The following is a 70,197-nucleotide window of genomic DNA, read 5'->3' as shown; positions in this document are numbered from 1 at the left end:
AAAGCATCAGAGTGTGGTTTGGGTTGGAAGGGAGCTTAAAGCTCATCCAGTTCCAACCCCTGCCACGGGCAGGGACACCTTCCACTAGAGCAAGCCCCTGTGTCCAACCTGGCCTTGAACACTGCCAGGGATGGAGCAGCCACAGCTCCTCTGGGCACCCTGTGCCAGCACCTCAGCACCCTCACAGGGAAAAACTTCTGCCTAATATCCAGCCTGAACTTCCCCTGTTTCAGTTTGAACCCATCACCCCTTGTCCTATCACTCCACTCCCTGATGAAGGTCCCTCTCCAGCATCCCTGTAGCCCCCTTCAGACACTGGAAGCTGCTCTGACGTTTCCACGCAGCTTCTCTTCTCCAGGCTGAACAGCCCCAATGTTCTCAGCCTGTACCCATATGGGAGCCGCTGCAGCCCCTGATCATCCTCGTGGCCTCCTCTGGACTTGCTCCCACAGCTCCATGTCCTTCTTATGATGAGGACACCAGAACTGCACACAGAGGGGCAGGATCACCTCCTTCAGGATGGTGCTTTTATTAAATTACCCAATTCTGTGAAGCACCCACTAAGTCAGGACTAAGAGCTGCTTTGGCTTAAAATGTCATCACTGGCTTAGCTGAAGACAGGACAGAGATGCTCGAGGTGTCTGTGGTTCACAGCAGCCTGCTAGACTTGGGTGTTATATGGCTTTGTGCACACTGATGTCTGGTGGTATCTGGCATATCTCCTCTCTGGAGTGCAGCTCTGTAGGACACTGGTGCTGTCACCACCATGGTGTTTGAGGCTGTCCTACGTGGGATGGCCATGGGGCATGGAGGATGGAGAGGTCAGCATGAACGCTGACAGCCTCAGCAGAGCTGAGGTCCTTGTTCCTGCTCCAGGCCACAGTGGGTGAGATGCTCCTCTGGGGAAATTTATCTCATTTGGAAGCAGACAACTGGAATAGCTGGGGAAATTGCGCCATAAAATGCTGCACATGAAGCTGTGGGGACTGGCTCGGGTGTAACTAGTAGATGGCAGCAGAGGCGGCTGCTAAATGCTGTAGAACAAATGACCAAATGAGTAAGTTTTGAGGTTGGAAGGCACCTCTTGAGATCATCTGCATCATCTACAGCAGGTTGCCTGAGGCTGTGTCCAGTCAGGGTTTGAGTATCTCCTATGATGGGGACTCCACAACCTTTCTGAGCAACCTGTGCCAGTGTTTGGGTGGGGGACAAATCGCTTCCCTGTGTTATGGCTGCACCAGGCAGCGGCAACCCCATTCATCCCCCCTTCCCGGGCACATCTGGCCAGCTGTGGGACAGGCAGCAGACCTGTCAGAGGCCAACCAGACCTTTCTGGATGAGACCTTGGTGTGTCTTGAGGTCCTACAAGCTCCCACTCTTCCCAGCTGAAACCACCTGTTGGGATGGCAGAAGACCCAAGCCCATGTTTGTTCATCTCAGTTCATTACTTGTAATCACTTCTTGGAGCACCTCTTGGTGCAAGAAGACCATGGGCATATGTCCCTTTATTCCCATGCAGGAGGCAGGATCTGGCCCTGCTCCATGGACACAAGAACAAATAACATCAACCCTAAGCCATGATCATCAGCACAAACAGGACATAATGACTCTGCTCATTTCCATGCATCTTCTTGACGTGGACCTTCTGGAACAATTTTCCACTTGAACTTCTGATTGCATCAGGTGCACGTGGTGCCCCTTATGGCAGAGCTCCTGGGTCCTGGTGTTAAAAATACTCCCCATGAACACCAGGGAGACGTTGTGCTTCCAAACATGTTTGTTTTGAAACACTGATTCTTACAGTTGGGTGGCAATGCAGGTGGAACCAGCGCAAATTGGTCTCTCGGTGACTTGTGCATCTCTGGGGATGGACAAATGTTTTTCAGCATAATTAATACCCAGGGATGGTGTAATCAAGGTTTGCACGTCCAGTGCTGGCGTGTGCTGGAACCTCGGGGAGCACAAGCCTCAGATTGCATGGAATCATAGAATACAATCCCAGACTGGTTTGGGTTGAAGGGACCTTAAAGCTCCTCCAGTTCCAACCCCTGTCCCGGGCAGGGACACCTTCCACTAGAGCAGGTTGCTCCAAGCCCCTGTGTCCAACTTGGCCTTGAACACTGCCAGGGATGGGGCAGCCACAGCTTCTCTGGGAAAAGTCTGTGCCAGCGCCTCAGCACCCTCCCAGGGAAGAGCTTCTGCCTCAGAGCTCATCTCAATCTCCCCTCTGGCAGCTTAAAGCCATTCCCCTTGGCCTGTCCCTCCATCCCTTGTCCAAAGCCCCTCTCCAGGTTTCCTGGAGCCCCTTTAGGCACTGGAGCTGCTCTAAGGTGTCCCCTTCAGGAGCCTTCTCTTCTCCAGGCTGCCCCAGCCCAGCTCTCTCAGCCTGGCTCCAGAGCAGAGCTGCTCCAGCCCTCGCAGCAGCTCCGGGGCCTCCTCTGGCCTCGCTCCAGCAGCTCCACGTCCCTCTTGTGCTGCTGCCCCAGAGCTGGATCAGGACTGCAGGGGGGGTCTCCCCAGAGCGCAGCAGAGGGGCAGGATCCCCTCCCTGACCTGCTGCTCACACTCTGGGGGTGCAGCCCAGTTTTGCTGAGGATCCCTTGGTCCTGCTGTTGGGGTGGTTCATATGTGATATCTGCATTCACTTTATCTCCATCCCTTCACACCCTGCTCAGGCTGTGAGTGATCCTAGATAGGATCAAACCAATGCTTTTGGAATAATGAACCCCGCTTCTCCTAGTTTAAAAGATGATTTCCCACCCCATTGATCCTGAATTGCAGAAGGTCTGGGTAGGAAAATGCTCATTTCTCTTTGTGGGCACAAAACGCTGGATGTGACTCTTCAGATTCCCCATTTCCCCAAGCCTGCATGATTGATTCTTAGCTGAATAAGGAAAGATTCATAAATGGATCTGCTCTGAAGAATGTGACACATCTAGATTTAATTGCTATTTAGATGCCGTAAAAATGCATTTTGCAGCAGCATGTGAATTCCAGATAAATCATCCCCATTCCTCAAGTTGCAAAAACAAGAACAGAGTGGGGGTATCGAGGCAGGATGAGGATGGAACCTTCCTTCCCTTGTTCTTCTGTTCTTTCTATGCCTGAAGCATGTGCCATCCACTTAGAAAGGGGAGAGGCACTCAGGGATTCCCCAAAGCACCGTCAGCCTCATGCAGCTCAGGATTCTCTTAAAGTTAGAAGCCCCAGATTTATAGGCAGGGCTGAGGCTTTTCTGTGCAGTGGGTTGAGGAGCAGAGACCTAATTCATTTGGGAATTCATCTGACCAGCCCTAGCTCTGCAGCTGGGGAAACTGAGGCTGATGGGAAGCCGGGATGTGCCTAGGAGCTGCTCAAGGTGCAGGTGGGTGCGATCCCAGCTCACACAGAACCGGGGAGCAGCAGGAACCCAGAACTGCTGATTGGTTTTTCCTTTTGCCTCAGTGGTCAAATGAAAAGTTCAATTCGTTATTTTAATTCCTCTCTTTGCCCAGAGGTGTGAACAGGAATAAAAGTCTCTCAGAAATAAAAGGACTCTCTGAAGAGCTGCTGGGCTCGGGGTATCCGGACTTCAGGACTTTGCAGGTTCCCTGCTTGCATCCTTCTCTGCTCTGACACTGCCACCCCCAGGCGCACCAGCACACAGCTTTAGGGAGCCAATGTCCCCAGGATGGGGACATTGATGGACACCTTCTCTTCTCGATCAGTGTCAGAAGAGGTCATCCATCCATCCATCCATCCATCCATCCATCCATCCATCCATCCATCCATCCCCACCATCATCCATCTCCCTGCAGAGATGGTAACTATAAGCTGATGTGATGGCTCTGCATGTTCCCACCAGCTTTTCAGCAGGTAAATAGCCCCCATGTAGTTATTTTGGGGGGATACAGGGCCCACAGTGCTATGAGACAAGGAAGGGTTTGGGGTTGTATCAGCACACTGGTACCTAGCAAAGGGGCTTGAACAAATGTGCTGGTGGAGCAAGGCCCAGCAGGGTTTGCAATGTGTGTGCTGGATTCATGGACCAGACCTTGGTCTGATTGAGTAGGAAAACCTTCATGGCCACCAGTCAGGTCTCCCCCTCCAAATGGGGCTGTCACCTGCATGGGACAGGGCATCACATCCTCAGAGCATCCTTTTTTTTTCCCTGTTGAGCCCAAAGGAGCTACCTGGAGGTGGGAATGTCACTTGGTCAGTTCAAACTCTGCCGTGAAGACATGGGCTGGTGAGGGTCCTGCAAACGTCATGTTGGGATCATAGAATCTCAGACTGGTTTAGGTTGAAGGGAGCTTAAAGCTCCTTCAGTCCCAACCCCCTGCCACAGGCAGGGACACCTTCCACTGGAGCAGGTTGCTCCAAGCCCCTGTGTCCAACCTGGCCTTGAACACTGCCAGGGATGGGGCAGCCACAGCTTCTCTGGGTAACCTAAATTTGCACTGTGACTCCAGGGACATCCGATGAAGCCACCAGTGGGTGGTGCATCAAAGCAATCAAAAGGAGGTGGGTCTTCATGTGGGGTCACATCTATCCTGTTGTAAATCTCCTTCCCATGGGATACTGCAAGATAAAGCAGACACAAGTCCAAGGAAGGACCTGGAACATCAGTGGAAGGGAAATTGAGGTTTGCTAAATAGTTAATGACTGTTCTGACTCAGGGAAATGTTGAGCTGTTAATGGTTATACTCTTGGGGCCCCTGTTGGACCATCTCCTGGATGAAGTGGGCTTTGGGCCACCTGGGCATGGGTGTCCTCTTCTTAATTGCTCCTGCAGTCTCTGAGGGTTCTCCACAAGCAGGAAGTGTCTCCGACGTGGACATTCTTCTCTCCTATCTAATAGACACAATTAGTCTGGTTTAATGAGAAGGTGCCATTGTGCCTTGAGGGTATTCTTCTGATGGTGCTACAGCTGAGCTCAGCCCTTCAGAGAGGTGTCCAAATGTCCCACTCGTGGGAGGTTGTCTTGGCGTAAAACAGAGATCAGTGATGGAGAACGTCAGCTTTGCTGTGAGACTGCTGATCAAGAAAATAAACTCCATTAAATTTTAATACTTTGAGGTTATTCTGTGTCATCCTAAGAGAAGGTGCTGGGGAGACCTTAGAGCAGCTCCAGTGCCTAAAGGGGCTCCAGGAAAACTGGAGAGGGGCTTTGGACAAGGGCCTGGAGGGACAGGCCAAGGGGAATGGCTTTAACCTGCCAGAGGGGAGATTGAGATGAGCTCTGAGGCAGAAGCTCTTCCCTGGGAGGGTGCTGAGGCGCTGGCACAGACTTTTCCCAGAGAAGCTGTGGCTGCCCCATCCCTGGCAGTGTTCAAGGCCAGGTTGGACACAGGGGCTTGGAGCAACCTGCTCTAGTGGAAGGTGTCCCTGCCCGTGGCAGGGGTTGGGAACTGGAGGAGCTTTAAGGGCCCGTCATCCCAACCCATTCCATGTTTGTTTGTTTGATTGTCGAAGCATTCCCATAACTCCTCTTCCATAGTTTTTGGCTGTGTCCATTCCTCTCCTCGGTAGGTGTCTACTTTGCTCAAAGCTGTAATTCACCTCTAGGTGGACACTGATGTGGAAATAATGTGGATCATAGAATCCTAGAATCCCAGGTTGGAAGGCCCTCAAGGATCATCTGGTCCAACCTTTCTAGGCAAAGCATTAAGATACATCCTTGCATTAAGATATATCTGGGATGTTGGGTGGACTGACCCATCATCATCTTCATCCCTCTTTTGTACCCTTGTTAGGACTAACACTACTTCTGCATGGGTCTATGTCCTCATCTGGGTCCTGCTCCTTCCCTGCTCTCCCTGCTTGTTGCTTCTGCTCCTCATTCTGGGTTTATGGGTGAAAGCCAGGGAGTCTTGGTGCAGAGAGCTGCTCATTATGCAACCCTATTGCACCTCCATTGGCCTTCTTCTTCCCAACAAGGTCTGTGCTAGGGCAGAGCAATTCCAGGATGATTTTTGTTATTACTGGGTTGTCCTGGTGAGGACATGGTAAAAAACCATAATCATTAACCTGCAGTGTTTGCTTTTATGGGGGAACCCAGTTTGAAGTGTGCTGGAGACCATCTGCCCTTCCCTGTCCCCTCATGCTTGCACCATCTCTAGTTTCAGTGATACTCAGCTGGTGGCATCACAGAGAGCAAAAACCCCAAGTCCTTCTCTTCCCATGAAGGTTTTCACTTCTCATTCCTTCCATGGGCTTCCTTTATTGGAAGGACAGTTATCTCCCAGTCACACAGATTGTGGACTTGTTGATCTTAAAGGTCTTTTCCAACCAGCTGATCCTCTGATTCCATCATTTTGTACTGAAATTCGCCCAGATGGACTTTTATATTGTCAAAATGACTTTTTAAATGACTTTAGCCCAACCAGGACGTGTCTCCTTGCTGGGCCATAGAGCCTGGCTTTCCTTCCCAAGAGTCTTTCCATTCTAGAAACCAACTACAATTCTTCCTCATCCCTTTAGATTTGACTGGGATGGGGTTTGGTGGGATTATATTTCACTTGATAGGTGATAGCAAACACCTTCCAAGCCAGAGAGGAAGGATAGTGGTGAAAAAGGGAGGAATTCAGTGCTTTATCAGGCCTGTAACAACATTTATGTACTGAGAAATTTATTTGGCCTCCTGTAGTAAACACAAAGTGCATTGTAATTATAATTGAGCTGATAACAGCACAGTTCTTCTCAGGATTCCTGTCTATAAATTAATCTAAAGCTTCACTCCAATAACAACTGCAAATCACAGATGCTTCCAAGAAGCAGGAACTCACTGGATTATTCAGCACCCGGCGGTGCCCGCAGTGAACCTGCTGCGGAGTCTGGCTTGATGACTAATTGCTTCTCATCCGAAGATCCTTCTGAGGAGAGGCTCTGCCCCTCCTCATGGCATTGCTATCAGCAATTAGGGCATTAGAAGCAATTAAGACTAATTGGGAGCCTGCACAGACAGAAAAGTTTTAGGAAATGGCAGGAGATGGCAGGACCTTGCATCTCCTCATTAGGTGTGGGTCAAGATGCTCACACTGGACGTGTTCAGGGGGTTGTTTCCCATACATTAAGCTTCAATTAGGTTGGACGGGGCTTGGAGCAACCTGCTGTAGTGGAAAGTGTCCCTGCCTGTGGCAGGGGGTTGGAACCAGATGAGCTTTAAGGTCTCTTCATCCCAAACCATTCCATGATTCTATAATTCCGTGATTCTATGATTAAATAGATCTGCTGCCATCACAAATGCCATTAATTTGACTGAAAGACTGTGTGGACAATAAAGATGCTGCAAATGATCTGCATTTTAAAGCTGTGTTGAAAGGGTGGCAGGTTTAATTTGACATCCTTGACCAAGGAAAGACCTTGTTTTCCACGACGCTCTCACTTGTCTGATATACTTCATAAAGAAAAAAGGGAAAGGAAATAGAAAAACAGATGTTTCAGGGCACTCTTGTGATTTACATACTCATCTTTTAGCCATATGCCCTTATATCAAGCCAGTAGGTCTTGTAATTAACACCTAACACTTAGGTGCAGCGAGGGATGGAAATCTGGACCGGCCTGCGGAGGATCATGACTTGCAAGCTGGTTTATCTTTTAAAACTGAATTACAAGCAGCGTGATGGGCTCTGCCCATAACTCACAGTGTCTCTGACACCACATCCCCAAGGAGTGAAGTGCATTAATAGACTCGAAACTCGCCCAGAAGTGCATCTTGTGCAATTATGCAGCACCATCAGCGCGCTGAGCTCAGGCAGCTGCTGAGCGCAGCGTTAATCCCCCACTGGAAGGTTTTCAAGTCAAAGCACATCCTTCAGGAAACATTATTCCTTCTGTGTTATTCGTAAAACAACTACCCCCGTTCTCACATTTGGAAAGGTTTTTTCCGAGGCTGGAGGCATCTCACACATCAGGTGATGCTCTCCCAGAATATTCATGCCCATGGGAGCGGGCTGGCAACAACGCAATGGGAAAGTTGGACTTTTCCCCTTTCTCTTGCTTTCCTCTGCCTTACCCAGGGCAAGATCTCTCTCTGGCCTCTCCCAGCTCTTGCTGCAGATGTTGAAACCCAGCTCTGTCGCAATTTGCTCTCTATAGCACTGCCCATTCATAAGGATTGATGTTTCAGTTGAATATACCACTTGAAATGTCCCTTTTAGCTGCTCTAGAAGAGTTTCAGGGTGAAGTTCAGCAGTGGAACAGTGAGGACACTTCCCACTGCATGTGGACAGCCCATGAGATTCCCCTTTCTTCAGGACAGGAAGGAAAGTCCCGTTCAGGGACAGGAAAGGGAACCATGAGTTCAGCCTCTGTTTTTGTCCTTGGCTTTCTTCTTCTGAACCCACCCTGCATCAATGTCTGCGTTGCTGACAGATCTCAGTGCAACTCCTACATGCAGTAAAAGGCAAGGCAGGGATTCCAAAGCAGCCCCCAAACATATAGGAAGTGGCTATTTATTGTTGGTGGCCTCTGACCACTCAGTTTAGATCCCAGCGCTGCAAACAATTCCTGCAGAATTCCAAGCATTTGCCCTTGGATTTGGGCCAGCTTTCTGTACGACGTCAGCAGAGCTCAGATGGGACATCCCAGCCCTAATCCAGATGTTTTTTTCCTAACCCCACATGCAGAAAAGCATCAACCTCAGCCCCACATGTGGAAATGGGCCCCATTTCCCATGCAGGTCATAGAGCTGATTCTTTGCTTAACTTTCGGTCCAAGATCAGAGCTGGAGTAACCAGCAGAGCCTGGGCAGATATAACCTCACTAATGTGGCCTCCTCCAGTCTGGAAGCCCCTGTTTATTGACCTGTGGACACCTCTAATCTCAGACACATGAGTTTTTATAATCTCTTAGCAAAAACAGGGGGTTAGACGAGATGTCCTTTGAAGGTCCCATCCAACCCAAACTAAACTATGATTCTGTGGAAGTAAGTGCTAACTGCAAACTGGTTTTAATTCTTCCAAGAAATAGTCTTTCCACCATGTCCTCAAGAGGATTTAACATCACTGAACCGACTGTAATGAGATTGGTATTAAAGCACTTCATGTAGCTCATTCAGGTTTTATTCGCTGAGACGTTCCTAATGCTCAGTTTTCCATAGGCATTATCCTTTTCAATTACAGGGGATGCACTCGGGGTCTCATCTCCAAATATCTGAAGGTCAAATACTTGCAATGACCTAAAGGCTGAAAGAGCTGCAGGAAAGCTCTTGGTCAGAGAGTGGCAGCAGCAGGCAGGAGACAGCTCCGAGCCGGGACCCGCGGGGCTGCTGCACCAGGAGAAGCGCGTTCCTTCCAGGAGCTTTCTTAGGATCATGGAATGGGTTGGGATGAAGGGAGCTTAAAGCTCCTCCAGTTCCGACCCCCTGCAACGGGCAGGGACACCTTCCACTAGAGCAGGTTGCTCCAAGCCCCTGTGTCCAACCTGGCCTTGAACACTGCCAGGGATGGGGCAGCCACAGCTTCTCTGGGCACCCCATGCCAGTGTTTCACCTGCATCCCTTTCCCACACGATGCAACATCAATCCATATATATATATACATAAAGTTGTTGGTATCCTACAAGGGACAAGATGGGCGAGCAGCCTTTGGGGCTGCAGGAGGAGCCTGTCTGACCATGGAGTTGCAACCCAGTGCTGAGCCGTTGAGCCTGGACCAGCTACAAGCAGACGATGCTCCTCTGCCCTCGAGGGTACATCACCGAGGAGCTGGGACGGAGCAGCAGCCTGTGCACTGGCAGAACTCATGCTGGCTCCCAGGAGTGAGGTGCTAAGGAAGAGGAGTCGATAGATGGTGCTCTTTCATGCAATATCGCAGTGTGATGTTAACGCTGAAAGCGGTGTCCACCTTCCCCTGCTGCTTTATAGGCATGGGGGGTGATGAACCCCTCATCTGGGCCACTTTTGGTGCCTGACTCTTGCTCCTCTCTAGATGAAGAGTCTTCTCTGTTATCCACTGCTTGTTTAGGAGCTCCCACCCCCAAATTAAGCACAGTTTGTGCATCCTGGGGGACTCTGTTCACGCTCTGAAAAGAAAGGAGTTATGTAGCTGTGAAATATTAATAATACATTCTTTAGATCTAATAAAGCCTTCCGGAGATACTGCAGAGCCGATGGGAGCTGATGAAGCTTCTGCTCCCTGCAGTGCGCTATCTGCCTGATGCAGCCCTGCTTGGGAGGAGAGCTCAGGGTCACTTGGGCAAAGAGTATCTTTGAACATGCTGGTTTGGCCGTCTCCTACTTAGCAAAATGTGTTTCTGCTGCTCGAGCTAATGAAGTGCTTTTTTAATTACTATTTAATGAGGTTGAGCAGGGTAAGGAGATAATCTTCGCTTTGGAAACATCAAGTCCCTCTGCCCAGCGTGCTGTTTCCCATGGCTGGTCATCCCACCCTTCAGACCCTAACAAGAAATGCCAGGAAGAAGATGTGTCTGTGCCTTTCTCTGCTGCTAATGCACCGTGAGTTGGAAAATATCCCATTTGGAGATTCCAGCTGGGAGCTTGTTGTGGCTTTGAGGATGAAAAGAGAATGGGGAACCCACCAAAGGTTTCTCCATCTCCCCTGGTCCCTTATGTTCCCCTTGGATGTGACTTTTCATTTGCCCTGGTCCCCACGCTACAACATCATAGAAACACAGAAGAGTTTGGGTTGGAAGGGAGCTTAAAGCTCATCCAGTCCCAACCCCCTGCCACGGGCAGGGACACCTTCCACTAGAGCAGGTTGCTCCAAGCCCCTGTGTCCAACCTGGCCTTGAACACTGCCAGGGATGGGGCAGCCACAGCTTCTCTGGGCAACTAAAGAAGAATCCCTATGGGAGAAATCCCAGTTTCCTTTTGACAGCTTTAACTGCGGCTGCCTATTTGTTAACTCCTCTGGCTCTTATCTGGAAATGCCTCAGTGATTAGTGCAAAAAGGAATAGGGAGGTATTGAGAAATAAATAATCCAAGTTTATAGAGAGAACCTGATCACATATCCCAGGCTAACATCACAGCTTTGAAAGTTAGAGAAATAAATGCAGATAAAGCAAATGGAATAGGAAAATGAATAGGGAAATCACTGCGGAGGGACGGGACCCTCGCACGGAAGGGATGGGAGATGGAGTGAAAGCAAAGACCACTTTGGACTGGGGCTGCATAAGCAGTTTGCAAAGCCCTGTCTCAGTAAAGCACAAGGGCAGCTTTGTCCTTTTGGGATTGTGACTTCAGGAGAACCCAAAACGATCCTATTGAAAGAGGTTGCAACAGTTTGGGTTCAAATGTACTCTGGCTTTTGGAGCTGCAGCCTAAGCCCCACCTCCCCACAGCCATCCCCACCTCCAGGCTGGAAGTAAAAGTAGTGAATGGCCCCAGCAGCCGCTGGCAGAGGAAAACTGTTCCCAGCGCAGTGGGATTGGGATCGGGAGAGTCTTGGAACTGTGAGTATGGCAGCAGCAGGGCGAGGAGGGAGCTGCTGAGGATGACGCTGGTACCGAGCTGCAGGATGGGATTAGGGATCAGTCAATGGGAAGTTTCTCACGCTGCTTTTCCCTGTGGTGTTTTGCAAGACTCCTTGAACCCATCTGACTCCAGAGCTGGAGTTTTCCAGCAGCTTAAAAGCAAAAGGGGAGGAAAACCAGGAGTGATCACAGTGTTCTGTGCGCCTGTTCCATTCGGCTTTCTGCGCTTGTGTTTTGCTGCTTCCTCTGCTTGTTCTTATTTATCTGAGTCTTTTATTCCACTGAGGCAGCTTCACTTGTTCCTCCCTTTGCAGGGACTTTTTCCAACCCTGGAGACTGCCTCAGTTCATTTCTCTTACAGTTTTGCTTCTTCTCTTATGGCAACACCTCTTCTCACCCAAGGTCTTGGTGGGCTCTCGGGGTGGATGCCAGGCAGGCATGGACCTGACCTGGCACAGTGTTGGGACCTTGGCCAAACTCATGCTTCTCCAGCAGGACATTGCTTGGGAGAGGAGCTGATTGACACCCATCCAGAGCACAACCATGGCATTGCTCTTGCTTAATGATGGGACTTGATGATATTAAAGGTCTTTTCCAACCTCGCTGATTCGATGGTTATGGAAAGCTGATGGGAGCTCCTGGCTTTGGGAAAACTGGTGGCGAGGAGCAGGAAAGGGTTAACGTTGAGGGAAAAGCCTTTGTGCAGTTCTGCAGGCTGTGGGTGAAGATGCAACAGCCCAGTGACCTAGGTGATGGGTTGCATCCCTCTTGTTTGTTATGTGGTTGTAACCCTCTTTGTTATGTGTGTTTGCTGCTGGGGAGAGAGCCTGGGGCCAAACCCTGTGTTCAGAGCTGAGCTGCTGCCTCTGCCTGCTCCTGCAGCATCCTGCTGAGCTTTTCTCCAGATAGACTGGGGGGTGAAGCAATTCTTGGTTTCTCCTGGGTCTTGCAAATGGTGGAGCTGGTGTGTCCCTGAAAACCTGATTTTTAACAGTTAGACACAGATTGATTCAGGATCAGAGATACTGGATTTGGATTAGATCTTAGGCAGAAGCTCTTCCCTGTGAGGGTGCTGAGGCGCTGGCACAGGGTGCCCAGAGAAGCTGTGGCTGCCCCATCCCTGGCAGTGTTCAAGGCCAGGTTGGACACAGGGGCTTGGAGCAACCTGCTCTAGTGGAAGGTGTCCCTGCCCGTGGCAGGGGTTGGAGCTGGAGGAGCTTTAAGGTCATAGAATCTGTGATTCTATAAGATTATAAGCTGGAAGAAGGCTCTGTGCTTCACACAGGCCAGCTGATCATGCATTGGCCACTCATGGTGCTTCTGTTGGGTTTCAGCTGTCCATGGTGGACATGGGGACAATGGGACTGCTGTGCTGGGATGCTGCGTGAAGACATCCCACCCTGGCTGGGGGCTGTTGCACCCTCTACTTCCAGCCCCTGCAGATCATCATAGAATCATGGAGTGGTTTGGGTTGAAAGGACCTTAAAGCTCCTCCAGTTCCAACCCCCTGCCCTGGGCAGGGACACCTTCCACTAGAGCAGGTTGCTCCAAGCCCCTGTGTCCAACCTGGCCTTGAACACTGCCAGGGATGGGGCAGCCACAGCTTCTCTGGGCACCCTGTGCCAGTGGGATCTGCTGAGCCAGGGCAAGGCTGCCCCATCCTCAGCAGTGCGTCCAGGCTGCAGAGAGAGGGAGCAGAGGTTTATCTGGGAGACCTCAGGGCGCAGGCTCAGGGTTGCTCAAGGGTGCTTTATGTCCATCTACAGAGGCTGTAAAACCTGTTACTGCTCCAGTTCCTGAGCAGGTTTTTCTCTTTGCTTAAGAGGAACGTTATGCCCAAGGCATTTGCAAGGTGTGTGTAGAGATTCACTCTGGATCTCCCATATCTCTGGTGCTTTTGGGCAATAACTGCGTCAGAAGGGCACATCCCTCCCTCTTTCCTGTCTCACCTGGATATGTGCCTGAGGCACCTTTCCACAGGGTTTGCAGCTCTGCCATGGGCTTCTCCAGCTGGAACCCCTGCAGTGCACTGTAAGATAGGTGGGATCTCTGGACCATGATGCTAACGGGTCCTCCTGCTTCGTTTCCAGCCTCTAAGCTTAGATGATCTTAAGGTCCTTTTAGATGATCTTAAAGTCCTTTCCAACCCTAACCATTCTATGATTCTATGAGCTCTTCACTGCTGCACTTAGTGCTCCAGGTCCAAAAAGGAAAATGCCGCTCAAGGATGTTGGAGTAAATCAAAGAATAAGGACAAATGAGGCAAAAAAGAGACATTTTGGGCAGATTATGAGCAGCACCAAGGATACCCAGCTACAGACAGGCCAGAGCTGAGCTGCTTCAGGAGCTTATCAAAATGCATGTCTACATTTCACCCTTCCAGCAGTCTATGATAACCTTACACAGCTCCCATTCGAGGCAGTGCAGTGCAGCTCACCTATGGTTGCTGGTACAGCTCCAGTGGGCAATGGAGCATCCTTTATCCAGGCTCCCATCAGGATCTGATTTCTCACCAGCGGTCCAAGCCATATCGATCTGCACCAAAGAGCCTTTTATCAGCTGAGTGCAGATATTTCATGACTGCATATTTGCTTTTCCACTCCCTCCCTGCCCTGCACCAGTCTTTGGTGCCTTGTGCTCAGAGAGAAGATGCCAGAAAGGTGAAAAGCATTGGAAAGGAGCATCACCTCCCTGCTGTGGACCCCATCATGGCATCTGTTTGCTGTGAGAGCCCTCCTTCTAGTTGTTTGTTATAGATTCATAGAATCACAGAATCATTTAGGTTGGAAAAGACCTTTAAGAGCGTTGAGTCCAGCCATTACCCCAGCACTGCCATCTCCACCACTAAACCATGTCCCCAAGTGCCACAAAAATCATATTATTTGGTTATTTTGCAACATACCCTCATTTATCTTTGTTTTCCCTCCTACTCTTCCAGTTTTCTTGCTTTTCCCACCCATGCTGCTGGTTTAGGCAGCATTTCCAGGCTCTGAAAGGCTTCATTCTGGCTCACCCGAGCACTCCTCGCCCAGCCCTTCAGCCTTGCTGGGCTGCTGGGTTTGCTGCCTCCCCTTTGCAGCAGCTTTCGGTCTCTGGGGACCTTGGTCTGATCAAAAATAGATCCCAACCCCCCTCCCTCTGTGGTTCCTGGCTCCAGTTTGGTCCCAGTGCTTCCCTGGGGATGCCGTAGCTGTAGCTCAGCTTAACCAGACCCTGATGCATGTGCCCCAGCTTGAGCCATCCCATGGATTAAACTCTTGGTGTCTCAAGGCATTACTTTGCTAAATGTGGACTTTGGAGCTCCATGACCTATGTCAGGACCTGTCATTAGCCCCCAAGCCTTGAAAATATTCATTTTCAAGAGAAATGGAGACACTGCAGAGACACAAGATTTGGTGGGATCCTAGGCAGAAGCTCTTCCCTGTGAGGGTGCTGAGGCGCTGGCACAGACTTTTCCCAGAGAAGCTGTGGCTGCCCCATCCCTGGCAGTGTTCAAGGCCAGGTTGGACACAGGGGCTTGGAGCAACCTGCTCCAGTGGAAGGTGTCCCTGCCCGTGGCAGGGGGTTGGAGCTGGATGAGCTTTGAGGTCCCTTCATCCCAAACCATGCCATCATTCTTTGATTCTATGATGGGGAATTTCTGACTGGAAACATGATTCGAACACTGCAAAGCTCTGAAATATCCTCTGGGAAAGATCAATAGTGGGTGGATGGCTGGAGAAACCCTGGGACAAGATCGTTCCCAGGGATGCAGGAGAGGACTCACTGCTGGCCAGGCAGTGGGCTGCAGACAGACAGCTTGGTTGAGGCCAGATGTGGCTCCAGCTGCAGGTTTGGGGACTTCCAGAATATAACCTCCTTTCTCAATGGGCTTCCTTAGTGTTTTCTGAGTGTTCCAGCCTGGAACTGCTCCTGGGGAAAGCAGGAGAACCTTCTTCCAAAGGGCGTGAAAAATCTGGCACAGAAAAGCAGCAACATCCCTCGGTAATAAAATGGACTTTCTGCAGTCCATTAATATTAAATAATGGGAAAAGGACACTTAGCTGTGACATGAACTAATCCTCTGTGCTGCCCAAGCTATCCGTGTTTCTTCCCTTTCCCGTGCTAGCTCCAACCTCCAATGGTTGGATTGGGCTGGGGTTGCTCCTTGACCCACCGTTGCCCCATAGCGTGACCCACAGCGTTTCCTCCTGGATGTTTATAACCCTCTGCCTCTCTTTTGCTGGCTAAGGGAGTTTGGAACTTCTCCTCAGCTCTGCTCTCAGTTCCCTGTTCATTGTAACAGCATTTAGATTAGATGAGCCCTTAGACAGAAGCTCTTCCCTGTGAGGGTGCTGAGGCGCTGGCACAGACTTTTCCCAGAGAAGCTGTGGCTGCCCCATCCCTGGCAGTGTTCAAGGCCAGGTTGGACACAGGGGCTTGGAGCAACCTGCTCTAGTGGAAGGTGTCCCTGCCCAAGCTTTAATATGAGCTTTAAGGTCCCTTTGAACCCAAACCATTCCATGATTCTATGACTTCTCTGCGCCTACCCTTCGATCAATCCCTCTTCCATGCAAGTGGCCAGCATCGTTCTCAGCTCCCAAGTGAAGTAGATCTTACTGGTCTCCCCCCAGATTTTGGGATGCTCTGCTGATCTATGGATTAGTCTGTAGGGAGAAAAGAGCTGCCTTTGAATGTCCCATGGAAATAAATGGGTAGGAAGCAAGTGAATTGGTGTGTAGGTGCTCTTCATGCAATACTTGGGGTGAGCAGGTCCATGGTCCTAGGCAGACCATATGTGCAGATGGAAAATCCTGGGTTTGGTTGTTTTTTTTATTTAGAAACTATAGATAATATATAACAAACATCATCTGGATTGCTCCAGGAAGACTCTTCTCCAGGGAGCTCTTGGGGCTTTCACTTGGGCTGTGCCTACAAGTCACAAAGAGGCTTTTCCAGCATCTCCAGCTCCTCATTTTGCAATAGCTTCCCCTTGGAAAGGTTGGGTTTTCTCATTGGAGCAGATTGGTCACTGGAGCCCCTTTGGCTGCTGCCTCTTTCTTGCTTTCCCATGTTTCCTCCAGCTGCTCCTTGCAAAGAGCACCACAAAGTCCTACAGCTCTTTAGGAGTACTCAGCAAAAAGCCTGTTCCTCAGTCATCACTCCTGTTCAAGCATAGGAAAGAGAGAGGAAAAGAACTATTAGGAAGGTATTTGTGGTGTATAAAACCCCAAAGTAGAAAAGTAGTGTTTTGGGATCACCTTCCCTCAGGTTTCTATTGGCAGATGTTTCTCCATAGATTCAAACACCTGTCTGCAGGCAGGTCCCCACTGGGGAACAGGCTTTTCATGCGTCATACTTCGTACTTCATTCATCATCTGAACTCCTGTCCTGGGGTTTGGAGCTGTTTGAAGCAGAGAACATTTCCCAAACACACAAGAGGTGGTGCTAAAATAGGAAATCCCCACCGAGGACACAAGGCATCAGTTTCTGTAGTACACATCACATCTGTTCATCCCCCATAGAAGAACATGCTCAACATCTGGCATGGTCCGTAGGGAGAGGGAAAACTTGTTGTTCAATATCCTGCATAAAATCCTACAGAGAAGGAGAAAAACTGGAAAAGATGTGAGATCCTGTCTGCAAATTCCTTGAGCTGGACTGCATTGACCCACAACTCTGCTCTGGAGCCAGGCTGAGAGAGCTGGGCTGGGGCAGCCTGGAGAAGAGAAGGATCCTGAAGGGGAGACCTTAGAGCAGCCCCAGTGCCTAAAGGGGCTCCAGGAAAGCTGGAGAGGGGCTTTGGACAAGGGCCTGGAGGGACAGAACAAGGGGAATGGCTTTAACCTGCCAGAGGGGAGACTGAGATGAGCTCTGAGGCAGAAGCTCTTCCCTGTGAGGGTGCTGAGGCGCTGGCACAGACTTTTCCCAGAGAAGCTGTGGCTGCCCCATCCCTGGCAGTGTTCAAGGCCAGGTTGGACACAGGGGCTTGGAGCAACCTGCTCTAGTGGAAGGTGTCCCTGCCCGTGGCAGGGGTTGGACTGGATGAGCTTTGAGGTCCCTTCAACACAAACCAGGCTGGGATTCTATGATTCTGTGACAACTGCCAGCATAGTCAGACCCATAGTTCACTTGGGGAGAAACAAGGAGCTGTGGTGAGGTTTAACAAGACTTTGCTCTTGCACAGAGCAGGAAGCATCCCACAAGAACTTGGGAAGCAGCAGGAGCAAGATAGCAAGCAGGGGCTCTTGGGGGTACCAGTCCTGGGCAGCCTCTGGAAACAAAACTGTGTGAATGATTCATGTCATTGTGCAATCCCAGCCTTGTTGCTCATGTAACTGAAGGAGTTTGTGGATCTCAGCCCCATCACTCCCTCACCCATGACCTCTGTGAGCCCTTCCCTGTGTGCTCTGGGCCACTTCTTTCCCCACCTACAGCAAGTCCACCTCAGCCTGTGCAATGGGCGCTTTCCTCTTCTCAAGGATGCATGATGATGGCAAGTGCCACCACGAAGATCATCCAGCACATGGGGACAGTCCCAAGCTGTGCTTATGGCTCTGCTGGCCTTAATCTGCAGAGCTGGAGGAAAGCTGTGTGCTCCTTCAGAAGTGACCACCCAAAAGCAACACAGTTTTCTTCAGTGCTGGACTTTCCACCATATCCTCAGGCTGGATTTGTGCTGCCTTTGCCGTTCGCAAATACACCTTGAATCATAGAATGATGAAATCCCAGTGGAAGGGACCTCAAGGATCACCTGCTCCAACCTTTCCAGGCACAGCATGACCTAGACTGGATGCCCAGCACCCTGTGCAGCCCAATCTTAACAGCATCCAACTCTGGGGAGTCACCACTTCCCTGGGGACATTATTCCAATGGCTGATTGTTCTCATTGGGAAACATTTCCCTCTTGTGTCCAGTGGGAATTTCCCCAGGAGTAACTTGTGCCTATCACCCCTCGGCTTTTCCGTGGGAATCCTTGTCCAAAGGGAGTCTCCATCTTCTCTGTAGCCACACTTTAAACACTGGAACATGGGGATAAAGTCTCCCTGGAGCCTTCTTTTCTCTATGGTGCGGACTGATGTCCCCAATACACATGTAGGGTCAGGTGAACTCCACAGCTGCATGACAGCATCCACAGCTCCAGCTCCTCCACATCACCCTTTTGCAGTGCCTCATTTCTACTGGGGATGTTGCGAGAGTCCCATCTCTTGTGTTGGTACCACCAGGTGAGCTCCAGCCCCTTCACTACATCTTGCGGTGCTGGAGCTGGTGAGGACCCCTCCAAGAAGGGCTCCAGCATCTGGCAGGGCATCCTGAGGTGGGCAGGGAGCTCTGAGACCTCATCACAGAAGTAGAAAGAAGGGCTCCATCCTTCCCAAGCCAGAGGGGCTCAGGGCTGGCAGGGCCCTCTGGAGAGCAGCAGGTCCTGCCCTATGCCAGTGCAGGGCTGGTGCCTCTCCCTCTTCACCCGTGGTTGCATTTCATGGGTTTCAACACCAATTTCCCCCTTTCTTCTCATCTCTGAACTTCTCACTAACAGATTTCCTTCTGTTCTGTTCCTGTGAGGTTTCTGGGATGCGTCATCCCTGACACATTCCTCATTACACGGAGGCACCGAGCTGGGCTCATTTCATTTGCACTTTGGTTTTGCCAATTGGTGCAAGATAGAAACAGCTTTTGGGTGCATCTCCACATCCCTTTTCTTTTCCAGTCCTTTTCCAGGTAGGGAATGATGGGTATACACTGTCTTTGCCTTCTGTTGTCTTCTAAATCATCTTTGCACCCACATCCTCCAAACCAGCTTCACATTTAACACGTTCATAAAAGCACACACTGACACAATTCCTGTTTTATTGCCAGTGAATGGAAATTATTCAGCAGCAGGAAGACAGATTCTGGGATATTTGCTGGCATTTTGTATCCCTGCTGGGATTTAATTTTCCTGTGTTGTGTTTGCTGTTATTTACTCAAGCTCTGCTGAGCCCAGCACGTGCTTTTCCTTGTTCAGCTCACAGGAGCCGTGCTGTTATTGTTAATAAAGGGGCTGTGATAGGTCTATGTCCTTGGGAATGGGACAGGACACTGGTGCCACTGAGACCGGTCCCCTCCTGTCACAGCCAGCACGTTGTGCATGTCCCAGTGAAACTGGGAGTTTTGGGGATACTTCCCCCTTGTCGTGTAGGGAGAGGACAAAGGGAATGGCTTTAAACTGACAGAGGGGCTGTGGCCATGGGCAAACCCCTGCCTGCAGGAGTAAGGACAGAGGTTGCTCCGAGCTGCCTTCAGACCCAAGGGAAGTATCCCCTCTCCTTCCCTCCAGCCAACCCCATATACAGGGTTTCTTCATGTTGGTCTATTGGTGCTGGCAATGGGATATTTGTGCCAAGCTGGAGTAGGTGCCATCGCTTGACTTCAGTCCTGTGCTCCTGGTGAGATACTCATCAGGACCACACAGCCACTGGAAGCCTGCATGAGGAGCTGGTGGCCTCTTGGTGACCAAAGGGGATGAGCTTGCCCCATACATGGATGGGAAAGGATGTCTGAGAAGCACGATGCTGGGCAAGGAGTGATGGCAAAGGCAGGTTTCTCCCTATACACCTCCCCAAGGAGGTGCCTTGGGAGCAGGGCATACCCATCCCTCCTCCTCCTCCTGGGATGGGTAGCAGAGACAACACAGCCAGTGTCTGCTCCCGTCACAGCTTCACATCCTCTATCTCATAGAACAGTTCTGCTCTGAGAAACCCTCTGAGCATCTTCATCCAGACACTTCACCATCCATCCTCCTTTCCCCTCCTCACCAGGAAGCCCCATGGCGAAGCAGCCCTGGCGTTCCTGCCCTGCTTTCGCATGTTCAGCTTTACCCATCACCTCCAACACAGCTACATTCATTCACACACATCAGAGGGGAGAGGTGTTATCTCAGCCCAGCGAGGGATTCATGACACCAAACTGCTCTGTTGAAGCTCTCCATGGTGCATTTCACCTTTTCTCCCCCAAATCTGGAGCGTGAAATCCATTTGCCAGGGAGACACAGCCACAGAGGCTGGGTCTGGTTGGGGTACAGGCAGCAGTGGCAGGATCCATGACTGTGAGCGGTGTCACCAACCCTGACAGAATGCCCTTTAAAGCCATTGCTGCACCCTAATGAAGCGGAAAATTGCTCCTTTACTTGCCTGCAGGTAAACTCTCAAGTGAAATTGCTTCTCCCATAAAACTCAAGGGTTTTCTGTGCTCAGCAGAAGTGTTTGGGAGTCCAGTGGGGCGCACGGATGGCTGGGTTTCACCCATCCAGGAGATGATGTTTTCAGTGCAGGGGCTTGGTAAAGCAGCTCATGCAGCAGGACCCCAACCAGCACCGATGGGTTTTACTTACGTACTTCAAGGAATCATAGAATCATTGAATAGTTTAAGTTGAAGGGGCCTTAAAGATCATTGAGTCCAACCCCAAGGGACACCTTCCACTAGAGCAGGTTGCTCCAGGCCCCTGTGTCCAACCTGGCCTTGAACACTGCCAGGGATGGGGCAGCCACAGCTCCTCTGGGCACCCTGTGCCAGCGCCTCAGCACCCTCACAGGGAAGAGCTTCTGCCTCAGAGCTCATCTCAATCTCCCCTCTGGCAGGTTAAAGCCCTTCCCCTTGGCCTGTCCCTCCAGGCCCTTGTCCAAAGTCCCTCTGCAGATAATCCTGGTATGTGCAAACAGAGCCTAAGTCCTCTGAAGTCACTAGTTAAGATAAGGGGGTTGGTGACTTCTGGCCTGTGTTTGTAAAGGTGCTGGCCTCTGGCACCCACAGACCCAGGGTTAGTTCCTCTTCGTGATGCTGCAGATGTGGCATCATCACTTCCATCAATCCTTGCAAAATGCTTTTCTGGGAAGGAGCTTACTCACCTCCTGCAGTGGGCAAAGGCACCAAAGCTGCCCCATCTCAACACCCTCAAAACAAACACAGTGTTCTGCTGCTCAGCTTAAAACTCCTTCTCTGTGTGGGGTGACCTTGGTCTGACACGCTGGTTTTGAGCTGGAGGAGGAGGTTTGGCGTGGAGCAGATGCTCAGCTGCAGGGATGCTGTGGAAGTCATTAGAAACTCTTGTGGCAGCATCTCAGCTTTATGGTGCTTTATTGCTCAGGACAAAGTTCCTTTGTGGGAACAGCCGAGTGCACGGTGCAGGAGTTGCAGGGAGGGAGGGAACAAGGCTTTTTGCAGCACCCTTTCCTCCCCATTATGGCCAGTGCTGTGCTAAGCCAGCACCCACTGTCCCATTCACAGCCTTTGCCTGTCCCAGTTTATCCGCTGCTGCCCAAACCCATTATAGGGGCAGGTGGTGTCTATTCCCTGGCCTGTTCCTGGGGAAACTGAGGCACAAAGATGGGAAGCAATTTGCGCTGGTATTGAGGTTGGGATCTGTTGGTCCTGGATCTGCAGGGCTGGGCTGGGAGTGGGTTTGGGTCAGGCTCTCCAAAGCAAGGGGTAGCGCTCCAAAACTGATTATTCCTCAGCTTGCATAGTTTGCTTGATTAATGAAAACAGCTTTACCAGTGCTTTATACCTTTTTCTCATACCAAGAAGACTATGAAAGATGATTAGGGAAGAGGCTGGAATAATTGGATGCTAGGCTTGGAGCAACCTGCTCTAGTGGAAGGTGTCCCTGCCCGTGGCAGGGGGTTGGAGCTGGATGAGTTTTAAGTTCCCTTCGACCCAAACCAGTCTGAGATCTATGATCAAAGCCCTGCTTTCCTGCCTCTCATTTCCACCTATGGCGTTTCCACATCTCCCATGGAAGGTTCCTCCCACTTCTGATTTCTGGCTCCCAACCACCACCTAAATTTAACCATGCAAAGAAATGTAAACCCATGGGAATCCACCATCCCCCTCCCTGCACTGCTGACCTGAGCTCCCTTCTCCCTTCTCACCAGCTACATCTGTGGAGTGAATGATGTTTGGGAGGATGATGTCTTTGTTGGGTTTTAGTACCAGGCTTCCTGCTCAGGAAGCTCTATTGTTTGGAGGCACGTTAAACCCATTAGGTTTGTTGTTGAGCGCACTGTAATAGATGTTTCCATCTCAGTGGCATCTGCAGGCTCTCCAGCAAATGGGGTGAAAGGATTTGCATTATTGAGTCATTCCATTTCCCCCATGATGAAAGGCAAAGGAGCAAGTACCATAGTCTCAAACAAATTAACAAGTGGATGGGTTGATGTACATTCTAGCAAGAGGAGACTTAACAGTGGCGTTTATACAAGCATTAAGCGCAGTGCACAGGGGAGGTAAATCCAAGAGAGGAACCTGCGCTGCTGAGTTAGAATCTCTACATCATCGTCTGCAAGCAGCAATTGCTGCCCTGAGCCCCATTGCCAGAGATAAGATATTGCTGCAACAAAATACAGGATGGGATCGATACAGTAAATTTGATTGTAAGTTAAAGCATCATGAAAAGCTGCCCTGAACCTCTGGAGGGCTGAGCAAAGCAGAGGCAAAAGCACCAGCCTGTCTCTGAACCATATTGCCTGTCTCTAGGAACAAAGCTGGGATGAATCATTTACAGCCACTGAGTTTGCTGCTGAAGCCTCTGGAAAGCTCAGGGGAGATGCAGGGGAAAGGAAAAGGGTGCCAGGGTAGCAATGGAGGGAAACAAAAGGAGTCTGAGCCTGGGTTTCCAGGGATGGGAATGGCCATGGAGCTGGTAACCACTGTAGGCTCAGTGCCCTTCTTTCCCTGGTTATTTATATTAATGCCTTTGCCTCCTCACCGAAGATGCACTCAATGAGACCTACAAACAACAAACCCTGTGGTCTTAGTTTGGTCCCCTTGCCCATCCTTTTGAGGCCCTGCTTTAAATGTGCACATCCATTAACCCTGAGCTGTCCAGGAAGCTGCTATACGTGGAATTAGAGAATCAGATCATAGAATCACAGACTGGTTTGGGTTGGAAGAGAGCTTAAAGCTCCTCCAGCTTCAACCCCTGCCACGGGCAGGGACACCTTCCACTAGAGCAGGTTGCTCCAAGCCCCTGTGTCCAACCTGGCCTTGAACACTGCCAGGGATGGGGCAGCCACAGCTTCTCTGGGAAAAGTCTGTGCCAGCGCCTCAGCACCCTCACAGGGAAGAGCTTCTGCCTCAGAGCTCATCTCAGTCTCCCCTCTGGCAGGTTAAAGCCATTCCCCTTGGCCTGTCCCTCCATCCCTTGTCCAAAGCCCCTCTCCAGGTTTCAATGTTTAAAGAGTATTGTCCTTGCTTATGTCAAACAACATTTAACCTCTGGGGAGTCCCGGTTAGTGTTTTGCCCTAGCTGCTGCTTTCTTGCTTTGCATAAGCCAAGTGCAAAGAGAAAATGAAAGCCAGGAATAAATACTAATTGCTTCCAAGGACCATGTGCTGCTGTTGTGTGGGTGCTCACAAAGCACAACAGGATTCTGCTGTGCTGAGCAAGGCGGATTCAGGCAGAGCAACTTATTCTTGTGCTGAATGGTTTCTTTTGGCAGGCGGATAAAGCCGAGCTGACAGGATGACAAGTACCGGCACCAAGAGCAGCTACATGGAGCGGTCCCAGAGAACACTCTGCAGGAACCCATTTCTCAGTATCAAGGTAAATACCTCCTGCTTTCTATAACCCCTTCCTTGGATGACTCGCCTGGTAAAGAAGAGTTTGGCTTTCTGCAGAGAGGAGGCCACAAGGATGATCAGGGCCTGGAGCATCTCCTGTATGAAGACAGGCTGAGAACTTTGTGGCTGTTCAGCTGGAGAAGAGAAGCTGCGTGGAGACCTCAGAGCAGCTTCCAGTGTCTGAAGGGGGCTACAAGGATGCTGGGGAGGGACCTTCATCAGAGACTGGAGTGATAGGACAAGGGGTGACGGGTTCAAACTGAAACAGGGGAAGTTCAGGTTGGATCTAAGGCAGAAGCTCTTCCCTGTGAGGGTGCTGAGGCGCTGGCACAGACTTTTCCCAGAGAAGCTGTGGCTGCCCCATCCCTGGCAGTGTTCAAGGCCAGGTTGGACACAGGGGCTTGGAGCAACCTGCTCTAGTGGAAGGTGTCCCTGCCTATGGCAGGGGGTTGGGACTGGATGAGCTTTAGGGTCCTTTCCAACCCAAACCATTCCATGATTCTATGGTAAGCCAGAGCCAGTCTATAGACCTTGCTTCAGCAACAGCATTTGCACAGAAGAGGGGAGAGCTTGTTGCCATACAGCCCTGAGGGTTCTCCCCCATCCTCTTTTCAGTCCCTTAGCAGTTTTCTTTTCTCTCACCAGCAAAATGATCTTTAAAAATAAAATTCTATTGATTTTTTCCTTGTGGAGATGTTCTAAAGGGGTTTGAAGCTTCAGACATCAAAGCTGCTGAGATGCAAAGTCAGCTTGGTCTGTGAGCAGGATCAACATCTCTTTTGCTGAGCAAAGGTGTCTGTGAAGGTAGATATAGATGTAGAGGAAACTCCTGGGGGGGAGTATTTCAGGCCAGACCTGGGCAGGGCAATGGGCAGCTCTGAAGCTGCCCATGTCTCCTAAAGCTTATTGCTATTCTGGAGCCCACCTTGAGATGGGCAGAGGTTTTGGTGGACACCAGCTCTGCTCCTGATGGACACCCTACTGCTGGGCTGCTGCTTGGGAAGCTCAGCAGGGAGATCCTGATGGATCTCTCCAGGTGAGAGCAACATTGCAGGAGGCTGCAGTGATCATTGCAATCATACCAGGTTGGGAACAGCTTCAGTGAAGCCATTGCCAGACGTTATCCTGCTATGGTCAGTTGTTATCCTGAGAGTGCCAGGCATTATCCTGACATTGCCAGATGTTATCCTGCCATGGCCAGGCGTTATCCTGACATTGCCAAGTGTTATCCTGACATTGCCAAGTGTTATCCTGCCATTGCCAGGCATTATCCTGGCTGCAGCCCGTGGACAAGGAGAGCAAAGTTATCCTTCAAATTAAGCTGCTGCAGGACCTGTTTCCAGCCCGAAGGCAGAGCTGGCCGGACCACCCATGTCACTAAGCACACAATTGTACTCAGCACAGGATGTTTTCCCCAATCTCCTTTCTTTCTGTGTGGTTTTTGGGGTGGTTTTTTTTTTTTTTGCTTTCAAGAAGTTAGGCCACTGTGTCCGGTTTCTAAATGACTTCCTTGGAAAACATCACTTCAAGCCCAGGGTTTGAATTGTTCTTGCAGAAGCACAAAACCATTGCCCAATGTGGTTTATGTGCTTGAAGTGGCTGGAGGACCAAAAAGCACAGCGCTGCAGTTTTTATATATAGATATATGTCCAGAGAGAGGGAATGTCTCATGAAAACTAGTTGCCACGTGTCAAAATGCAACTCAGAGGCATAACTCAAAACCATCCTTCTGGGAATGATCCGGGGGCTGATGGTCCCTGAGCCTTTAGAGATACCTGGCATGAATTCCTACAGTCCATCAGAGCAGGTTAAATCATGCCTGCTGCTGCTTCCATTGGTCTTGGCTTCAAGGAGCATTAAGTACCCAATGCCTGAAACGTGAGTTTGGGAAGAGCTGTTCTGCTGAAGAGCTGTTTATGCAGAGACATGGAGAAGTAGTTTGGGATCCTCTGATGGAGACTGCTGCAGGAGAAACCTCTTTGGAAGGACTATGTGGGTATTATGGCAACAGCTCACCTGCAGATGAAGAGGAAGGAGGCTGGGAGCAATTCACTACTTGGCAGCAAAGCATGGTCCATAGTGTGCTCCACTGCAGTCAATAGAAAGAGGTTTGATCCAACGAAACTGGGACATCTGGAAGACCTGAAAGGCCACTTGGACACTGCAGACTGTGGTTGCTGGTGTGGTCGCTGCTGGGTTGCCTGAGGGGCACGTTTTCAGGCATTGTGCCATTGATGAGGTTGGTGAAACTCTTCCTGGTAGGGACATGCATGGGAAGGTGCGTGGCCCTAGGGGGATGCCATGGTCCCATGGACACATGTTTCCCATCCCTGCCAAACCCTGCCTGTTGCCATCCAGGACCTTGAGGATGTGCCCAAAGACCTCTCCCCTTCTACTCTGCTCTGGTGTCATATCCCCTCTCAGCTCTGGGGCCCCCAGCACAAGAGGGACGTGGAGCTGCTGGAGCGAGGCCAGAGGAGGCCCCGGAGCTGCTGCGAGGGCTGGAGCAGCTCTGCTCTGGAGCCAGGCTGAGAGAGCTGGGCTGGGGCAGCCTGGAGAAGAGAAGGCTCCTGAAGGGGAGACCTTAGAGCAGCTCCAGTGCCTAAAGGGGCTCCAGGAAACCTGGAGAGGGGCTTTGGACAAGGGCCTGTAGGGACAGGCCAAGGGGAATGGCTTTAACCTGCCAGAGGGGAGATTGAGATGAGCTCTGAGGCAGAAGCTCTTCCCTGTGAGGGTGCTGAGGCGCTGGCACAGACTTTTCCCAGAGAAGCTGTGGCTGCCCCATCCCTGGCAGTGTTCAAGGCCAGGTTGGACACAGGGGCTTGGAGCAACCTGCTCTAGTGGAAGGTGTCCCTGCCTGGGGCAGGGGTTGGAGCTGGAGGAGCTTTAAGGTCCCTTGCAACCCAAACCGGTCTGGGATTCTATATTCTATGACCTTAACCATAGGCATTCACCCTCTGTGGGAGCTTCAGCCCTTGATGTTCTCTGCTCTATGCTTTAGTTCAAGAGCAAACCAGAGCTGTCCCTGCCCTGAGCTGTTATTACCAGTGGATCTGCACAGTGGCAAAGGGCTTGTGCCCAATTACATGCAACTGGTTTTGATTAAACTGGAACAAGCTGATTCGTCTCAGACCCCTTTTCTCCTCTCTGCAAGCACAGCCCAATGCACAGGATATTATCACATGCTGAGGCACAAAACCCTTCCTTAAAATAGCAGCAAAAGTCTCCCAAACACATGGAAGCAGCGTGATAGGGACTTCCCTGTGGCAATGGGGGCAGGACAGTGCAGCTTTCAGAGCCCTTACACGGAGGATTTGTTGCCAAACTGCACCACCAACACTAGAAAGCACAATGGAAGCTTTGTAAGAAGATGTTTGCAGAGCACCAAGAGAGGAGATATTGCGGTCTAATCCCCAGGTCTGCAATTTATTGGTTGTTTAGGGTTGAGTACGTTGTTCTCTTACATGTATGGAATGGGAACAGCAATAAGGCTGCAATAAGACACGATGTGAGGCTTAGTAGGGCAAAGCCTGCAAAACTATAGAGAAAAACAGAGAGAAAAACATAAAAGCAATGATTTCCTCCAAAACCGAATGATTACAGAGAAACTCCTTCTTCAACGTGTGGTAGAGTGGACATGCACCCATCCCAGGACTGGTTATGGATGATGTAGACATTGGGCTGGGACATCGTTGCCCATGGGTGAAAGCTCGTCACCACAGACCTGGCAGGTATGCTGCTCTTCCCTTTGAGAAGATGCCCTCTCCATGGTGGGAAGTGGTGATGGCACATCCCCAGAGGAGGAACGTTGCTCTTCTAGCACTGCAAGGGTGTTGTTTTTGGCAGAGGTACCTCGATACCAAGCGCCCTCTGCCCCTGGTCTAGTTGCTGTGGTGGGTGTTATCTCAATAGAGAGCCTGAGCAGGCTCTTATAAAAACACCTCCCAGATGTTTATTGAAGTAAGCCATTAATAAACCTCTCCCTTCCTTCCTCCTCAGCCTATGCCAGCACTTGTTTGGAGTATCTGAGTTGTTTCAATTCTACTCATGTAGACAGGAGGTGTTATGAGCATGGCTTAGCCCTTCGTGGGAAAGAGCTGGGCTTGGGGCTGCTCCTGGCTTTCTGTGGGTACAATCTGTGGTCAGGACCCAGGTCTTGGGAAAGGGTTGGTGTCTGCAGACCCAGGTCACCTTCAGACCCTCTCCTGGGACAGCCCATCAGATCTAGGCCGGCTGATCCCACCAGCCCCAAGTCCAGGCGTGGAGGGACCCCAGCCTCAAGTCCTTGAGAAGTCATTAGATGGCACAGAAAGGTGATACAGAGGATCTGCCCACCATGTGGCATGGGCTGTCCCCCAGATCCAGCTGGGAAAGACACAGGGTGGCATCTGAGACTATGTGTGGTCAGCCCTAGACCAAATACCATGGGAGGTCCCATAGGAGCCCTGTGATAGATACACTGCTGGGGCTCGACCACCCACCACCATCATCCCAGCTGCAATGGGACAAACTGGGAATCACACACTAGCAATTACCAGCTCTCTGCTTCTCATCATGAAAGTATTTCCCACCCTGTGGTGAGGGTGGTTGTCCACAATGACTCACTGAGGAGCAAAAAGGAGAGTTGCAGAGCTTTAACTGCCAGACCTTCCATTTTGCTGCCTTACGAAAGTAAATCACCACCATGGAGAAACTGGAAACACACAAACTCTGGCAGATCCTGCAAAAAAACAGAGTTTTCCTATGTTGTTTTCCTTGAACTAGTTGACTTGAAATTGCTGCAAAAGTGGAGAAAAGGCAGGCCATGGTCTTCACATTGCTCTGTGTTTCTTCCTTCTCAACCATTTCATCTTAAGTTTGACTTTCTAAATGTTCTTCTGCTCTGGGGTTCCGTGTCTAAAAACCTTTGTTCAGCATCTAGTGCAGTTGCCATCCGGATATCCAGGTTTCTTATGGATCTCTTGGTCTTTGGTTGCAACACACGCAGTGCAGAGTGTTAGATGTTGGCTCCTCTCTTGTGCTGCGTTGTGAGCACTCATTGTATAAAAGGCAAATGCTGAAGGAAAGAGGTGGAAGTGTTTAATTAGAACCTGCTATCGATGGCTTGATCTTCAGCAGCTCCTCTGAGCAGCCCCTGGGGATTTCCTTCCCTTCCTTTCATCCTGCTTTTTGCACTGTGCTCGGATGCCTTTGCAGCTCTTTCATCACCCCTGCTCCCTCCATGGGACTTGGTGCATGCCTGAGGGCTCCTGCTGAGCTGTTTTTAACCACCCCACCAGCTCCTGGCGCTACCCAGGACCCCTGTGGTCTACCTCCAGTTTCCTTAAGCTGCTTCAATCCCCTTGGGATCTTCTGCCACCAACAGTGTCCTCAAACCCTTGCATTGACCCTGGGTTTTGCTCATCCCCGTATTTCTCATCCCTATTGCTCATTCCCCAGGACCTGTGGTGTGGATGGCATCCCCCAAACCCAAGCTGACTGGGGGGACACAGGTTGTGGGAGCTCTGTGGGCTGCAGAAAGTGCAGGATCCTCCTTCCAGTGCAGGGTTTTGGTCTGAATGACCACAGCTGCAAGCAGCAGCTTGCTGGGAGGAAACCAAAACCCTCTTGTGATGAGCATCATGGTGTGGCCACATTTCTGGGCATCTTAGAGCAGCTTCCAGTACTTAAAGGGGACCTACAAGAAACCTGGAGAGGGACTTTGGGCATGGGCCTGCAGGGACAGGGCAAGGGGAATGGCTTTAACCTGCCAAAGGGGAAATTGAGATGATATTTTAGGAAGAAGTTAGAACTGGATGAGCTTTAAGGTCTCTTCAACCCATCCAGTCTATGATTCTGTGATCCCAAGGGCAGGACCATTCCTAGCAAGTATTTTGGGTGAAACCACCCTATTTTGAAAGCTCAGTGAGTTTGGTAGGATGGATTCAGGCTGTTCTCTTCCCACTGACCTCGGCATCAGAGAATGGACCCTGGCCTGTTACATTTACAAGTATAGTCTCAACCTTTGGGACTTAGCCAAAACCGAGCTTGCATTAGAGTGGAGGAGACCTGAATCAGTGCTCTTGGTGTCACACTCCTCTTCCAAGCCTGCATTAGGTTTGTGATGTGGACAGGATCCACAGCCTGTGCTTTGAGAGGGTGGGAAGGGATGTTCTATGTTGGGAGGTTTGTTTCCTGGGAGCTGATAAGCACATATAATGTGATTTTTAGTGTGTTGCCTTCATTCACAGCAACCCTGCTGTCTGCTGCTTCTCCCTCCTCTTGCTGGGAGCACGAAGCAGCAGGCTCTGCTGACAAGGAAGGTTTAGATGAAAGCAGGCTTTGTTAGCTCTGCTGAGACCTCCGGGGGCAGAAGTTCACGTTGGTTGTGCATGTCCATATGACCTCTGGCAACGTGGAGATGCCCTGTGGCTCTCAGGCAGAGCTGAACTTATGCTCTGCAGCAGTTGGTCCTCGGGGAGATCTCTCCCTCTGTTTATGAGGGTCACGCTGGTGTCAGTCATGGTGTCTCCTTCCAGGCGTGAAAAGCATCTTTCCGGCCCATCCAAGTTAAGAGCCAGATGTCCTGAGCAGATACCGGGATGTAAACAAGCGGCTTTTGCTGCAGGACAAACCCAGCATGGTGTGTGCAGCCAGAGCACATGGATGTCTCCAGCAGATCTGAGATCCATGAGTCTGTTCCTTCTTTTCCTGGCAGATCAGCAGCCGTGCTGTGATCTGATGGCAAACAGCAAACAGCTCCTGGGACCAGAACTGGGGTCCTTGCCCAGTGCTGACACCAAGCCACTGCGAGTCCTTTGCAGGGATTTAGCCCTTCTCTGTGCTGTAATCTGCCCACACAGGGGAGAATAAAACACCAGATTCCTATTCCCAACCCATTTTGACCTCCTGAGCTGAAGTGGATGTGGGGCAGTGGTGGGCAGCTGATGTAAACCATCATGTCATGAAGGTCCTGGATTTGGATACCCATTAGCTGTGTGTTATGGATGCCTGGGTAAAAAATGAATCTGGCTTCAGCATTTCCATCTGAACTCATGTATTCAGGAAATTGGCTGGGCATAGCCAGCATGTCCTGCAGGAATGCAGGAGTTTTAGCAAAGCTGGCTCTGGGAAAGATTTCCTTTGGCTGGGTGACATTTTCCTAGTCTAAACACAGGTTTGGACTAGAGACATGAGCCTGGAAGGGGGGAAAGTCCTGGCATCACTTGTGGTGGTGGTACCCATACCCTGGTGCTCCAGCTCTCGGGGAGCCAAGGGAGCTTAAACATCCCTTTATTCCCTTTTTGTGCTGTAAACTGTCCAGTTTGGCAGTGACCACACCTCAGCCCTGGATCAGAATGAGACATACAGAAACCCAGGCCAGGCTGAGCAGCTCCTCCAGGCAAAACTGCTGCCTGGTGGGAGCTGGCTGCAGAACACACAGAGCCAGAGCAATGCCCTGCACTAGCCAGGGACTGGGAATAGGTCTACTAAAAGCGGTGCCTGTGGCTTTGGGGTTGTATCCAAGGCTGAGGGCAGCAGCTCTACAAGGACCCAGGATACCCAGCCTGTCCTGCAGTGCAATGAGAGGGCTGCACCCCCAGAGCGTGAGCAGCAGCTTGAGGGAGGGGATTCTCCCCCTCTGCTGTGCTCTGGGGAGACCTCAGAGCAGCTCCAGTGCCTAAAGGGGCTTCAGGAAACCTGGAGAGGGGCTTTGGACAAGGGCCTGGAGGGACAGAACAAGGGGAATGGCTTTAACCTGCCAGAGGGGAGATTGAGATGAGCTCTGAGGCAGAAGCTCTTCCCTGTGAGGGTGCTGAGGCGCTGGCACAGACTTTTCCCAGAGAAGCTGTGGCTGCCCCATCCCTGGCAGTGTTCAAGGCCAGGTTGGACACAGGGGCCTGGAGCAACCTGCTCTAGTGGAAGGTGTCCCTGCCCGTGGCAGGGGTTGGAGCTGGATGAGCTTTAAGGTCCCTTCAACCCAAACCATTCTGCGATTCTATGAGCAGCCCACCTCCTTAGGGTGTGTGACCATTTGTGTTGCTTAGTTGTTTTAACTCATCTGGGGACTAGAAGGATGTCTGTGAAGAGCCGTGTGGCAGCAGGGAAGGAGATGGCTTACCAGCTCCTTGCCTTTGCTCAGTACTTTGCAGGGCTGCGGGTGAAAGGGATGTGTCTCCACTGCTTTTGGGGTGGTTCATTTGGCACTTGCAAAATGCTTTTGTGTGAGGAGCAGGAAGATGAATGCTGCTCTCGGTAATGGTGGGGCAGCAGCCACGTGTTTGCCTGGGCAGCCAAGCACCACCGCATCACAAACTCTGGAATAGATGAGGTCAGATGTTTTCCTGGGAGCTGATGGTCTTCGACAAGGTTTCCTTCTAGAACTAGAACAGAACCATTACATTTTCCCAAAGGAGATGTGCCCTTTAGGTCCAGAGCTTCACAAGAAGGAAAGGAAATCAGAAAGTCTGAATTATTCTTCCTGCGCTTCTCCTGACTCTCTCTAAAGAAGCTGTGTGTTGCTGTGCTTGGAAGAGGTCATTCTCATCCCAGAAGAGCTGCTCCTAGTGCTGGGAATGGCTGTTTTCCTGGGGCTGCGCAGGAGCAGGAGGGTTGTGCAATGTCCTGGTTCCGCTGCTGGATCTTGGCGTTGAAGCCAACACAAACTTACAGCATCTCAAGTGAAATGACCTGTTTGACCAAAGCCACTTTCAGCTGAAGAAACTGAACCCGCCTTGCAAATACTGACCCTATGGTCATTTCTGGCAGAGGACAGTTTAATAGCTATGACCTCATTTCAGAAGACCACTGATGGTGGATAATATTTCAAAGGCTCATGGTGAAAGGTTTCTGTTCGATGATCATACCTTTGAGTAGGAGCTGCACTGTGTTATTTGCAGCTCACAGTAATCATGCTGGATGCTCTCTTTTTGTCTTGGCAGTTCTTTGTTTTCTGCCATGGGTTTCTCCAGCTCTCCCAGCTCCTGGTCTCTGGGTATCTGAAGAGCTCCATCTCCACCATCGAGAGACGATACGGCCTCTCCAGCCAGACCTCAGGGCTGCTCGCTTCCTTCAATGAGGTGAAAACCAACTTGCTTCTCCTGGTGAACGCTCTCCCCATGCTCCTGTTCTCCTATGAGACGTCTTGGTCTGTGTGTCCTGCTGCAGGTTGGGAACACGTTGCTGATCGTCTTCATAAGTTACTTCGGGAGCCGGGTGCACAGACCTCGCTTCATCGGCTGCGGCGCCATCCTTGTCTCCTTGGCTGGGTTCCTCATGTCTCTCCCCCACTTCATAACTGGACCCTACAAGTATGACCAGTCCGTTGCCAGTAGGTACTCTAGGAACTTATTTTATGCCTTTTGGGACAGTAAAAAGGAAAAGACCTTCCCTCGAGGGGTTGGGAGCTGCAAACTGTAGGTTTGTCCTCAAGGAATTTGAATTGTCTGGGATTGAAACCATGTCAGTCCTAAGAGGCAATGGATGGTGGAAAGCAGAGCCAGGGATAGCTGGAACCATGGGAAAGGGCATGAAAACAGTTAAAACGTAGGCTGTGCCTCTATTTCCCCTTGTCTTCTGCACATCCACGCAGCAGACAAACACTGGGTACTGGGAAGTTCTTCCCCAGCCATCAGGGCTCTCATCTTCCATGAGTTGAGCCACATTGTTCTCATCGCACATGAAATGCTTCTTTACTTTCATAACCTAGATAACACAAACTCTCATGAACTCTGTCACCTTTATGGTAAGGAAACAAGAGGTGCAGCAAGGAGCTTGACTCAGCCCAAAGGGACATCTTTGGAAGTGAAATGCTGTTGTTTGCCAAGAGGGAGTGTTGGTTTCATGTCTAACTTCTGCTTGTGGGGCACCTCACCTGGCTTCCCCCATCGAGCTGGGCTGTCTTTGGGGGAATTGAGCTGTCTTTGGGTTCAAACTGACACAGGGGAGGTTCAGGTTGGATATATGGAAGTAATTTTTGACTGTGAGGGTGCTGAGGCGCTGGCACAGGGTGCCCAGAGAAGCTGTGGCTGCCCCATCCCTGGCAGTGTTCAAGGCCAGGTTGGACACAGGGGCTTGGAGCAACCTGCTCTAGTGGAAGGTGTCCCTGCCCGTGGCAGGGGGTTGGGACTGGATGAGCTTTAACGTCCCTTCATCCCAAACCAGTCTGTAATTCTATGATTCTATGAATGCTTTCAGATTCTAGGCCCCACCAGAAAATCAACTTCCTGTGAGAAACTTGCAGCTCTAAATCACACATGGAAAAACAGTCAGGGTGGATTTGGGATTTTGAACCTGAAAGGAAGTGAAGGGTTGAGAATAGAAAGAAAGGAGAGAACCACTATCTCGTTATCTTCCCAAATCCTGCTGTGGAGCTCCAGCAAACCTTCCAGAAGCCTCCACAAACCAGCTTTTCCATGTCTCATCAGAGAGAGCGCAGCTGCAGCCACCAAAGACTTAATGGGTGACTTAATGGGTGACTTAATGAGTGACTAATTCATGGCTGCAAACAGGGGTCAGGATCTAAGGACAGTCTGGAAACCATTAGCCCTGCTTTGCAGGAGTGTTGGTGCAGGTGCTGTGTGATCACTCAGGGCTGCATATAAATGGGGTATAACCACGGTAATCCTGCTGTAAACATCACCACCCTTCCTCCTGGGGTTTAAGGAAGATGAGGGTGCTGGAATCAGCACTTTCGCTTTCACATCCATTTCTGAGGAAAATGAGTTCTCGTTTCCATCTCTGGCAGTGTTCAAGGCCAGGTTGGACACAGGGGCTTGGAGCAACCTGCTCTAGAGGAAGGTGTCCCTGCCCGTGGCAGGGGGTTGGGAGTAGATGATCTTAAGGTCCCTTCCAATACAAACCATTCCATGATTCTATGTTTCTATGATACCTATGTGCTTGCTGCCATCTTAGGGAAGCTCTTTCTCCAGCCTGAGCTCCTCAAACCTGCTCCCTTTCTCATCACAGGTATGTTCAGCAACACGACCGACCTGTGCCAGCCCGGGGTCCAGGAGTCCCAAGGGAACATCAGTGATGCCGGCTGCACACCCCATGCTGCCAGGGAGAACCACGAGGTTCTCCTCGTCATGTTCATCGCCCAGGCGCTGCTGGGCATTGGTGGTGTCCCCATCCAGCCCTTTGGAATCTCCTACATCGATGACTTCGCCAGTGAGAGGAACTCCCCTCTCTATTTGGGTAAGGCTGGGGCTGCTGTGGGACAACAGGCTGAGAGAGCTGGGCTGGTTCAGCCTGGAGAAGAGAAGGCTCCTGAAAGGGAGACCTTAGAGCAGCTCCAGTGCCTAAAGGGGCTCCAGGAAACCTGGAGAGGGGCTTTGGACAAGGGCCTGGAGGGACAGGCCAAGGGGAGTGGCTTTAACCTGCCCGAGGGGAGATTGAGATGAGCTCTGAGGCAGAAGCTCTTCCCTGTGAGGGTGCTGAGGCGCTGGCACAGACTTTTCCCAGAGAAGCTGTGGCTGCCCCATCCCTGGCAGTGTTCAAGGCCAGGTTGGACACAGGGGCTTGGAGCAACCTGCTCTAGTGGAAGGTGTCCCTGCCCGTGGCAGGGGCCTGGAACTGGATGAGCTTTAAGGTCCCTTCAACCCAAAACAGTTTGTAATTCTATGCTCAAAAGGGGAAACCAGACTTACATTGGTAATTAGGTGCTAATTGGTGTTAATGAGAGCAGAGGTTGTTGTAGCCCTTCTGCTCTACCCAGTGCTGGGAAAGTTCCTGCAGTAACAGTTCACCAGCTTCAAACTTGGACAAACTGCAGACAAATGAGGAGTGCTGGAAAACACGACTTAGGGGACATGCTGGGATTTATGGTCTGAGAGTGATAAGTTGGAGAATAACATCATAACCATGTTCTCCTCCAAAAAGGCTTCAACAAGAAGAGGAATAACCTGATCTCTGCGTTCACTGCAGCTATGGGCTTAAGATGCAGCAATGAAGACTTTGGTTAGATATAAGGAAAATCATAGGAAGCTGAAAAAGAAAGATCAACCATGTGGGAGGTGGGCAAGTATCCCTCAGCAGAGGGAGTGCTGGATACATGCCTAAAAGGAATGTCCCAGGATGGTGGGACAGGCAAGATGGTCTTTGCAGGTCTTTCTAGCCCTTTTCCAGCTGAATGGGACAATAAATGTGGCTGAAAACAAGGTTAATGCTGTCAAGAAATTGGAAGTACTACATTGGATTTTGCTCTGGTAGATGCTCCAGACCTCTGAACCATATTTGAAGGGATCATCTGTTACAAGTGGAATCTTGCATGAGTTTGATTTTTTTTTTTAAGAGTAATTCATGTGGAAGAGTTTGCTGATAACTTTTATCGCCTGAACCTTGTAAGAAAACATTTCATTTCCTGCATTTCATATGCCAAGGGGCACATCTTGTTCCTGGGTGTATTTCAGTCTTTCTAGGAAGCTGAAGAAAAGGGGAAGGAAGGGTCTGAGTTCTGCAAATCCTTCCCTGTGAAGAGATCATGGAAAGCATGGGGTTGTTGTCCTTTGAGTGGTGTGAGATAGGAAAGCTGCCATAGGAACAGCCTGTGCTGGAGGGGGATGTGCTGGATCCTGGTCCTGCCTCAGTGTCCCCATGGTTCACACAGGGCTGAGCCCCTCTTTGCTCTCACCCCTCTACAGGCATCTTGTTCTCGGTGACAGTCATCGGGCCGGGGGTGGCCTTCATGCTGGGCTCTGCCATGCTGCGCTTCTACGTGGACATTGACAAAGTCACTGGAGGTGAGTGAATGTGTCCTTGGAGACCCAGCAGCATCCTTCACACTGCATCCCATGCACCGAGACAGCCCCTCTCTGGCCATCCAGACCCCCAGTAGATGAGGGTGCAACCGGGGGTCCTAAAGAAACCTGGAGAGGGGCTTTGGACAAGGGATGTAGGGACAGGCCAAGGGGAATGGCTTTAACCTGCCAGAGGGGAGATTGAGATGAGCTCTGAGGCAGAAGCTCTTCCCTGTGAGGGTGCTGAGGCGCTGGCACAGACTTTTCCCAGAGAAGCTGTGGCTGCCCCATCCCTGGCAGTGTTCAAGGCCAGGTTGGACACAGGGGCTTGGAGCAACCTGCTCTAGTGGAAGGTGTCCCTGCCCGTGGCAGGGGATTGGATCTGGATGAGCTTTAAGGTCCCTTCAACCCAAACCAGTCTGGGATTCTGTGATTCTAAGTCAAAGAGAAATGCTGAATAGGGCAAGAAAGGAGCATAAAAGGCTTTTCCTTTTCAAATATCTGTTCCTGACCTGTGTTATTGAAGTATTTGTAGTCGTCTCCTTTTTGGCTGCTCTTGAATCCTGGCCTGGAAAACAAGAGGCTCTTTCCTGGTTATTAACAGAGCAGACACACGTTATACAGCTCAGCATATCCTCTTGTGTTGAAAAGGATCATGGACAGCGTTCTTTGGGTGGTGACCAGATAGTGTCAGATCTGGAGCTGGATGAGCAGTGGGTATTGATGACACAGATGAATTTAGGAGCTTTGTCTCCTTTTCAGAGCCTCTGCTTCATTCCTGCTCACTGGCTTCACCAGTTGGTTTTTCACCTGGACTTTGTCACTATATACATTTATGATGTTTGCAGCACAAGAGCACACTCTAATCTTGATCTTCCTCCTCCTATGAGGGCTATTGCTGCAGCTACCCATTCTCTTTAGTGGGTGAACCATGGCGAGGTGTCTGGAGTCTTGGCTCACATGCCTCTGGAGGATGAAGCAATGGGATGAGGATTTGGTGTCTGCCTGGACACCCCGATGCTCAGTTCTTTTAAACCATCTTCTGCAGGTGGACATTGAAGAATGTGCCCAGTAGAGCTGGAGGATACCCAGTTTTAGAGCTATCTTCAGCCTAAAGATGTCTTCACCCCACTGGGACAAGCCAGTGAGCCATGGCTGCTTAATGCTGAATCTAATTTAACTCATGTTTTCCTGTGGAAGAACCCAACTTGGTGTTTATTCAGGAGGGGATTTAAAACCCCAATTTGCTGAATGCATTGTGCAGGGAGGAGATAGTCCAGTTTCTTTGACCTATCACTTGTTCCTGCCTGAGATGGGAGATGAGATGCAGTGGCATCCACCACACTGAATCCAGTGAATTGATTGCAGTTTTAATTGCACCCTCTCAGTGAGAATAGCTCACTTGTGTTAAACCTCACCTCTGTGAAGAAAGAGGCTTCTGGGAGGACTCATCTCCTGGGGTTGCTCGTGACTAGTGTCTAACCACAGGTATTCCCTTTTCCCGTACAAATAGATCTTGGTTCACACTCGCCCTGTTGTGAATTTGCATCCTGACTCCTGCATATCCCGTGTTATTAATGCCAAGTACCTTCCCCACAGAAAATGTTATTTTTGGCAGTGTCTTGAGGCTGATAGGAGAGGAGGATGGGTTGAACTGGGGGAAGACAGGGAGGAGGAAGGGATATAACCCCTATTCTAGCATTTTTAAAGATAGGGTTCTGTTGGTTGAACCGCAAACCAGGCACTGGCTGCTGGACCAGACTGGTGGGAAGAGCTCCAGGGCCCAAGTCCTGCTGTGAATGGGGTCCTTGTGTGGATAGGCAGACTGTAAAGAAACCTAAACCAGTGCTCTTGGATGCTGAAAGCAAACTGCAGTTAATTCCATTTTCATCCTGATAATGGATTTTTCTGGAAAGGAAAAGGAAAGAGAAAGGAATGGAAAGGGAAAGAAAAGGAAAGGGAAAGAGAAAGGAAAGGACGTCCTATTGACCGACACCATGACTTAATCCCCTTGAGTATCTCCAAGCTTTGTCACAACATGGTTATTTCTTATCTGAAAAGACTGCTATGGGGATGCTTTCTTTTGCCTTTCCAGCTCGAGGACATCCCTGTCCCAGTTGTCTCCATCCAAAGGGCTCAGTGGGTTTTTAGACACCCTGGTGATAAAGAAGAATGAAATGTCATTTGGCACCATGGGATGACTCGGATGCAAATGCTCCTCAGACCCCAAAAGTGATGCTCCCCACCCTGGGAGCCACCGCTTTGGTGCTGAATGATGTTTGGGACACCCATCATCGTCTCTTTGGGATCCCTCCATTCACCTTTGATTTAATGTCTGTTTCTCTATCTGCATTGCAGGTGAAGTCCAGCTCACGAACAAGGACCCGCGGTGGGTTGGAGCCTGGTGGTTGGGTTTCCTGGTCGCAGCCAGTCTCGTGGCCCTGTCTGCAGTGCCTTATTTCTTCTTCCCACGGGAAATGCCAAAAGAGGTAGGAGAAGGGCTGCAGATTCCTCTTTTTGTATTGCGCACAAGTACCTTGTTTATTCATATGCACGTTCCTCCATCGCCACCACCATTGCTGCTGTGTCTGTGGGAAACACGACTGTGGAAGTGGTTGTGATGTTTATAGCTGCATCCCAAAGACAGTTGTGAGCTGTGGTTTGGTCTCAGTTCCCTTGTCAGAAGCTCTTGTCTGCTGAGCAGGTGCTCAGTGAATCCCAACGTGGTTCAAGCAGCTTAATGGATGTGATCATTTCTTTGCTGGGGCACTGGAATAGTGCCTGTATGTTGGTCACTCTGCATGGGTTGGACGGGGCTTGGAGCAACCTGGTCTAGTGGAAGGCATCCCTGCCCATGGCAGGGGGTTGGAATTGGATGAGCTTGAAGGTCCCTTCCAACCCAATTCCATAGAACTCTTGATTCTATGAGCTGTCTGTTTCCTTATGGTGTGTGACCATTTCCACTGTGATCTCTTCTCTGACCAGAAGGACTTTAGGCACTTTCCATCCCCTAAACACCCTGGCTCTGTAAAGTCCTCAGGGATAACTGGCAGGGAAAAACCTTTAGCAGCCTGAACATGTTATCACAAGCCAAGCCAAGCCAAGCCAATCCAACATCTGTCTGCCTGCAGTTTGCTTGGGGGATGCTTGTCCTTAGCTCCTACTGCAGCCCACTAGTGGGGCAGTCCTTTACTCTGTGCTTACTACCAGGGTTTTCACTTCTCTGGAGCCCGCCTGAGTGCTTCAGTGCTCATGCCAAGCTGCAGAACAGCTCATGAAGTTCTCAAGCGCTTTGGTGGCTGCGGGTCCCGGTGTGTCATGAGGAATAATCCAAACCAAATTGCTCTTTTAGAGGAGGCATCACGCTATGGTTTGGAATGTTACTGAAGCTGCTGGGACGCGCTTAGTAGGTGAAATTGCATTCACTTGATACTCCAGCCTGTGTAATTGCCTTTCACATGTATTTTACCTTGGGGCGGTGTCGAAACTTTCTTGTCTAAACAAGCCCATGCACTGCCTGCTGCAGAATAATTCTTCATTTCTGCTTCTGCTGCTTGAATTTCCACAGGGATGAGTGATTCTTATAGAGATTTGGGTTTCACCTGCCTTCGAGAATGTGACTTCTTGTACCAGCTACATTTCTGGGGATATAGTAATCTACTGTTGGGTTATGTATGCTGTGAGATTTGCAAAGGTGCTGTGGTCCTTCAAGGGAATGAGGTGTAAACTGAGTTTATAGGATGAGGGTGATCATGCTTTATCCTAGTGAAGCTTGGATCACTTTCAAGTCATTTCCACATGATCTATATTAGCAGAACACGCTCAATGTAGAAGAGTGGCACAGTGCATCTCAGGAGAAAGGTCCTTTATTAGGGCTGATGGCAATATTAATTTCATAAATGGGTCTTGAGGGAAAATAATGTGCTTTGAACTAAAACAACTGCACTTTGATTTTGTGCAAGTGCTGCTCTCTGATCAGTCTGAGCAGTTGTGAAGAGTTTAAGGGAAGGATTGGTTGGATATTGGTTTAAAATGCAGCAGGAAAGTTTGTAAGTGGCTAATATCTATGGGAAGTGCTCCCACATGGCTGAGTGACCATTATCCCTTTGCAGCCTGGATCTGCTTGAATTTGTCCCCATTTCCCCCAGGAGGCTTTTGGAAACTGCTTCCAGTAAATATAGTAATGGGAAACTAATGGAAGTGATGACAAAAATCTGCCTTCTTGAAGGGTGGGAGATGCTAGGATCAGCCAAGCTGGGGCATCAGTGCTGGAGCAGCAGCAAGGGGCCCTGCTGAAGACAATAAAACAACCCAAAAAGCCTTTGTAGAAATGTTGACAGATGCTGTTCTGTGTAAAACATCTGTTTACTGCAGAAGCACTCAAAGCTTTGTAGGAAATCTGCATTATCGTGGGTGATTTTCCATAGGTATTGAAGAGTGAAAGATAGAAATCATTTTCCCTTGCTTGCCCTTGGAGTAAATCAGTGTTTGCTAAGGGTATAAGCATGACTGCTTCTCCGGCACGAAGGGCAGCCCCCTTTCCTCTCCAGTGAGCTGGAGGCAGCAGCATCTTGAAGGCCACTGAATTACTGCACCCGCCGCTGAGCTTGTTCAAGCCTCCAAAAGAGCATCAGCCAGGAATATGTTGCAAAACCCTGCAGGAGGGGTGGGTAGAGCTGTTAAGACATGCAACTAGAAAGGAAATGTGTGTCTGCAGGTGTAAAACTCGGCTCTGGTAAAGCACTGACCTCTGGTTTGGGTTGGAAGGGACCTTGAAGCTGATCCAGTCCCAAGCCCCTGCCACGGGCAGGGACACCTTCCACTAGAGCAGGTTGCTCCAAGCCCCTGTGTCCAACCTGGCCTTGAACACTGCCAGGGATGGGGCAGCCACAGCTTCTCTGGGAAAAGTCTGTGCCAGCGCCTCAGCACCCTCACAGGGAAGAGCTTCTGCCTCAGAGCTCATCTCAATCTCCCCTCTGGCAGGTTAAAGCCATTCCCCTTGGCCTGTCCCTCCAGGCCCTTGTCCAAAGCCCCTCTCCAGGTTTCCTGGAGCCCCTTTAGGCACTGGAGCTGCTCTAAGGTCTCCCCTTCAGGAGCCTTCTCTTCTCCAGGCTGCCCCAGCCCAGCTCTCTCAGCCTGGCTCCAGAGCAGAGCTGCTCCAGCCCTTGGAGCATCTTCATAGCCCTTTCTCTGCCCCAGGCAGAGCAACTGCCCTTTCCCAGTAGGTCCCTGGTGCCACAGTGGCTCATGTTGTGGCTTTAGGGTTGCATCCAGGTTTCCTGTCACCACACAGAGCAAAGCTGTTGTTTCTTCTTGTCTTGGTTCTGGTTCGGGTTGGAGAGGGGGAGATGCGGCATTGCAGTGAGGAAGGGTGAGATCCCTGTGCTACCTTTGCAGCACGAAGCCCCATCTCCTGGCACACAGCAGAGGAGAAGGAAGGCATGGGGTCAACACAGGGTTTTGCAGATCAGCACGAATGGACATTGTGATAACCTTGGGTTCAACCCTGTCTAAATACAGCTGCAGCTTCAAAGACAATCAGCATTTCCTTTGCTGCCTTTGCTTTCAGGACTTCTTCCTGCCTAAAGCAGGAATAAAGCTACCAGCAGCCACAAGCTGCAAGTACTTGAAGCATCAACTGGGCTTTCCCAGCATGTTTGTAAAGCCCCAGCACAACATCTTACCCACAGCAAGTACCTATGGCACATCAGCCATAATAACACACTGGAAAAGCATAGACCTGCTCTGTCCAGAGAAAAAGCTGAGATGATTCTGCACCGCCAACTATGGGAGTCATTTTTGGAGGCCAAAAGATCAAGCTGTCATTGTGCCACTTGCTGTCTGCAGACCCCTGTATGTCTCGGTAGATGATGAGGCCACCTGGGAATAACGTGTCCATATGAAGCTGTGGATGCATTTCCCCGCTGCAGAGTTCACCAGATGAGATCCCAGTAGCACAGACTGGCCCATGGCTCAGTCCTTCTCACTGCCAAAGGGACTATTCCTCTTCTCTGACCCTCATCCTACCTTCATTTGCCCTTCTTTCTCCTGCTTCAGTTTATGTGATTCATCTGAGCCCTTGGTGGTGCCTCCAGACCAAGGACCACCCCCCTCAATGGGCATCATCCAGCAAGCACTGAAGAACGGCACAACCCTCTGTCTCTTTGGAAGCTTATTTGCCTCCTCCCATCAGCCAAGACAGATCTCGATTATTTATTCTACAACTACATTTCAGCTTCTCTTTATTTGATAGCTTCTTTCTTTGAAGTTCCTGGGATGATTTGTGCACTCAGTGTTAACATCAGTGATCATGGGAGCTCTCTCTTTTGATCTTTCTTTTCATAAATCAATCACTTCAGACACAGAACATTTTTTATTTCTCTGCTTTGATATTTGTCAGTGAGTTTCTAGCACCAAAACATCCCAAATAATCCTATTTGAGGGACAATCACGGCAAAGCTATGATGCACTCCTACAATCATCAAGGGTTTGGGTTGGAAGGGACCTTAATGCTCATCCAGTTCCAGCGTGATCACAGGCAGAGGATGAGGCTGGTACTGGACAAACTGTTTCCAGTCAAAACCGTATTTTCCCCAGTAATTCCAGTTTAATCCTGCTTCCATGAACCTGAATTGTTTTCTTGGGACTGTATCCTGGATTATGGGGAACTACAGCACCTGAGCACTTTCCAGTTGCTGAATAGCCAAAGTTTAGCTCATTCTTTACTGTCTGTTGATGTTGTGTCCCAACCCAGGCAGTTGTATTCTGACTGCTAAAGGCTTCCCCTTTAGGAAAGGCTTTTTCTTGGCCATAGTGTCTGTGTTGCAGGTAATGCTCTTGCATTGCAGCAGGTAAAGCACCTCCCCAGTCCCTGCGGCTCCGCAGGTCATGGGAAAGGGTTGGGAAGGGAAAAGGTGATCTCGGGAGCACCTAAAACAAAAGCAGGAGCATTGCCTTTGCTCAGCATTTCTCTTGTACAAGATCCGTCTTTTCCACCCCATTATCTGCCAGTTCGGGTTTCATTCTGTGACATTCCACAGTCACATAGAACCAAACATCTCCCAAGTGCCGTACAAAGGGGATGAGCGAAAGACGCTTCCTCCTTGCCCTGACAAAGCCTCTCCTGTAATGTCAGCACTTGTCATCTGCAAACAGATGCCTCGTGAGAAAGCTGGCGTGGATTTTATGGGAAGCAGGTCTACATGTCCTGGTCATGTCCAGGCCCTGGTGCTGTCACGCAACCCTCTCTGGATATCAGTCCATCTCGTCAGCGCTCTCCTCTTAAGCCACAGTGGAAGAGATGTTTGGACATCACCGTTCCTGGTAGAGGTGGCTTTGCAAGGTCCACCCAACTCCTGTCCCTCCAGTCCCAAAGCAGAAGGTTTGTGGTGAGGAGAAGCTCCTGCAGGTACAACGCAGCCAGGACCCCTCCTGCCCTGCCCTGAGGATGCCCCATGGATGCTGCTCTTGGCTACATCACAGCATTGCACCAGCATGTCTGAGCCTGCAGGGAGCCTCCTGCCCTTTGCCAGGCTCGCTGGGGACTTCCCATCCCCTTCCCAACCCACAGAGGGTATTTCAGGGTACAAACAGCTCTGTTTGGGGTTGTTCTGGGGTCCTGGCATGGTGGGATGGTGCTGGAGCAGTGACTCAACCCTTCAGTGCAGGCAGAGACATTGCGCAACGGCACTGGGGGAGTGAAAAATAACATCTCCAGTTTCTGTGTGGGGACAGATTGCAGCATTTATCCAAACCCTTCCCTGTTTATTCAGCAGTGACCTGGTGTGCTTCCAGTGGTGCTGACATGAGAAATGATGGAGAACTCTCCTCAACTGGGAGGACTCTCCTCTCCTGTTCCAATTGGGGTTATCAGTTAGTAGGGAAAGGTTAAAGAGAGGGGACAGGGGAATCTAAGGCTTAGCCTGGAAAATTCTGCTCCTGGGATGCTCTGGGGCTGCCTCATTAATCCTCTTCAAGCCTCAGCAAAGGCAACCTAGAAATATAGAGCATTATCTAGGGAGCAATGGAGGGGGGACAAGGGCAGGGTGTGGAGTTGCCATTGGCAGGAGTGGGCTGGTCTCCGCATTTGGATTTTATGGGGACCTTTATAGATGGGCACAAACGGTGGTTAAATATGACCATCCCATTACATGTGAGCAAGGTGCTTGTGGGCTGGTTGGTTGAACGCTCTAGGAAACCAGGTCCCTGGTGGGACCTGCACGTGCTGGAAGAGGCACAAAGACGTGTTGTAGGGAGCGTGACCTTGTCAGGAGGAAACGGATTCTTTTTCAAGCCGTGAGGTTTTACTTTTTGTTTGTTTCAGATTAAAATAGCTTCTCCCTGACCTTGTTTTTCACCGAGCTGGAAGCGCCAGGGTCTGCGCAGCCAGAGGGAAATGCTCCAGAAGCCTCACATTGAGCAAGGAAAACCTCTCTGCCACAGAGCAAGGCATTTATCCCCTTTTCCAGTGATGTGTTTGAATAGAACCAGGCTGCCAGCACCTCTGGCTGCCCTTCTCGCAGGTGCAATGGCAGGAGGGGGAGAGCAGGAGCCTGGCTCACAGCGAAGATGCTTTCCCTATAAAACAAGTCCTGGTCTCAATCCTGCTCATACCTCATTTATTCATGTCCATGCAGGGAAATGGGGCCACATGCCTTTCAGCCTGGAGAAGGCTCCTGAAGGGGAGACCTTAGAGCAGCTCCAGTGCCTAAAGGGGCTCCAGGAAACCTGGAGAGAGGCTTTGGACAAGGGTCTGTAGGGACAGGCCAAGGGGAATGGCTTTAACCTGCCAGAGGGGAGATTGAGATGAGCTCTAAGGCAGAAGCTCTTCCCTGTGAGGGTGCTGAGGCGCTGGCACAGACTTTTCCCAGAGAAGCTGTGGCTGCCCCATCCCTGGCAGTGTTCAAGGCCAGGTTGGACACAGGGGCTTGGAGCAACCTGCTCTAGTGGAAGGTGTCCCTGCCCGTGGCAGGGGGTTGGAGCTGGATGAGCTTTGAGGTGCCCTCAACCCAAACCATTCTTTGATGCTATGAAAGATAACATCCAGCTTCTTTTCACTTTTCTATTAGGTTACAAACTCTCTTCTCTCTGCTTTAAAACTGCATTGTTTTCCAGAAATACATTCAAGCTGTTGACTGTGGCTTTCTCAGCTTCCAGCTCTTTGTCCTTCAGGGAATTAACACTCTGCTGTGTACTCTCTGCCCATTCAGAAAACCACAAAAAGCCCCAAATCCCTGAAATTCCCCTCTCTGGAATGCTTCTATGTGAGCATGACCCCTGCAAGTGGGGTGTTCCTGTGCACATCTAGCTTAGCACCCATCCAAGGAGCAGCTGCTGTCTGCACATGGAGCCAAGCCCTCGAGGAGGAGGAAAACTCCTCTCCCCAAGCTGGCTTGGATCCCCAATATATTTACTTATTGTCTGAAAGGATGAAAAAATGCATTCCCCTGGAACGAAGCAGGCACATTCACATGCTGGGAAGCAAGCTGTGGAGGGACCGGGGTGAATCCTGCCTGCTGACTGTGTGCAGGGAGGAGAATGATGCTGGGTCTACCACCAGAGATGCTCAAGCCCTGCTGATGACGCTGGCTCCTGCCACAGAGGATTTCAGCATTACTCAGAGCAGGCAATTTGGCAAGCTGGAGTCAGTAGGTGCAATAACATGGGCTGGTTGCTCAGCACTACCCTGACTGCAGCAGCAACATGCCGAGGAAAACCAGACAAATGTGGGAAGCACCTTGCAACATCCCCCCACGCTTGGATTTTTCAGGTTGATTCCTTAAAGAATAGGTGCAAGTCCATCAGTGAATGTGATCTCATTGCAGCTCATGTTTTTGTAAAGGGCTTTTATCTGTAGGCATCACTTCTAGCCTTGTGCGGGGATGGAGGAGGCTTTTGAGGAAGTAGGATGAAGCTGCTCCATGCTTTCCATTAGGAACAGCATTCCTAACGTGATCTCAACCTGGGAAAAGCCAGAGAATCCCAGACTGGTTTGGGATGAAGGGACCTTAAAGCTCATCCAGCTCCAACCCCTGCCCCGGGCAGGGACACCTTCCACTAGAGCAGGTTGCTCCAAGCCCTTGTGTCCAACCTGGCCTTGAACACTGCCAGGGATGGGGCAGCCACAGCTTCTCTGGGAAAAGTCTGTGCCAGCGCCTCAGTAAGTCACATTTGAAAGGTTTATTAAACTCTGATCTCCAGCAATAGAAGCCATGAAATGAGCTTTATCACTTTTGCCTCGTAGAGGCTGTTCCAAAAGGGAACGTAGGAGCTGCAGCACGGGATGTTTTGACTTCCTTGATGCTTAATGATCAGTCTTGTTTTCAAAGGAAACGAGACCATTTTAGCCAAAGAGCGGCCCAATTCTCTCTGTGAATTAAGAACATCTAATTTCTGTTGAATGAACTCATTTGTCTGTCTCAGTAAACTGGTGCTGACTGTTACCACAGCGCCGTTGCTGAGCTGATGTGGGATGTCAGAGACTGAGCTGCTGCAGCCAATGTGGGGTGTCAGGGACAGATCTGCTGCCTCTGGCCTTTGGGCTAAAAATACGCTGTGGGTTTCCATGAAAACCACTCTCCTGAACACTTTCTGTTATTGCATATGTATAATAGCACATCTAATGTCATTAATGCCTTCCATTCCAGCGATTCCCTAGCAGCCTGCAGAGCAGGGGATGCGATAGCCAAGAGAGAAATCCTCCCCTCCCTTGGCTTGCTGCTTGCTGGCAGGGGAATGATGCCCTGGGGTGTTGGACACTTGCCTTGGACATGCAGTCGTCTAATGAGGCTGCAATGGATCTTGGATGATCCAAGCCCTCCGTCTTCCACTTCACTTGCACCAGCACCTCTTTGCTTCTGAGCAGCAGCACCAGGTCCTGTGAGCACCCTGCTTAGTGACCCACAGAGCTCCAAGCACTGGATGAGGCTGAATCAAGCAGAGATACGTGGATCCATCTGACCTCCACCTGCAATGTAGAATAGAGAAGGAAGAGGGGGAGGGAGCTGCAGCATCTGTCCCCTTCCATAGACCAGAATGGGATGGGATGTCCCTTCAATACTGCTGCTGTTCAGTGGGAAAGATGTGGCTAAAAGAAATGAAAAGCACTAAAGAGAACCTGGAGGACTTGCTGTAATCCAGCTGTGGTTTCCAGGAACAGAAGAATGGAGAGGGGCTGGGAGAGATGAGGGGGTCTGTGGCTGCTCTCTGTGCCCCAGATACATCCCTGCTCTGGGTCAGCCCCTCTCGGCTTAGGAGGTGAAGTGTATTTTGCCTCCATCCCAGACTCTCTCCTCACCTGATCTTTTCCCTCTACAGTTGTTTCTGGCTCTCCTTGGTGGTGACAAGGTAAAGGGTCCCACATGCAGCTTGTTATGGTACATATGGAGATGTGGGGGAAATGCTCACCCTCCATCCAAACCCAGCACCCAAACCTTTGGTTGGAGGTCTAGGTGCACTGCTCCTTGGGTTCCTGTGCTTCCTTCTCTTCTCCCCAGGGATAAACCAGATCCTCTGCGGAAGAAAAGCATCTCCTTAAGGTTATCCATCTTTCTGGATGCAAATGCTTGTACTCCCTGAATTCCCATGTTCACGTGAGCTGAGAACATGCTGTGCTGTACCTGTGTAATGGCCCAGCTTGGTATTTATGAAGTGGGATTCATTGCTGTTGGGAAAGGTGGGGAAGATGTCTCTTATCCCTGGAACAGAGACATATGCATGGATGCTCCCACCCCACTGGGCACTGACAGTGCTGGCCAAGCCCAGAAGCATTACAGACTCCATCTCCAAGAGGATGGAGAAGATGCTGTCTGGCATGATTTGGGAGAGAAAAAAGGAGTTCAGTGGAAATGGCATGGTCAGTGCAGTGACAGCCTCTTGTCTGTCCCCAGGTGGCGAGTGGGAAGGAGAGTGACAGCAAGAAGAGCGAGGATGTGCTCAGCCAGCTCAGGTCGAGATCTGAACATGTGCAAAACCTCTCTCTAACCAAGTTCATCAAACGTAAGTGCCTGCATCCCCAGCCTCCCACTTGGATGGGTTCTCTCTGCTTTTACAAACACACGATCTGGCAGTGGGCAATGCAGTGAGTTGTAGTCATAGAATCATTTGGGTTGGAAGGGACCTTAAAGCTCATCCAGCTCCAAGCCCCTGCCATGGGCAGGGACACCTTCCACTAGAGCAGGTTGCTCCAAGCCCCTGTGTCCAACCTGGCCTTGAACACTGCCAGGGATGGGGCAGCCACAGCTTCTCTGGGAAAAGTCTGTGCCAGCGCCTCAGCACCCTCACAGGGAAGAGCTTCTGCCTCAGAGCTCATCTCAGTCTCCCCTCTGGCAGGTTAAAGCCATTCCCCTTGGCCTGTCCCTACAGACCCTTGTCCAAAGCCCTTCTCCAGGTTTCCTGGAGCCCCTTTAGGCACTGGAGCTGCTCTAAGGTTTCTCAGCCTATCTCCATAGCAGATGTATAGTTAGATCTGCAGTTCTTTTCCTGGTCTGCTCACAGCAGATGCTTGCCATCGCATCCACTCTACCCTGTCCACCTCATGCTGATCAAAGCATCTGGGGTTGGTAGCTTGCAGTGTTGCATGGCTTTATGGCTTGTCTAGGCAGTGGGAAATGGAACCCAAAACCTCATCAGAGCCCAAAACCAGGCAGGAAAGAGGGGTACAAGGTAAAAGCCATGGGAATGGAATCGTGTTTGCAGTGTGGGTGCATCCAGCTGCCACTGGTCATCTCTGAGGTCATAGTGGGAATCAGACCCCCAGCATCACCCCAAAAAGCCTCCCCTGATCCCCTCTTTCAAGGCTGGTGACAATAAAGTCAGGCTGCCCTCCCTTGTCCTTCCAAGGACAACCAGGGTCTGAGCAATTAAAATCAGATGCATGTTTGTCCAGGGTGATATTAACCCAGTGCAATGCGCTTGGTTAGCACTGAGCAGGCTCTTTGTGCTGCAGGGATTCAGCTGGGCTTTAGCCTGCTCAGAGTTGTTTTTCTTGAAGGAAACACTCTGCACTTTGGCAATTACTGAAGGAAAGTGACCTTCTGAAGCCAACCCATGGCAGCTTCCTCCGTATCTCCTGAATATTATCCCTTTAATGTATTGGAAATTCTCTGTATTATTGAGGTCAGTGCAGGGCAGGCACGGCCAGAGCAGCATGGGCAGGTTTGTATTCTGCTCCTTGCACTGTTTGCTCAATACCTTAATGCTAAATTAGAGGAGCAAGTTGAGGGTTTATCCCCCCACTGACCTTGTTGTGCTGTCATTTAGAAGCCCAGTGTGAGGAGAACAGATTTACAGCCCTCGGATGGGATTTTCACACCGACGCTGCTCTTTGCCTCTAAAAGATGAATAAAAATGAGCTCCTGAGTGAAGAGGGAAGGAAATGTGTTGTGTGTGGTTGAGCTGCAGCGTTGCTGTTGTCAGGGCTGCGGAGCTGTGCTAATAGAAATTCATTTTTTCTGAGAATTCAGCCCCCAAAGCCCAATCCTGAGGAAAATGAAGTGTCCGGATTTTTTGTCTTGCTGAAATCATAGAATCACAGAATGGTTTGGGGTGGAAAGGACCTTAAGATCATCCAGTTCCAACCCCCTGCCACAGGCAGGGACACATCACCAGGATCTTTAACACAAAACTCTTTTTAGAGCCAGATATCGGATGGGAACTAGTGTGTGATAGTTAGATGGGGACATTTTGGGTGAAATCTAATGACTTTAGTGCTAGCTCACCTACAGGTCACTAGAAAGAGAATTTTACCTCTCATTTTATGGCTCTTCTGCTTATTCTGTTTCTTCTTTCTTGTTCTGTTTCGGGTTTTTTTGGATGCTGGAGAGGGGCTTTTCATCAGGGACTGTAGGGACAGGCCAAGGGGAATGGCTTTAACCTGCCAGAGGGGAGATTGAGATGAGCTCTGAGGCAGAAGCTCTTCCCTGTGAGGGTGCTGAGGCGCTGGCACAGACTTTTCCCAGAGAAGCTGTGGCTGCCCCATCCCTGGCAGTGTTCAAGGCCAGGTTGGACACAGGGGCTTGGAGCAACCTGCTCTAGTGGAAGGTGTCCCTGCCCGTGCCCGGGGGTTGGAGCTGGATGAGTCCCTTCAACCCAAACCAGTCTGGGATTCCATGATTCTTTCTCTCATCAGGCGTTCTTTCCTCTCTTTTAACTATTCTTTTCTATATGGCAGTTTATGAAAATAACATCTGGAGATTTTCCAGCCTGAGTCACCTTGGAATTTTATACCTTCTGTTGTTTGAAAAGAGAGGCAGAATGAAACGCACGTGATGGGGAAATGCTGTAGAACAGTCTGGTCCTGTATCATACTCATAGTGAGCCTTTTGCACACCACATCCCAGTAGAAAAGGATGACCCAGCTCCCGAAGGATGATGGTCCCAATTTGTGGTCTCAGCAGGCTGGAAGTGATGGGGTTGTGCTGTGGTACCTCTGAGAGGTACTTCCTTGTTTTTTCTGGTTGCATCTGGCATCTCTGCCTGCAGCATGGGGGGCAGAAGGGCAGGAGATGGGCATTTAGGAGATAGGCAGTGCCGATCCGCCATCAGAAATGACACAAAGCAGATTCCTATTGTATCTGACAAGAGAAATATCAACCTGTATAGCAATTCAGTCTTGATGCTCACACCTTTTCACTGCTTGTAAAAAATATGTTAGTTTTATGGACAAAGGGCTAAGCCTTATGCTGGAGATGGCTGTTGGCATCACCTCCTCTGCTTGCTGGTCCATCTGCATCTCGAGGGGAGCTTTAACAGATGGTCTCTTATCCAGAGCTGCCTGATGCTTTTGTGTTATCCTTGGAAGAGGCAGCCTCAGACCTGCCCAGCATTGATGAGTCCCCTCTTCAGGGTGGGATGAAGGTTGCTGATGGCTATGGGTCCCCTGTTTGGGATGGCATGAGGAAAGCCTTAGGGTACCAGCAGGAACCGAATCAAACAGGGGCTGCGCAAGATCTCAGATTTCTCCATGTGATATTTCAGTCCTGTTCTTCCCACATCCCGTGTAAGACAGAGTCCTCCCTCTGGGCCACCCATGAGGGATGGCTGCAAACTCAAACTGGGACCAGGACTGCTTCTCCCAGGAGGAAGGCAACATCTCCCATTGGGAAGTGTCCTTTTGCCTGTCAGATGGAGGGAACAGGGATGGCAAAGCACTTGAGGATGCTCCTTGAGCAGAATAAGGCTGAAAAGCACCTTTAGGGTTCATCATTCTCTTCAGGGCTTGGCAGAGGCAAGCTTTTAGTTACTAAAGTGACCTGGAGGAGAAAGATGCTGGGAAATGTTGTTTAGTCACTTAGTTCAGCTTAAATGATGCAAAATGAAGCGTGATTATGGAGAAGGAAATGCATTTTGTCATTTGTTCTGTTGCTTCATTGCACATGGAAATAACTGAGAGCAAAAGAAGGCAATATTTGCCGTTTACTTTATTGGGAATGAAATGCGGATGGGTTAGAGTCCATCCCGTGAAGTGCTTCATGTTCTCCACTTCTCTGGAAGCTGTTGGGTTTTCAATCTTCCCGGGCCAAGGTGTGAGGAGCAGAGAGCAGTTTGCACAGCCCTGGGAAGTCGGCCTCAAGGACAGGAAGAGCTTTTCCCTCCACAATCAGCAATAACAGGATGGAGCCGTGTACAGGATAAATCCTCAGGCAAAGCGCTGGGGACAGTTCCAAACAATGAGGTCAGTTACCCGAGGAGGGAGCAGCCTCCACTCTCTGGAGTTAGTCAGAAGTAGGAAAGTCAAAGCACTGTGGGGAGTACTTTTGGCTCCCGCACAGATGCTCTGGGTGACATTGGGTTGCACCCCGCTCTTTGTACTCACCAAGTGCTCCTTTTGCGGGCATTAGACCTGCTCGCAGTAATCAAAAAGGTAGGATTTAGCCTCGAGTAATTTCCATTGCTAATTTCCAGGCTTCTGCTGAAAGCACCTTGGGAGGATGTGCAGCTTGTGTTGCGCGTACTGGGAATTAAGCCATTAAAGGTGATCTTCAAAGCAATTAAAACACTGGGCTTGTGACTTGTTTGGGGGTTTTTATCTATGGTGCCTAAAGATGTTTTCAAGGATATTCTTTTATTATGATTTTAAAGCTTCCACTTGCTGTTAGTATCTGCCTGGATTCTTCTCTGGAGCTGTAAGGCTGAATTAGTAACAAGATGGTGAATGCAGAGGATGGTTTCTCACCATGAAGTGGGGAATCTGGTCGCTGTTGCAGCTTCATAGCTCTGATCTGGGGTGGCAGAGGGGGTGCTTGAAAAGGCTAAAGAGCTCTATGGAAAAGAAATTGTTTCAGTGGAAAATTTCCATTACTTCCAATGAATGGCTGGATTAATTTGGGAGATCATTCAGCAAGCAAGTTGAGGTTTCAGATTTGCAATATGTCTGAGGTATTCCAGTATGAAAACTAGGCAGGAATATGCTTCAAAAAGCAAGACATCTATTCCAACCTAGTTGATTCTATGATTCTATGATAGTTAAGAGCAAAACCACCTCCCTCTTTGGGGTTCACCATGGTCTAGCCCAGAGATATCACTGCAACTCATAGTTGAATGCTAACCTCCCAGCCCTCCAGTGTATCAGTATTTCAGGGTCCTTGAATATGCCTTGCATGCTTGGACCCTCTCTTGTGCCCTGTTTTTGCTGCTCCCCAATGTCTTTAGGGAGCTGCTTGCCTAACCCTGAGAGCAGAGTGTTGAGCTGGAGAGGCAATACTTCCATGAGCAAGAGCTTTGTCTTTGAATAGGGGACATCCATGGATGGACCTTTGCTCTTCACATAAGAGGTGAAGACCACTACCTGCTCTAGTGGAAGGTGTCCCTGCCTGTGGCAGGGGGTTGTAACTAGGTGAGCTTTAAGGTCCCTTCAACCCAAACTGTTCTATGATTCTATAAGCTTTCAGGACAGCTAAAACAAATACACAGCTTGGGACAACTCCCAGACAAGCAGCCTCAATCTCCCAGTGGCTCTGTGCTGGAGCAGATATAAAGATTGTCCCAATTGTTTGTGAGCTGCAAAGAATTAACACCATTAATTTATGGCAGGCCATTGCATTAATCCCCCCTGTTAATTCCTTATCTCTGCCTCAGCATATTGCCTTTCATCTAGGAAACTCATCATGTGTTTGTCTGGAAGTTGCCCTTACATGCGCCCTTTGCTTGGGCGCTGCAAAGCCGGATACGGAGCATGGGAGAAGGAGGTGGTTCGGGGGAGCAGAAAGTGGGTTTGGGATGTGCATGAAGGAGAAATCACTCCCGGAGGGAGAACTGGAGCTTCCCAGCTGGTGAGTGTCAGCATCAGGCATCCCAAATCCCATGGTGTTGGGGGGGAGCTGTCTTTGCTGAGCAGGATGAAGATGTCTTTTTCTCAAGCATTAAGGGTTCAGCCACAGGGGAATTCACTGGAGCAGTTCTTGCCCATCCAAATATATCCAAAACCACATATATTTTTATGATGGAAACAAAAAGGACATTGAAATTGCAACCCCAGCAAACAAATAAATTAACTTTTAATGACTTCCCAGCTCCTTTGGTATTTGTTTCAGCAGAAGTCTTGCCAGAAAGCTCCAGGGAAATGAACCAAGGCCCTGTTTACTCAGGGCATGCATGTTTGTAATGACCCCTGTAATTATTCAGTGCCACAGTGCTCAGCCCATGGATGGTGGGGGAAAGACATGCAGGTTTCCATGTTGCTCTCAGCCATCCTGGTACAGACCACCCGTGGAAGGCCAGAGATAGAGACAGTATTCATGGAAGTTCAGCTGAGGCTGAAAGAATATCATAAAGTCAGTTGCATTACTCCTAAGGCATCATAAGCCCCTGGCAGCTCTGAAGAAGAGTTTAGCAGGAGATGTTGCTCCAGAATCATAGTATCATGGAATGGTTTGGGTGGAAGGGACCTTAAAGCTCCTCCAGCTCCAGCCCCTGCCATGGACAGGGACACCTTCCACTAGAGCAGGTTGCTCCAAGCCCCTGTGTCCAACCTGGCCTTGAACACTGCCAGGGATGGGGCAGCCACAGCTTCTCTGGGAAAAGTCTGTGCCAGTGCCTCAGCACCCTCACAGGGAAGAGCTTCTGCCTCAGAGCTCATCTCAATCTCCCCTCTGGCAGGTTAAAGCCATTCCCCTTGGCCTGTCCCTCCAGGCCCTTGGCCAAAGCCCCTCTCCAGGTTTCCTGGAGCCCCTTTAGGCACTGGAGCTGCTCTAAGGTCTCCCCTTCAGGAGCCTTCTCTTCTCCAGGCTGCCCCAGCCCAGCTCTCTCAGCCTGGCTCCAGAGCAGAGCTGCTCCAGCCCTCGCAGCAGCTCCAGGGCCTCGCTCCAGCAGGTTGGGCAATGACCATTTGAACAATGCCCTTAATGACATGCTTTAACTTTTGGTCAGCCCTGAAGTGGTCAGGCAGTTGGACCAGATGATTGTTGTAGGTCACTTCCAACTGAAAATCTTACTTTTTTGCTTGCAACAACTAACTTCTATCATTGATTCACACATCCCGTGGCTGGCCTCTGAGGTAGGTGGGATGAGGGATCATCAGCTTCCGTCTCTCACCCTGGTTTGCAGTTTTCATGTCAATTTTTGCAGTGTCCTGATGCTTCATCCTGACTTTATAATATCCAAATGGTCACTCTATCCAGCCCTGAAATTATAAACCCTGAAAGCTCTCATTCTGCCCTTTTGTAAATGAAACATTCAGAAGAGCTCATCACTCCTAAAGAGTTAGATTGGTGCATAAAATGTAGGAAAATTCAAGGTTTTGCCACTTTGCATGGATTATATTGATGTACACCTCCTCTCTATGCAACAGGTTTCTACTTTTCTTTTCAGATTTCCCTCTGGTGCTGTTGAGGAACGTGCGCCATCCTGTCTACCTGCTGGTGGTGCTGGCTCAGGTCAATCTCTCTGCCATGGTTGCTGGATTAGCCACGTTCATGGGGAAGTTCCTGGAGAGGCAGTTCTCCCTCACGGCATCCTTGGCCAACATGATTATTGGTAAGTGTTGCTGTGAAGGCTTTTGAGCACCTCTTAGAGCATAAGCTGGAGATTACTGTTTAGTCCAGAGGAGGCCACGAGGATGATCAGGGGCTTCAGCACCCTCCATATGGAACCAGGCTGAGAACACTGGGGCTGTTCAGCCTGGAGAAGAGAAGCTGCGTGGAGACCTCAGAGCAGCTTCCAGTGTCTGAAGGGGCTCCAAGGATGCTGGAGAGGGACCTTCATCAGGGACTGGAGGGATAGGACAAGGGGTGATGGGTTCAAACTGAAACAGGGGAAGTTCAGGTTGGATAAGGCAGAAGCTCTTCCCTGTGAGGGTGCTGAGGCGCTGGCACAGGGTGCCCAGAGAAGCTGTGGCTGCCCCATCCCTGGCAGTGTTCAAGGCCAGGTTGGACACAGGGGCTTGGAGCAACCTGCTCCAGTGGAAGGTGTCTCTGCTCATGGCAAGGGTTGGAACTGGAGGGGCTTTAAGGTCCCTTCAACCCAAACCATTCTATGTTTCCTAAGAACCCTTCCTAAGAAGGAACTCTCCCTGTGGAGCCGAGACAGAGGTGACACAAGGTCCTTGCCCATAGTTTCTCAGCTACTAGCTACTTCCCTTCCTTTACTCTTTTTGTTAGAAGAAAATCTTTTAAGACCTGGAGAAATGTTTGTTATCTCAAGTTATTCAATATAATCAAAGAGAGGAAACCAAGTCATTGCTCCAAGGGAGCAAAGAAACAACGGATATGAACCGTGTGTGTTGCTGTAGCAGGGGTTACTTTACATCAATCATTGGGTTAAGGGCCTGTAAATAGCAAGTAAAATGAAAGTCTGCAGAAATGTATGAATGCATTTTGAAGACACTTTGGAGGAAGAGGCCAGTCAAGCTGGTGATGTATTGATCATGCCTGAACTCTTCAACATGTTTTCTATAGTCGGACTAATTGCTTGTAGTTGTTGATCTACCTGTGTGCTGTTGGTGTTGTTAGGAAGGAAAAAAGTAAGTGCTGAGCAGGATATGTGCTCATGAGATTAGCCTGCTTTTGCTTGCATTGTAATATCCAGAATATCCTGTCCGAGGCTGAGGTCTCCCTGTGAGATCTTCTTATGGTAATAAAAGTACAAAGAATAACACCCTACTCACATAAAATCAATTAGGGAGTTCAGAGATCCAGACAGGGAAGTATTTAAAACATATTTTTGCACAAACAGCATGAATCCTCACAGAAAGACTCTTCTGAAGTTCACAACAAATAAATCAGAAGAAAAAGAGCAGAGCAGGCTGGCAAAGCCCAGACTAAATACAGTCAGAAAGGTTAAATGCAGCAGCAGCAGTGTCCTGCACTGATGTGCCCTGCTGAGCTGTTCCCAGGCTTGATTTACCCACCATGTTAGAGGGTGAAAAACCTCTTTCTTGGATGAATTTATCTGGCTTTTGTTCCCAGCTACTAAATCTTGCTTTGCCTTTTCCATTAGATCAAAAAGCCTTCTGCAGTTGGAAACCTTGCTTTGTGTAGGTATTTATGGGCCGAAAGCAACCTCCCCATTGATTCTTTGTCGAATTAAACAGATTGCATTTTGAGATCCCTTACATAAAGGTGGCTTTTGTAGAACTCCAAGCGTGTGATGGAAACCTTCACAGTTTTACAGTGATGGCAACAGAAGTGGGCAGATGGCTGCATTATGCAGACATTAAATATCCTCTCCGGGTTCACTCGATGTTTTCTGCTGTCTACGCTGAAAAATCACATTTGCTGGGTGAAGCAACTGGAACCTACATCATCCATGCATGGATACATAAGACAGCCAGTCTGCTCTTATTGCAGAACTGCTCTTTCTCAGCATCATTCCACCAGTCCCTGCATAAAGGTCCCCATCAAAGCAGAGATGCTACAAAACAGGAACCCAACAGCAAATCTTTTGGGCCTTTCTTATAATGAAGGGGCTGATGTGCATCAGAGGATGGAGAACAAGGTTCAGGACCTGCCTTTCCCCAGGTGCTGTGAACATCCCTGGGGCCATGGTCGGCATCGTGGTCGGTGGTGCCATCCTGAAGCGGTTCCAGATGTCCTTGAGGCAATGCAGCGCCATGTGCGTCCTGGGCATGTTCCTCTGCTTGGTCCTGGCTTTCCCCCTCCTCTTCCTCGGCTGCCCCACGCAGAAGGTCGCAGGTGTTACCTACAGTGAAAGGTACTGACAGGGTGGGAATGGGGGGTCATTCCCAGGGATGTGAGTACACCACAATTCCCATCTGCACTCATTGGGGTGGAGGTGGGAGTTAAGCAGAATACCCAGAAATGGGTTTATTCCCTCATGAGAAACAGTGAATGGTGGTAAAATAAGGCTAGAGATTAATGCTGTTGTGAATAAACACTGAGTTCACTGCGTCCTTACTCCTTCCAGCTTCAGTGACTGATTGTGAAACCCAAAGTGAACATTTTTGGCACAAACAGCCCAAGATTAAAATTTCATCTGGGAAAGTGCAGCCCTTACTCAGAGGCGAATAGTTTGGGCAGGGGCCAGCCCTGGGATCACACCTTCAAAGCTGTGGCAGCTTCCAAACACAGCTGAATATGGGCAGGACCTGCTTGGTCCAAGTGTCTGTAAATTCCCATGTTCAGCATCCTGTGGTCTTGGTGGAAGCTGGTCTGAGCCCTCAGTGGGAAGATCACCACCTCCGCGGTGTTGCAAATACACGAAGAACCCACATTTGGGGCTAAATGTGAAGGAAGTGGGTGATATTCTGGACTGTTTGTGGTCAGGATGCTTTGTACAGGCAGAGCAAAGGCTCGGGAGGTTGTAGTGGAATTTCTATGGGTCCTCACTTACATTTAGGACAAGGGGAATGGCTTTAACCTGCCAGAGGGGAGACTGAGATGAGCTCTGAGGCAGAAGCTCTTCCCTGTGAGGGTGCTGAGGCGCTGGCACAGACTTTTCCCAGAGAAGCTGTGGCTGCCCCATCCCTGGCAGTGTTCAAGGCCAGGTTGGACACAGGGGCTTGGAGCAACCTGCTCTAGTGGAAGGTGTCCCTGCCCGGGGCAGGGGTTGGGGCTGGATGAGCTTTAAGGTCCCTTCCAACACAAACCACTCCATGATTCTATGATATGGGAAAAGTTTTGTTAAGCAATCAAGTGTTTCTTTGCTAATCTCAGTATACATGAAGTGTATTTTCTGTATAGGATGCATATTACTGATGCTTAATACCATGCATTAATATTTTCCTCCTGCTGCAGCTCTGAATTTGGACACCATGCCTTGGAGTGCAACCTCCAGTGCAACTGCCCCGAGAAAGCCTATAACCCAATCTGTGGCTCCAATGCTATTGAGTACATCTCACCCTGTTCTGCTGGCTGCAGGGATGTGAATATCGATGCAGACAACAACTCAGTCCTGGTAAGTTATTCCTTCTGCACTAGTGTCCTGGCATGGGATGGCTAATGAGGGATGACCCATGCGGTGCTCAGGTTTGGCGATTGGGTTTTCTGCTGTTCCTTAGTATTGGACAAGCTCTTCATGACCCTGTGGGATGAGCAGGAGAAGGTTGAGAACCTCCCAGGAAAAGCCTGGTGTCTCTTAGCACTCTCCAGTATAACACAGTCCTTACCAGTACAGGTCCTTGGCCAAGGTACCCAGCTGGGATGCCAATGTCCTTCCCTATCCCCTCTCCCTTGTCGGGTTTGGTTTAGCTCCACAAACCCCAACCTCAATATCTCCCTTGTTACACAGCAGCTTGAGTGGTCTTCTTGCATGGAAGATGAAAAAAACATGCACAGATGCACGGAAGGTGCAAAGACCTTCTGCTCCCCCTTCACCCCTAAATGCTCATCAACCAGGATGAGCTTTAAGGTTCTTACCAACACAAACCATTCTATGATCTGGTTCCAAAGCCCCTGCCATGGGCCGGGACACCTTCCACTAGAAGGTGAAAACACTCAACTAATACCTACAGTTGCAGAAGCAGCCTGGGTGTTTCCATCATATAACTTGTTTTAGCTATGCTATATCTAGAGATGAAGAGAAAGAAGGTAAATCTTGCTTTTGGGGACTTGGGGAGCAGCTCTGTATGCTCTGAGCCAGCCAATGGAGGGACCATTGCCCCAGTACACACAGCACTGATATTTAGCAGACTGTCAGTGAATACTCTGGGAAGGCCCTGTTAAAGCAATGTTATTCCACCTTTCAGCCTGCAGATTTGCAGGTTGCAAAGTCATGATCCAGTTGCAATGTGAATCCTCTCTGTAAATACCAGTGTCAAGCCAAGTGTCTGCACAAGAGGATAATTTAGTGGGAAAATCCTGATGTGGGAGCTAGAGAAACGGGTTTTGCTCTAGCGTTTGCCTTGATTTGCAGACCTGGAAGTGTTATGATGCTGCCCTGTGCTTCTCTCCTCTGCTGCTCCCTGCCTGCCACCAAAACCCCAAAAGGGCTGAGTTTTTACAGTGCCAATTGTCAGTTTGAGTCTCCAGGCAATACAGTTCAACAAATGAATAGGAAGTAAGGCTTTGCCAATTCAAATACCTATCTGAAACACATTAGCAATCCATACAGGGTGAGCAGTTTCCCGCTGGGTTCTTGGCACAGGATGTAATGGCAGCAAGGGACTGTCTGGGCACTTTTTAGCAGCATTTTGTTAATTAACAACACTTCATTCTGATAACCATTATGTTTTTTGCCAAGGCTTAGTCCCAGATGTACTTTTCTGCATCCCCGTGCCTGCCTTTAGAACAGTCTTTTCAACTGTTTCTTCCTTCCCAAAGATGGCTCCAGCCCTTTGACATCCTGAGTTCCTGAATGTGACCCACTGCGGCATTGATTATATGTATTATTATGTGGAGCAACATGCTACAGAAAAATTGGGGCTCCCTGGATAGTGCCATCAAACACTACTTGGTAAAGCCAACATTAGCCCTTCCTTTAGCACTGAGATACTTTGCTGAATTTTCTTGCCACCTATTGATTCATCTTAGAATCATAGAATGGTTTGGGTTGGAAGGGAGCTTAAAGCTCACCCAGCTCCAACCCTCTGCCATGGGCAGGGACACCTTCCACTAGAGCAGGTTGCTCCAAGCCCCTGTGTCCAACCTGGCCTTGAACACTGCCAGGGATGGGGCAGCCACAGCTTCTCTGGGAAAAGTCTGTGCCAGCGCCTCAGCACCCTCACAGGGAAGAGCTTCTGCCTCAGAGCTCATCCCAATCTCCCCTCTGGCAGGTTAAAGCCATTCCCCTTGGCCTGTCCCTACAGGCCCTTGTCCAAAGTCCCTCTCCAGGCTTGGAGCCTCCAGCCACTACAAAGTCCCCTTAATGTCATGACTCTGACTCTTTGCAAGGTGCTTGGTGCACGGATCAAGTGAGTTTTAATTTATCTAATTGCATTTTTGTGAACTGCTTCGGCCCAAATTCATCTCAGCTATCACAGGCACTCATCTGTGGTGGGTCCCCTGGAGACCCTTCTTTCTGTCCATGATGGCAGAAGGAGCCCAGATGGTGAGTTTGGTTTAGTTCGTTTCAGATGGCTGAAGAAGATAAATCCCTTAATTTAAAATATTAAATCCTCTTTCCTCGAGGTAGGAGGATGGATTTTGTCCCCTTTCATCCCAAATGTCCCCCTCTGCTCTCAGCCAGGAGCAGCTCCTTGTGGGTCTCTTTAACGGGCATCAGCCATGCCCCTTGCCCAGGCAGTGATACGGGAGCAGGGATTTAGGAGACCCTGGGCTGCTCCTGCCTCTGGTGTCACCCTTCTGCAAACTGCCATCCTGGTGTGAATCTGTCCCCCTTCAGCAACAATAAGATCACACTCATTTTATTTAAAGGTCTCTAAAAAGAGGTTTCTTGTTTAAGAAAAAGAGAATTGTGACTAATATCTGGAGAAAAAGACAAAAATCCCTATTTCTTGCCTTGAGGCATCTTTCCTTTGCTAACGCTGTGCCAGGAATTTATGACCTTCTCTCAAAGGTGAGATTTTGCGTTTTCTCCATGCAAGTGATTTCTGGTTTAATCCTCCCCTGAGCCTGGCTCTGGCTTTGATTGCCAGTTCTGCTCTACACACAGCCACTGGATGGAGGGTCTTGAAGCAGGAGACAAGGTGGGTACAAGGGATGGAGTCCAGGTTGCTCCCCTGGAGATTTCCTCCTTAAGATCATAGAATCATAGAATTAATCAGGCTGGAAAAGAGCTTTAAGCTCATCAAACCCAACCATTCCCCAGCACTGCCAAGGCCACCACTAACCCATGGCACTGAGGCCTCGGCTACACGGGGTGTGAACACTTGCAGGGCCGGTGACTCCAGCCCTGCCCTGGGCAGCCTGTTCCAATGCCTGAGCACCCTGGGGAAGGAATTGTTCCTCAGCTCCATCTAAACCTGCCCTGGGGCAGCTTGAGGCCGTTTCCTCTTGTCCCATCCCTTGTTCCTTGGGAGCAGAGACCAGCCCCCTCCTGGCTCCATCCTCCTGTCAGGCAGTTGCAGAGAGCGAGAAGGTCCCCCCTGAGCCTTCTCTTCTCCAGACTAAACCCCCCCAGGTCCCTCAGCCGTTCCTCGTCACACTTGTGCTCCAGGCCCTGCACCAGCTCCGGTGCCCTTCTCTGGCCCCGCTCCAGCACCTCAATGTCTCTCTTAAATACAGATATAACACAGATGAGTATACTCACATCAGACTTTAATGTTTTAACAGCTGTGGGTGAGATTATTCCATGCCAAGAGTCCAGATTTATTCAGGATGCCAAAGCATTCAGATGGCAGATGATGACATTGAAATAAACCTGTGTGTAAGCATCTTCAGTGCACAACAGGCATGAAACATGGAACTGGAAACACGAGTATAGAAAGATTGCTACAAGGGGTAGGGAGGCATTGCTGGGGCTCACACCAACAAGGCAAGGATGCATCTGGATTGGGAGCACTTCCAGATGCCTCTGGAAGCACAGAGAGATGAACCAAGGTACCACTGTAGGTGGAACTGGTGGATATAAACTCCATAGAAGTGAGCAGTGAGCAGCTGAGCAAAGAAACCCAACAGGGTGCTGGGGACCATCAACAAGGGCATCACCACAGGGGTAAAGAGGTCATTGTCCCACTGTGCTCGGCGCCGGTCAGGCCACCCCTGGAATATGGGCTCAGTTTGGGTCCTGCTGCACAGAAAAGCTGTGGATGGGCTGGAGAGGGGCCAGAGAAGGGCCACAAAGATGGTCCAAGGGCTGGGCAGTGTGTGAGGGAAGGCTGGGAGAGCTGGGGCTGTTCAGCTGGAGAAGGGAAGGCTCAGGGAGACCTGATCCCATGTGCCAGGAGTTAAAGGGGGGCTGCAGAGAAGATGGAGACTCCCTTTGGACAAGTAGTCCCATGGGAAAGCCGAGGGGTGATGGGCACAAGTTCCTCCTGGGGAGATTCCCACTGGACACGAGGGAAATGTTTCCCACTGAGAACAACCAGCCACTGGAATAATGTCCCCAGGGAAGTGGTGACTCCCCAGCACTGGACACTGTTAAGATTGGGCTGCACAGGGTGCTGGGCATCCAGTCTGGGTCATGCTGTGCCTAGAAAGGTTGGAGCAGATGATCCTTGAGGTCCCTTCCGATGGGATTCCAGGATTCTATGGTTTGAACCAAGGTACCATGGTGATACCAGCTTCCCTATCACCCCTGTGTGCTCACCCATGTGACATCCTGGTGATGCCCATGGGACACGGTGCATCTGGTACCTCCTTTCAGAGGTGAGAGTATGTTGTAGGCTTTAAGTGGGGATGGGAACAAGTGTTGCTTCATCCACTCAGCCTGTTATTCCCATCCATCTTCATCATATGTGTTTCTTCCTCCCCTTAAATCCCTCCCTGAAGTGTTGAGTGCTAATTACTACGAATGTTCATACAACCCTATGGCAGCCGGCATCTACCCCTGGTATCTCCATGGCCTTGAGCAGATGAGCAGCCTCTGGTTTCCCCTCCTCTTTGCAGAACTACACCAACTGCAGCTGCATCTCCGACAACGGGCTCATGGGCTTTGCCAGACCTGGGACCTGCGGCACCGGCTGCTCCCACCTCTTCCTGCCCTTTGTGATCCTGTCCTGCCTGGCAGGGATCCTCGCCAGCACGTCCCACACGCCGTCCTTCATGCTTATCCTCAGGTGAGCACCTTGGGTTGGTATTGGTCTATGTGCAGCTGGAAAAGGCATCCAGATGCGGTGTTTGGAAAAGCAAGGGGTCCTTGGATTGAGGAGGAAGGTTTTCTCCAGCTGAGGGACTGGAGGGGAAATCAACCCTATATTGCACCTCATGCCTTGTTCCTCCCGTTGCTTTTACATGGGTTTTGCATGTGTTGGTGCAGGGAATGGGGTTACCTGCTCCTATGAGGGCATGGAACCTCGTAGGTTCCATGAGGTTGTCCATCTTCTAGGCTACATCTGGCTCAGAAGCAGGCTGTGCTTTGCTAGTGAAGATGTGGCGCTGCTAGCAAAGGGGCAGGATAGAAGCATCAAGCATCTCCAGTAGCAAATGCTGGAGCAGGAGAGACCTTCAGGACTTGCTCCTGAAGACCCAGCACTAACAGAGCTCCTGCTGCCCTAAGACTACAAAGACTCCTCCAAGGTCTCTTTGGCTGTTGCTGCTGCTCCCTGCAGAGTTAAGCAGCCAAGTGGGGATTTCAGGCTGCTGGAGGCTTTATCATGGGGCCACCAGTGTTGCTCGGCCAATTGCTCTTGTAGGGAATGTGGTGTTCACCAAAAGGCTCAGGCAAGGATCAACGGGTGTCACACCATGCCAGGCCCCCACAGCTCCACCACCCATCAATGGGGCCGTGGGGCTTGCAGGAACCCTACATTGCCTTTAACACCCCTAGTCCTGGTGTTAGCGCAACCTTCAGATCCAGCAGTAGATCCTGTTCCTTCTCCCCTGAGGCTGATACCTTAGGAAAGAGATGCACCATTAACTCAGCACTGCAGAACTTCAGCACTTATAAACGCAGCTCTGTGTTAAATTAAGAAGTTTAATTACTTTTCTTCCTTCTGGTGGATCTCCCTTGAACACAATGTCCCTTCCCAGTGCAGAGAAGCAATTAGGACTGCAGTTGCCTATACCCTTGGAAATGTGCCTATGGGGCAGGCTGGAGCCAACCTCAGCACAAGCCCCAGGCTGGGATAGGCAGGAAAGGGAACAGCCATGTGTTAGTCTATAAATGATATTCCCAAGCACATTTCTGTGGTCAAAGCCCTCCAAAGAGTTGCTTTTTAGGGAAAAGCTGTGGTTAAAACCTGGTTTTAACCTAAAACCTTGACTCCCAGCTATTATTAAATCAAATTAAATAACCTTTAATGCCATGAGCGAGCTATGTGTGCACCAGGCAGTCAGAGAGGAAAGGGAAGCTGAGGCCCCTGAGGTGACTGTCCCATCCCTGGCAGTGTTCAAGGCCAGGTTGGACACAGGGGCTTGGAGCAACCTGCTCTAGTGGAAGGTGTCCCTGCCCGTGGCAGGGGGTTGGAGCTGGAGGAGCTTTAAGGGCCCTTCCAACCCAAAACATTCCATGATGCTATGAGATGTGCTGACCTGGAGGTCCTCTCTCACCTTGTCCTCTCCCATGTGTGACCCCATCAGGAACCACAGCTTGAAATACTTCCAGAAAACTGGGGTGCCACCAAAATATACACTGGGTCATCTCACCTCAAAAAAAGCCACTTCCTCAATGCGTAAATCACTTTTTCAGCTGCAAAAGCATCCCTTGTATTGCTTGTGTTTGCCAGAGCCAGCGGCTAAATTGGGTTCTGTTTGTGTCTTACTCTTTAAACTAGAAGCAAAAATACTTCACTGAGCTCTTCCCTGTCTGTTATGGAGCTCAGTAGGTTTTCCAGGCCAGGAAAAGACTTCTAGCCCTAATGAATGAAGCTTCATCAGGACATTGATGTAAACGGGAGCTGCCTGGGGTTCTTGGTTGGGTTGAAGGATGGTTTTGGGGATGAGGTACCATAAGGCTTCATGTGAGGCCAGGGAGGGAAACATCCATCTTTGTGGCACGCTTTCCATTCTGTGTTTCAGGAGCATCCAGCCTGAAGACAAGTCCTTTGCTGTTGGGATACAGTTCATGCTGCTGAGAGTTTTAGGTAAATGAAAACGTGTTGAAATGTCATCCTGGAAAATCATGGCAGCTGCTGGGGATTGGTGGGGATTTCAGCCCTGAGCAGCCCCAAGGCTGCAGATTGATGTTTAATAAGAGTTTCAGGCTGACTAAAGCCTGTTCTAAGCCAGGGAAAGATGCTGCCTTGTAGGGTCTGAGGGGCTGCACAGGTGGAGAGGGAATGAGGCATCTCCATGGGGGTACATTTACATGTACATTTACATTCCCTGCCCTGTCAGAGGGCAGGGAATAGGTTTAGGTCCAGCCCTGTGTATAGATAGATACTGTAGATACTATCTACAGTGTGTAGATACTGCAAAGTTTGCCCTCAGCATATCAGGGTAGCTGCAAACCATGTCCTGTGATCCCACTGGTTAGTTTTCCTATGGTGAAAATTCATGTTCACCTGGAGAACATGCCATTGCAGTTGTGGGACGGAGCGTACATGCACAGTGCATGAAGGAGGTGAGCATCATTCCTGGGATAAGCAATGCTGCTTTATCAAAGAGCAATGAGAAAGAAGGACCATCTTGCATCTTGGTGGGGTGCAAACACACAGCCAGCCCTTGGTGTGATGTGCAGCACCAGTGGCTTCATGGGCTACAGCAAAGACCATCCCCAGCCACTTTCCACCCCCTTAACACATGGGAGAGTAACCAGGGTTGTGTTTGTCATGGCAAAGGTGCTCCCATAACATCCCAAAGCCCCCTCTGACCTTCTGTCTGCTTCCAGCCTGGATGCCAGGACCTGTTCTGTACGGCAGCGCCATCGACACAACCTGCATCCTCTGGGAGAAGAAGTGTGACAGGAAAGCAGCCTGCATATACTATGACAATAACCTCTTCAGGCAAAGGTAAGGATGAGCATCAGGATAAGGGATGAAGGTGCAGAGGGAAACCAGGGGAAATGTGGCATCAGGCTGCCTTCTGCATGGGATAAGTAGCTGTATATGCCATGGTAAGCAAACAGGGACACTCACATCCCTTTGCATGGGCTAACTCCCAGCAATGCCCAGGAATGGTTTGGGAAGTCATTGGCACAAGTCAAAACCCTGCCAAGGACCATGTAAGTTGCTGCTATAGACCACAGAGGTCCAATTCCAGAAGCACTCCCCATGCTGTAGTGAGAATGGTTCACTGGAACAACCTCCCCAGGGACATAGTGGAGTCCTCATAGAATCATGGAATGGTTTGGGTTGGAAGGGACCTTAAAGCTCCTCCAGCTTCAAACCCCTGCCCCGGGCAGGGACACCTTCCACTAGAGCAGGTTGCTCCAAGCCCCTGTGTCCAACCTGGCCTTGAACACTGCCAGGGATGGGGCAGCCACAGCTTCTCTGGGAAAAGTCTGTGCCAGCGCCTCAGCACCCTCACAGGGAAGAGCTTCTGCCTCAGAGCTCATCTCAATCTCCCCTCTGGCAGCTTAAAGCCATTCCCCCTTGGCCTGTCCCTACAGACCCAGGTTGAACGAGATTACCTTCTGTATATGCTTCCTTATTAGCAGATATGATCTCTTAATCTAACACCAAAGACAAGTGCATCTTGACAGCTCCTCCTCCTCTTCCTGCCACCCTTCTCAGGACCCAGACTTGCAGTGGTTGCTGAATGTGCCCAAGGAGCATGTCCCCATGTTCAGTGTCTGCTGGGTGCCTCAGGATGCTGGGTATTGGTGCTTGATGCACACAGGAACACTGTTGCTACCCTGATTTATTGTGCTTCCACACCACAGGTATCTTGGTCTCCAGTTTTTCTTTGAGGTTGGGACCTTCCTGTGCTTTGTGACCGTGTACGTGATCCTCAGACGGCAGGAGAGAGAAGCCAGCAACGCAGCAGGGACAAAGGTGGACCCAGAGAAGGAGAAACTGGCAGGAAACTCCCTAAAGAGCCCAGAATCCAAAGTGTGACACCAAAAATTCATGTCATTGGAGGTGAAGCCATGTGAATCATGCCACACTTGAACTGTGAAGGATGGATGGTTGGAGCGGTGGACAATGGGGCTGCTTCCTAACGTTCTGGGTGGTATGTTCTACATCTGTACTGCCATGGGAGTCTGTCCATGTTCTACGCCTGCCTCCTCCACCTCAATGGTGCAACCTGCTCCTTCATGTGGATTAGTCCACACACCTTAACCTTTGGACACTGCAGTCTTCTGAATTTGTGCCCTCCAAAGCATTTGCTCCTGCTGACGGTCTTGGTGGTGCCAGCACTGAGCAGTAACCACAGAGCTGAAGGATTTTGTGGGGTTTTTAAATAAATCATTTGTAAGAAATGGTTTCGTACTGAATCCATACATCTCCATGTGTGATGGGTTGTCCTCATCCCCAAAATGTCACTGTGCTTGTTCCTTGTGCTCTTACAGTGTTATATACTTGAAGGCTTCATCCAGCTCCGGCTGACGTTAATGCAATGTTTGCCACAGGCTGTGGACTTTTGCAAGGACAAACTCATCTGCTTCACCCTGCTGCTGTGCAGATGCTGCTTTGGAGGTGAGGAGAAGGGATGAGGATGCCGAGGATGGGAAGACATCAAAAGGAACCACATGTGCAGCCTGGAAGAGTGCCTGTTCTGTACCTTGTTCAGCCTGGAAAAGGCTCCAGGGAGACCTTAGAGCAACTCCCAGTGCTTAAAGGGGTTACAAGAAACCCGGAGAGGGGCTTTGGACAAGGGCCTGTAGGGACAGGCCAAGGGGAATGGCTTTAACCTGCCAGAGGGGAGATTGAGATGAGCTCTGAGGCAGAAGCTCTTCCCTGTGAGGGTGCTGAGGCGCTGGCACAGACTTTTCCCAGAGAAGCTGTGGCTGCCCCATCCCTGGCAGTGTTCAAGGCCAGGTTGGACACAGGGGCTTGGAGCAACCTGCTCTAGTGGAAGGTGTCCCTGCCCGGGGCAGGGGGTTGGAGCTGGATGAGCTTTAAGGTCCCTTCCAACCAAACCATTCTATGATTCTACCCATAGATTTGTCAGCTCAGCCACATTTTGCAGCAATAATAATATTAATAATTCTTATTTTGCACTTTCCATATTCATCACAGGAGCTTCCTGAAGCATGGGAGTGTTAAGGCCCTTTCCCATTTTCCAGTTTAAGAAAGGCAGGACTTTTCCCAGGGATGCAGGACCAGAAAGGGAGGTTGAACCCATCCCTGTTGTAGACACAGCAGAGCTTGTGGCTAAGCCACCTGACCACAGCTCAGACAGCCTTGCTGTTCTCCTCGAAGGGGTTACTGTCAGATGCAGCTCTAATTATGGGGTGAAAGTCGAGTCTGCTGTTATTTTGGGGCAGTTTCCTCTATTTCCTGCATTCTTCCCATCTCAGTGCTCCTTTCCACTCAAGCACAAATCATGGTCTCATACCACCAGTGTGCAACCACAGACCATTGGGTAACTTGTCATTTTTGGCTCCAGGATGGAGTTCAGTAGAGAACCCAAAACTATTAAGTTCAACCTAAATATGCAGGAGATAGAAGTAATACACAGTGGATAGAATTTGTTAACTCCTCACACCCTGGCAAATAGTCCTATGGTGAGGTCTGGGGCGTGCAGTGGTGGAAGGTGGAAAGGCCAGTGGTTAAGCAGCTGATTTAAATAGTTCAGCAGACCCTTTGCCCAGCCATTTTGAAGGGCCAAATTAAAACACATCTGAATGAGAAACTTTATTTTATTTTATTTTATTTTATTTTTTCTTAATTTTATTTTTTCATTTTAATTTTTCGTTTACTTTTTTTTGTATTTTTAATTTTTTATTTATTTATTTATTTATTTAATGGGCTTTTTATTTATTTTTATTTATTTATTTAATGGGCTTTTTTGGGGCTATTTTTGTGTAGTGCCTTTTATTCATTGAGGAGCTGGTTAAAAGACTCTTTGGCCCCATTCACAAGTAACCTACACACAGAGAAGTGACTTCTGGCTTAAAAGAAGGTTGTTTGAAGACACACACAAGAGCGGATGCTGAAGAGATGTAGATGCACCCATTTGAGGAAGGACAAGTAGCATATGCTAACTATGAGCATCAGAAAGCCAAATTTGGGGGAGTTTTGCACTATTCTTGGTTTTCAAGCCATGACGAGGTAGCATCCGGTTCTAACCCAGACCATTAGCAGGCATGGAACGGGAATGAGGTTCTATGGCATGAGTAGGTAGATGGTCCATGATGTCCACAGTGGTCCCTCAGTTTTTGTCCCTCCAGGCCCTTGTCCAAAGCCCCTCTCCAGGTTTCCTGGAGCCCCTTTAGGCACTGGAGCTGCTCTAAGGTGTCCCCTTCAGGAGCCTTCTCTTCTCCAGGCTGCCCCAGCCCAGCTCTCTCAGCCTGGCTCCAGAGCAGAGCTGCTCCAGCCCTCGCAGCATCCTCATTGTGCTCAGCATCCAGTGGAGAAGAAGGTTCTTTCCCGGCTCAGCACAAGCCTTCGGCTCACAGGCAGTTTTCTGCCTTGTTCAGCACAACCTC

At 50.0% G+C, this 70,197-nt stretch overlaps 1 protein-coding gene across 4 annotated transcripts; it reads left to right on the top strand.

The window, feature by feature from the left end:
• Positions 1-11,306: 11,306 nt before the first annotated feature.
• Positions 11,307-68,040, top strand: SLCO2B1 (solute carrier organic anion transporter family member 2B1). Of its 4 annotated transcripts, XM_030477322.1 has the most exons (15): positions 11,307-11,395; positions 23,875-23,978; positions 32,917-33,054; positions 33,143-33,305; positions 34,943-35,170; positions 36,616-36,714; positions 39,070-39,200; positions 48,600-48,708; positions 55,519-55,683; positions 57,666-57,858; positions 58,902-59,061; positions 63,612-63,781; positions 65,682-65,746; positions 66,493-66,613; positions 67,486-68,040. In XM_030477322.1, exons 2-15 carry the CDS (start codon positions 23,898-23,900, stop codon positions 67,658-67,660), a joined length of 1,998 nt encoding a protein of 665 aa, XP_030333182.1. In that variant the 5' UTR covers positions 11,307-11,395; positions 23,875-23,897; the 3' UTR covers positions 67,661-68,040. The 4 variants fall into 4 exon arrangements, with proteins under 4 accessions (XP_030333182.1, XP_030333185.1, XP_030333183.1 ...); XM_030477323.1 differs by lacking the exon at positions 11,307-11,395 and having other exon boundaries at positions 23,646-23,978; XM_030477325.1 differs by lacking the exons at positions 32,917-33,054; positions 33,143-33,305 and having other exon boundaries at positions 11,339-11,395.
• Positions 68,041-70,197: the final 2,157 nt, after the last annotated feature.

Source organism: Strigops habroptila, chromosome 2 (genome assembly GCF_004027225.2).
Source record: "Strigops habroptila isolate Jane chromosome 2, bStrHab1.2.pri, whole genome shotgun sequence".
Classification (NCBI taxonomy): Eukaryota; Metazoa; Chordata; class Aves; order Psittaciformes; family Psittacidae; genus Strigops; species Strigops habroptila.
Note: the sequence above shows the minus strand (reverse complement) of the source record. Positions and strands in the feature narration are given on the sequence as shown.

Excerpts from the sequence above, each read along its gene's own strand:
- SLCO2B1 (XM_030477322.1), top strand. The coding sequence starts at position 23,898 with ATGACAAGTACCGGCACCAAGAGCAGCTACATGGAGCGGTCCCAGAGA. Across the intron at positions 23,979-32,916 it reads ACCCATTTCTCAGTATCAAG|TTCTTTGTTTTCTGCCATGG; the intron begins GTAAATACCTCC and ends TTGTCTTGGCAG. Across the intron at positions 59,062-63,611 it reads CAGACAACAACTCAGTCCTG|AACTACACCAACTGCAGCTG; the intron begins GTAAGTTATTCC and ends TCCTCTTTGCAG.